At 37.7% G+C, this 72,089-nt stretch overlaps 2 protein-coding genes, 2 long non-coding RNA genes and 1 pseudogene across 6 annotated transcripts; 4 read left to right on the top strand and 1 right to left on the bottom strand.

Moving 5' to 3' along the window:
* Positions 1 to 26,307: 26,307 nt before the first annotated feature.
* LOC137712798 (signal peptide peptidase-like 2) lies at positions 26,308 to 32,026 on the bottom strand. The gene is made up of 14 exons (XM_068451960.2): positions 31,651 to 32,026; positions 30,590 to 30,748; positions 30,367 to 30,478; positions 29,819 to 29,938; positions 29,437 to 29,588; positions 29,134 to 29,316; positions 28,896 to 28,930; positions 28,268 to 28,424; positions 28,077 to 28,130; positions 27,443 to 27,535; positions 27,180 to 27,322; positions 26,998 to 27,068; positions 26,812 to 26,895; positions 26,308 to 26,603 (listed from the first exon to the last, which is right to left on the bottom strand). The coding sequence occupies exons 1-14, from the start codon at positions 31,798 to 31,800 to the stop codon at positions 26,479 to 26,481; spliced, it is 1,638 nt and encodes a 545-aa protein (XP_068308061.2). The 5' UTR covers positions 31,801 to 32,026; the 3' UTR covers positions 26,308 to 26,478.
* Positions 32,027 to 32,559: 533 nt separating this feature from the next.
* On the top strand, positions 32,560 to 34,136 carry LOC137731630 (uncharacterized). The gene is made up of 4 exons (XR_015955671.1): positions 32,560 to 32,724; positions 32,824 to 32,948; positions 33,237 to 33,319; positions 33,644 to 34,136. It is a non-coding gene; the product is annotated as an uncharacterized LOC137731630 (long non-coding RNA).
* A 10,944-nt stretch (positions 34,137 to 45,080) lies between these two features.
* LOC148691235 (uncharacterized) lies at positions 45,081 to 47,971 on the top strand. Its single transcript, XR_015955549.1, has 3 exons — positions 45,081 to 45,474; positions 46,174 to 46,232; positions 47,773 to 47,971. It is a non-coding gene; the product is annotated as an uncharacterized LOC148691235 (long non-coding RNA).
* A 4,430-nt stretch (positions 47,972 to 52,401) lies between these two features.
* On the top strand, positions 52,402 to 58,030 carry LOC137713499 (uncharacterized). Of its 3 annotated transcripts, none has more exons than XM_068452798.2 (6): positions 52,402 to 52,964; positions 54,220 to 54,431; positions 54,503 to 54,570; positions 55,013 to 56,618; positions 56,695 to 57,051; positions 57,146 to 58,030. In XM_068452798.2, the coding sequence occupies exons 2-6, from the start codon at positions 54,248 to 54,250 to the stop codon at positions 57,685 to 57,687; spliced, it is 2,757 nt and encodes a 918-aa protein (XP_068308899.2). In that variant the 5' UTR covers positions 52,402 to 52,964; positions 54,220 to 54,247; the 3' UTR covers positions 57,688 to 58,030. The 3 variants fall into 3 exon arrangements, with proteins under 3 accessions (XP_068308899.2, XP_068308898.2, XP_088540673.1); XM_068452797.2 differs by having other exon boundaries at positions 56,776 to 57,051; XM_088684547.1 differs by lacking the exon at positions 52,402 to 52,964 and having other exon boundaries at positions 54,049 to 54,431.
* Positions 58,031 to 70,741: 12,711 nt separating this feature from the next.
* The window catches only part of LOC148691236 (uncharacterized), a 3,104-nt pseudogene continuing 1,756 nt past the window's right edge, over positions 70,742 to 72,089 (top strand).

The following is a 72,089-nucleotide window of genomic DNA, read 5'->3' on the forward strand; positions in this document are numbered from 1 at the left end:
CTAGTCACAACACAAACTTAACCCGTAACATAATGTTCATACCTCAGTTGCAACACAAACCCTTACCTCACTCATATCTCACTCGAACCCACCAACGTGCGTGGGCCTAGGCTTTTGATCCCAAACACCTCACACTCACACGTGGTATGCGCATCACACGCCAGATGAAAGCATTGTGAGCACATGGGGTCAGGCCTATCGGCCATTTCATAATAGAGTTGATGACTCTTTGGCTAACCAATGGTTCAAATAATATCACCGTTGGTTGATCCAACAGTCATATCTCAAACTTTTTTTATATATTATTTATTTTTACTTATAATCTCACAACTATAATCAAATTGAGATCAAATTTAACGGTAATATATATATATATATATATATATATATATATTCAACGGCCTTAATTTAAATTAACTGCTAAACAAATAATAATAATAATAATAATAATAATAATAATTTAACTCAAATTTTACCCTAAAAACTCTATAAATAACTGTGTATGTTCAAACATCCATACAAAAATTACTTAGTTCATACAATTCTTCCATTATTCTTCTACCCACTTTCAAAATTATTTCTTCCCATTTTCAAATTTTTTGAAATGCCAAAGATCATGTAAGAGGACCTAATGGTCAAAGTGATGAAGATATAGCTTTATGCGCATGAGTGTCATGTGTTTCATGTTGTTCCAAGACTTTCATGTGATGAAGATATAACATTTGAATGGAAATTGTAACCGTGAGTTAATTTGAATTCAATAGGTGTCGAATCATATCCATGGAGATCTTGTACACAAGAATTCGAGAGGTATTTTGTTAGTAAACAAATTATTTCTTAGCATGACACATCCCAACCTAGATTGAAGCATGCTAGCCGTCACGTGAGAGTGACGTAACCATGTGCACAGTGCGGAAGCAATATTGATATAGAGAAATACGAATAAATAGAAACCAAGTTACCAGCAATACTAGTTAAGAAAAGGTGCTAGTGCGAGATTAAGTGTGAAATACACAACCAGAGCATAAATAACCTAGGTGCTGTCCGACAGGACAAGTACTAATTATACAACACCCAAAGGTGATCCTACATTTGTGAATTCTGTCAGAACCTCTGCTGGAAACCTCGTAAGCCACCAACGATAACTCCTACCTAGAACCTGGAGGGGCGCAAAACAGAAAGTGTGAGTGGGCAAAAACAAAGCTTTTCAAAACCATTTCATTTCTCAAATGTTCTAACCCTTCGTCGTAAAACCTGTATAATTTCACAAAAAATAGAATATATATATATATATATATATATTCGTATCTCAAAACCATGCTCAACAAGCTTTAATCATAAATATGCCATGCCAAATATCTCAATACAACAGAATAAGTAACTTAGGTAAAATAGATCAATGAGAAATAACATATCAGCCGGATCCACCCAAAGTGACCTGTACGACTGAAGTCCTAGCTCATACATCATGCTTGCACACGAGTCGGAACCACTTTTAGTGGTCTGTACGACAAGACTGGGTGTAAATAAATACGCTCTAGTGCTACGATCACGTGAAGACTGTGCGAATATTCACGGGTCACCTACGAGTCAGAACTATCTATAGTGGTCTGTACGACAAGACTGTGCACCGAACTTGGATCTAAGGTGAGCATATATGTGGTGCTGGAAGTGAACATCACGTGAAGGACTGTGCCCTAACCATGGCAGGAGCACTAACACCGGGGTGCAGGTTTATGAGCTCTCAACACATCTCACATAATCATCATTTTACATAAACAATCTACAACTCACCTGCTACTTACCTGAGCGTCCACAGCTCAAATTACATTTATGCATACTATATTAATTCAATGATCTACTTATAAATCAATATGCATGGCATTTCTAAACATAAATTCATTTAAATTGATTTTCTGGGAAAAATCTCAAGTATATAGGTATATACAGAAAACCAAAAGCCCACTCACTGGTATGTGGAAGGGTCGTAGCCTCCAAGCCTTGATTGACTACGCTCGTCCTAAGGATAGGTCTCACCTATATGCGAAACAACTATAAAAACGTGATCTAGCTAATAACTTCTCAAACATTGCTCAAATGGGGTGTTTGATATACCAACGTGATCTGCTCAACACCACAAACATCCCCATATTTTTAGAAAAATTTTCCGACCACCCACGCGTTGGCCACGCACAGGCACGTGCCTGGCACACGTATGGAAACCCTAACGGCATTAGGGAATATTCCGTCCAAAAATGGAATATACCGTTATATATACCTGGAAAAACTTAGAACTTCAATATCTTCTTCATTTCTCAACCAAAATCCATGAAATTTGTACCAAAATAAAGCTTACAATGAGAAAAACATAATCATACCACTTTGGGGGACCTAAAACCAATGGAAAGTCGCCTGAAAAAAACCTTTGATATTCCGGCCAAACCAGCAACTCACTAAACCTGGCCTTCCCGATGTCCAAATCACTTCAAAATTACTCCCCGAGCTTCGTGAAGATGTTTTAAGGCTCCCTATAACCTTAAAACTCGTTGAAAACTTCACGATCACAAGTGCATGAACAGTACTCCAAATCGGGGTTCTTGGTTTCTCGGGAAAATGAAGGCTTCACGTCCAACCAAAGGTATCAATGGGTTTCTGAGATTGCAAGGAACTCAAAAGCAACCTCCTTGACGTTGATCCGTGGTTTGAGAGCTAAGTTCAAAGAGTGACCATACAACTTGTACGGATAATGGATGGAAGCCGAGAGAAGGAGAGAGAGAGAGTGTCAACGGGATGCTTGGGTGTGTGAGTGTATGTGTGGTCCAGTTTGCAGCCAACCAAAACAAAGAAAAATAAAACCTAAATCCTAAATAGTTCCAAAAGTCTAGGAAAACTAGGAATTGGACCATAACCAAAAACATATCACACATAACACGTCTCAACGTCCAAGGGTAATTTAGACATTTCATATCGTCGATAAAAATAATTGGGGACGGTCTGTCACATAGAAAATATATTATATTACGTACACTGATAACAGCTAAAAATATTGTTCGTAAACGATAATTTCAATTATTGAAATGGTACGAGGGCTTAAAAAAGATTGAAATACAGAAATGTATGTCAAATGTACTTATAATGGGTAAAAAAAAAATAAAACTAATGAAAAAGGCTTGAAAACTTTGAATTTTAATAAAAAAAACCATGCAATAACTTTATTTAATGGTTAGGACAAAACCCAACACTAAACTAGTCCAATTAAAATGGCCCAAACAATGAGTTTTCTATTTTGTCCCTAATAGCAAGCCTTTGTTCGTTATGGATATCTCAGCTGTGCTGTGTCTCCCCCATTTCTTCATGATTAACGGTAGACGATCTCCTCTTGAAGAAGAAAAGGAAAGAAGAGGAGAGATCGTTGCCAGCGACCCAATACCAATCATTCTCTTCTCCGATCACCCACCTCTAATCCCTTCTCTTCTATAACAATCGCGACCCGTCGTCCTCTGTCGTAAACAATACCAATTCTTAAGGATGGCCTCCAGCAATGGACGTTGTCGTTTTGAAAAGTCTTGTCCCGCGATTGTTGAAGCCTTGGCTTGAATCTTGTAGACGATTGCATAGTCGTCCCATTAAACTGTCAAAAACCTCCTTCCAGCAATCTCCTTTTCATTTTGCCTTTTTTCTTTTTTTTACAAAAAATTAATAAAAAGTTGCTAGTTTGATTTTTCATTTTATTGTTGATTAACTTTTGCCAAGCTGTTGGGCATAAGTGCTTGGTACCTTGGAGAATAGCAGGAATCAAGACCACACGTCCTCATTATCTTGTGCAATGTATTAACCATTTTGGAGAAATTTTATTTGATGTGACTAAGGTTTTGCGAATTCTTCACCGAAAGGAAAAAAAGTTCATGTAGATAGCATATGTTATGTCAGTGATCCAATTTTACCAAAAAAAAAAAAAAAAAAGATTAGTTGATTTTTTACTATTAATTTTAATAGTCGCTTGTATACTCATATTCAAACGTAAAGTTATAGTATTTGGCTCAAGACATGTATGTTAATTTGTGGTGAGTTTAGTGTTTTCGTGCAATTAAAACACAAAATAGGTAAAGAAACCCCTCTGGTTTAGTCTTTCGTTCAATTAATTTTGAATTGAATCATCACATTCTAATCGTCTTTTAAACTAATTACATAGAAAAATTATTGTGAGAGGAAAACATGTATCATGTATGTACATTTGTTGTAGAACTTTGCAATATTATATAGATTGATCCAAAAGTTGATTACTTTTGGTTGGTTATTTTTCATGTAAGACTTTTTTTCTTGGATCTGATAAATTACAAAGATATGGATTTGTGAATGAAACCTATGTGTTGCATTTGTGGATGCCTAAAATTGTGTTTTTGTTTCATGCATATCACACTATTTATGAAACTTCAGCAAAATTACACACTATTTTTGAAAATTGAACTAAATTACCTCACACTATTTCTGGAATGGAACACAATAAACACTATTTTGGAACTACAACAAAATAAACCACACTATTTATGAAACTGAACTAAAATAAGCTACTATTTCTAGAACTACAACACTATTACACACTATTTTTTAAAATTGAACCAAAATAACTCATATTATTTCTGGAAGGGAACAAAATAGACATTATGTAACATCCCACAACACCCGAGTGATCCTTAAATGTATTTTCCCATCCCTACCTAGCACGAGGCCTTTTGGGAGCTCACTGGCTTCGGGTTCCGTAGGAACTCCGAAGTTAAGCGAGAAGGGGGCTAGAGTAATCTCATGATGGGTGACCCATTGGGAAGTTACTCGTGAGTTCCCGAAAACAAAACCGTGAGAGAATGGTAAGCCCAAAGCGGACAATATCGTGCTACGGTGGTGGAGCGGGCTCGGGAAGTGATCTACCCTGGGCTAGGATGTGACACATTATTTCTGGAAATACAGTAAAATAATTCACACTATTTATGGAAATGAAAATAATTTACACTATTTATGAAAAATAACCAAAATAACTCACTATTTATGGAACCACAACAAAATAACACACACTATTTTTGAACCATAACCAAAATAACTCACACTATTTATGAAAACACAATCAAAATAACTCACACTATTTATGGAACCACAACACAATAATCTACAATATTTCTAAAACATAACCAAAATAACTCATAGTATTTATGGAACCATAGCAAAATAACTCACACTATTTCTGAAACTAAACCAAAATAACTTACACTATTGATAAAACTACAGCAAAATAACCAACATTATTTCTTAAACATAGCCAAATAACTGAACCAAAATAACCTACACTATTTTTGAAAATAGAGCAAAATAACCAACATTATTTTTGAAACATAACCAAAATAACTCATACTATGTTTGGAACTAATGCAAACTTACATACTATTTCTAAAGACTGAACCAAAACATTTCACACTATTTATGAAAGAGAACAAAATAACCATGATTTTTGGAACTACAACAAAATAACATTCACCATTTCTGAAACTGATCCAAAATAACCTACTATTTCTGGAACTATATCAAAATTACACACTATTTCTGAAAACTGAACCAAAATAACCTACACTATTTTTAAAACTACAGCAAAATAACTTACACTACTTTTCAAACTACAACAAAATAAGCCACACTATTGCTTGATGTGGAATTTGCTTTTCTTGGAAATAGAACATACAATGTTTGATTTAATTACAAAGAGAGCACATTCAGTTTTAGATTGAAATTTGGAAATTCTAGAAGGGTAAAACTTTAACCTTTTCATATTAGGTAAAGAAGGTGAATGCACTAACATGAATGAGGATCCTCTCTGGATCCTCTTTGTGAGGATCTTGGGGATCCTTAAATTGTGTCCATTCATCGTACGTCGTGCGTTCAGTTTTCATCAGATGCTGCTCATATTTAATTTTAAATAAAAGTATTTAAAATAATTTCTGACCGCATGATGTACGATGAACAAACACGATTTGAGAATCTCTGAGATCCTCACAAAAAGGATTTGGAGAGGATCCGTAGTGCTCTAACATGATAGGCTCTAACTTTTAAAAGATTATCGGTCGATCTCTTTTCCCTCACAAACACACTGTTAATGGTATTGAAATGTCCACCCCAACTAATTTCAAATTCGATTATCTTTTTTAAATTGTTTTGGCCTCGGTCAATTGATTCTTATTTTTAGTCGAAAGGAGTAAAAACAAAGGCAGAGAGTCAATCCTACCTGAAAGATATTTTATACACACAGATCCTATAAATTGAAAAGGAAGCAATCAAAGTTCTAGTTATGTCAAATATTTATAAAAAAAATCAATTCAACCTTAGAAGTCTGCAAAGAAAGTAGTCAACGGACAAACTTTCTTTTTCTTAGTTTTCTTTTATTTTCATGCCTTCTCTTCCTTCTGCCCTTTTTCTTTTTCTCCTCTTCTCGGTCTACCATAGCAGATGGAAATTTTGATTAGTTTTGATAAAATTTGAAGCATCTTAAAACCTGTAGCAGCAACTTGAGTTACATGATAACCCTGGAAGAATTTGGTTGCTGTGTCAAATTTACAAACTTAACTTTTTTTTTCCCAAAAAACTAACCAAGATTCCTTGCTTCAAATTCTACATATTGAAAAACCACCAGCAACATGATAATCCTTGTGTGCAACCTCTAGATTGTTGAGCAAAATTGCTAATTTTCAAAAAAAAAAAAACAAATTGGTGACAAGTTTATGCAGATTCATAGAGAATAAGGGAGGGTTGGAGAAGAAAACCAAAACAAAAAAAAAAAAAAAAAAGAAAAAAAGAGAGATGGTGTAAAAACCAAGGTAGACATTAATGCTTTGTGATAGAAAAAGCAAATGGAATTTAATTTTCAATCACAGTTGGATTTGAATAGGATAACAGGCTTGGTTGGATTCCGCTAAGGGCAAGTTTGGAAAAAATATTTATTGTTGGTTTGGCCTTTTAATGCAGTCCGTGAGTTGTTATGTTTGTAGGGCTTGATACATGAATAGTTGCGTCCTTATGATTAAATTTTAAGCCCTTTTGATTAAATAATACTTTGGAGATCTTCAAATCATTGTCCATGATGATCGTTATGGAAGTATGACTATCATTATTGTTTGGGTTGATATTTAAACATTGGGCTTTGCATTAGGGAAAGCCTAAAGGCCCCAAAACAAGTTGAACTTGCCCAAAGCCTAACAATGAAGCTTGAAGCAAACTAAAGCCTTTCCAGCCAAGGCATAGGCCATTTGCCTATGATTGAAGTGACAACTGACAAGGACTAACTCACTACTAGCCAAAAAGTACTTTCTAGTGGCATTACAAGTAAATAGATGATGACTCACCACTCTCTGAGAGCCATCGGCCAAGAACAAAGCCAAGGTAGTCAGGCCAAATTGCCTATAAAAGGGGAAAGAGACAACAGAGATAAGGACACTCAAACAACTAATCAATCAACATACAAACTTTGCTCTTAAGCCAGTTCATACCCAGAAAAGCTGAAACTCGCCCAGATTCAGTCCTTTTAGCAATAGTTCCCTTAGAAAAGCTATCTTTTGTCTAGTGTAAAAACTCTGCTACCTTCCCTTAGTATTGTAGTATCGATTCCCTCATGTAAAGCCTATTTACCATCCATCATTTTTAGCATACAACCTCTGTAAACCCAAAGAGAGTGGTTGTAAGAAGTTCAACCTTGCCCGAAAAGGTTAAATCTTGCCCAAGTCTTTTAATTTGTATTTTCATTTAGTAGATCTATCACTTCATGTACTTTTCAATATATATTCAAGTCATTTCCAACTGTTTTCTACTTGAGAATCCTATTTGCATTCAAATATGGTTAAGTTAATCAACCTGCTTTCATTAAAATAAACTGTGACCGAGGAAATGGTTTAAAGGGCCCTGAACTCCCTTTGTTGTGGACGTACTAGATTACGAACTAAAAGTCCTTGTTTACAAGACAAGAAAAAGAACTTAAGGCAACCTTAACCCATGTGTGACAATCTTTTGATAACAAGAAATCTGAGTAACTTGGGGCCCAAGTAATCAACTTAAATCAAATCTGTTATACTGAGATAGCAGTGGCACACCTAGCACTTTGTTAGTTTTGATTGTGAGCCTTAAGACCTACACTTAAGGCCCCACAAATGCACCCTTCAAACTAATTATAAGCTTATATTGCAGCACACCAAGCAGCAAGTGCAAGTCCGACAACCAAGTGCTAATACCCTTGGGGAGTTGTGCAAAGAAATAATCCATCCTTGCCTCGAACATAGTTTTGGCATGCCCAGTGGGATTAATAGTCTTGTATGCTAAGAAGAAAAAGGAAGAGTACGGGCCACCCCATTGTCTAACAAGATCAAACATGACAGATCACCTAGAAGATTTTCCTTCCTTACGAGGCCCTATGATTCTGAAGAGCCCAACTTATTCTTAGAAGTCAAGCGAAAAAGTTACAAATTAAGACTTGCAAGCTACCATGGTGCAAGTATTGAAAAGCATGGAGAATATCTTTCTAGAGACTAGAGCAGAGGTCAGCAAACTTTGTTAATTAACAGGGAGTCTGCAAATGAGATTAGAGTTGGAGTACTCTACCCCAAAAGATGGTCATGCTAGGGAAATGATGAGAGATGAAAGTCTTAAGAAAGAGCTAGTGATTCCCCTGTTTCCTTTGCTTGAGGAAAATAAGGATAGGGCAAGAATAATGAAGAGCCTGGAACCAGTCAGTTAGAAGAAGAAGAGATCCAGGAACCAAGTTTACCCGACCCTCTATTATTCCCACTAGATAGTAGGGGTAGATCAGGCTAAAAAGAAGGAAGCTTGGAGTGACTCAGCAAGTTGGAAAGTTCAATGGAAAAGGTGTGTTCGCAGCTGGGGGCAAACCCCTCCTTATAGGCCACCACCATTAGCTAATACAGGAAATGAGGCTAGGTGGAGACAACCAGAACCACATAAGGAAGCTTTCTTGGGCAATGTACGTAGCTTGAAGTGGGGACCTCCTTACACCCTACACAACAATGCAATTAACCAGTAACTCATAAATGAGTTAGTAGAGTTGAGAAGGATGGTGGTCCAAAATGCCCAACCACAGGCTCACTCGATGTTCAGGATCATCTACCAGAAACTTTACCCGAAATATATTGATAAGCATAACCCATTTCCCCTTAACTTCAAGATGCCCACATTCCCAACCTTTAGTGAGGAGGATTATAATGTGTCTTCTAAAAACCACATTTTCAAGTTTTCCAACTATTGTGTGGCATTTGAAGACAATCCTAACTACAAGTTAAGGTTGTTTGGGAATTCATTGGTAGGCTTAGCATTTCAGTGGTACTCTCTGTTACCCCCCCTCCCCAAAAATTCTATTGCCAACTGAGGGAAAATGGAGATGGCTTTCCATGAAAATTTTTATAAGGTAGAGCTCGAGATGACTATTAATGATCTAGTAGAGGTGAAACAATATGAGCATGAGTCTACTGAGGACTTCATGATGAGGTTTAGGAAGACAAGGATGAGATGCCAGTTCTCTATCAATCACACTCAACTTATATCTATTGCTCAAAAAGCTCTGAGATTGCCATTAAGCAAAAAGTTTTATGATGTGCAATTCAATGAGCTTCAGGAGTTGGTAATTGCTACTATGAAGTATAAGAAGTTGTAAGTTGAGGAGTAGCAAGTGAAGCATTCATCCAAAGTGCCCTATTTCTACAAGAACAAAGCCATAATACTCCAATTGGAGTTCGAAGGTCCAGAGCTGAAAGAGAATGAAAGCAATATAGGATAAGGAATCGAGTTGTGCGCATCACAGATGACCACCCCCCTTAAACCTTTGATGGTTAATGGATTGGTCCAGCCTATCAAGGATCAGAAAGTTGTCATCAATGATGGAGGTTTTATGCTTATGAAGCCCATGAAGTACCAGTCTTATTCTTTTGATCTGGCCAAGGAAGCTAACATTTACGAAGAGCTAGTAAAGGATAAAGTGATCATGCCCGACAACACCAAAAATATGCCTAAACCAGGATAGTTAAGAGGAAAGAAATACTGCAATCTTCATTACATTTTCAATCACTCCATCACTAACTGTGTACAGTTTAGGGATTGAATCCAAAACTTAGGGTTGGTTTGGTATTGTTATGCTTTGAAAAAAAAACTACTTTTATTGTGCTGTGAGAATAAGCTCATTTTTGCTACTTCACGTTTTCAACTTTTTTTCACCCAAAACTGTGAAAATAAGCTGTTTTTAAGTGTTTACCAAACACCTTTTCGAGCTCAGCTTTTTTATACCCACTTTTTATAAATGCACCTCAGTACCAAATCAGTACTTAATAGTTAAGGGAAAGCTATTGTTGGAAAAGCCCTAAGCAAATATGATGGTTGATACAGATCCCTTCCTAGAAGCCCCAATCAACATTATAAACCTTAACTGGGTTGAGAAAGGAAAAAGAAAGGCTACATGGGAAGAAGGTGGTCAATGAAAGCAAGTTGTTAGGCCATTTAAAGGTGTTAGAAGATTGCCCGATAGACCACAAGCAGTTGTAATCAAGGGAGTGGTCATATGTAGTAAGTGTCAATGTGAATGTGAATTAGAGGTGCCAGCATCGAGCTCCATTATTGATTGAGAATTAGTAAGAAGAAAGAAGAAAGAAGAAAGAAGAACAAGATGTCCGTAAAAGTATTATGCGGACATCAGAGAAGGAAGCTTCTAAAAATGTATTCCAACGGTTGGGTGGAGACTCTGGACCTAAAGGCTTATATGAGGTATTCAGAACTATGAAGTCTCTGAAGAAGCTGAGGACAAGGAAGCCAAGATACCAAGGTGGGTAGAAGTGAAACCTCCTCAGCCAAGTTATCCCCAAGCAAGTTATCATGGTAATGCGAGGCAAGGGTGGAGAGAGAAGACCAGGAACTCAATTTCCCTAGTCACTAAGAAAGATTTAGCCCGACTTGGCCGTAAGTGGTACATAGTTGGAAAAGATGGGAAGCCAGTTAGAGAAATGGGAGCATCTATGATTAGGAGAGTCCAAAAGGCAACATAAGGCTCATATGAACTCATTGAAAATTCTTACCCTTTTAGAAGCTTCTGGAAATGTCAAGTTTGAAGAGGCCACACAGCTCCAATAGAGAAGCAAACAAGAGATAGAGATAGCTAAATAGTAAAATGAATGGTGAATGTGATCATGTGCCACATAATCCCCATCCAGGAAAATACAAATGCTGAGGAGAGCTAAAGAGAGTGTAGTAATGATGCCTACACTAGGTTGAAGACCATAACCTTTTTGTTTTGGGACCATCTCCCCTAAGAGGGGAATACCCCCACCACTAATGGAAGATAGACCTAGTCAAATACCAAGATAGCTGCTCAACTTTGATATAACAGTAAAGGAAGAGGTGCCCTAATTAATGCTACCAAAAAAGGCACAAGCATGAATGGATGAGTTTGTGTGTCAAATTGGAGGAAAGAAAAAATAACTACCTGGACCCAGCAACTTCCATGTAAACATGACCTATGTTTTATCCGCCATGTTTTGCATTGAGCCAGATCAACCAGCTATGATGGAGGGTGATTATTTGGCAGCAGAACTAATAATGGCACTTGTTAGTGTTGAAGAAGCTGGGAAAGAAGGATTAAGTATGGCAGACTTAGCCGAACTTGCATGAAATGAGCCCGAGACGGTGTGTTTCAACCAAATGGTGTTCAATGGACTTAGCCTGGCCTTGGCCAACCATCTCAAGCCCATATGTGTAACTGCCCATCTGGAATAAGTACCCTTCAAGAGGGTCTTGATAGATGGTGGAGCTACGGTCAATGTACTTCCTCTTAAGCAAATGAAACGGTTGTGTAGAAGTGAGGAGGATCTTATTCCCACTAATCTTACAGTCTTCAGCTTCTCTGAAGTCATTACTAGAACTTATGGGATATTACCTTTGGTGGTAGACTTGGGGTGCAAGTAAATCATGCTAGCTTTCTTTGTGGTGGATAATAGCTGTACTTATGGAGTATTGCTTAGCAGAGACTAGATTCACCAGAGTTTGTACGTGCCCTCTACTTTACATCAATAAATGGTTGTATACCATGACGCTAGAGCTGAATGTTGTATATGCAAACTTCTATAACCCCAATATTGGAATTTTACAGTGTTTGGGAGCTGATGAAAACAGTCGCTCGACTAAGGTGACAGTCCAAAAACTTCTAGAACAAGGATTATCTCTCACTAAAGAGGAATGAGACATGCCCCATATTGTCCCAGCCCCCCAAATCCAATGATGTTCGAACAGAGGAGAAATGGCCAAGTAGTTGCATTCAGGTCCTTAATCAAGAGACTGATGATGTATAGGAAAGAGAGAAAAAAAGTAAGAGAGAACTCAGCTAAGGAAGAAACTGAGTGGAAGACAGAAACTTCAAGCACCAAGAACAAAGAATAAGAAGAGTTTTTTGGAGAGGAGATAGAGGCAGCCATACACATGGCTGAATGTATATACAACTTGGATTGGCCAAATGATGTGCCTGAGGGTCCAAAGTCAATTGAATTTTTGTGTACAGAGCTTGACAAACTAGCTCTAGAAGTAGAAGACCTCTTGGAAACCATTAATTTAGGGACCAATGAAGATCTAAGGCCAATACAACTTAGTGGCTTGTTAGAAGATGGAGATCGGGTAAGAATAGAAGACCTCCTACATAAATTCTAAGACTGCTTTGCATGGCATTACACAGAGATGCATGGATTGGACCTCGGTTTAGTATAACACAGAACGTCTATCAAGGAAGGGTACAAACCTATAAAGCAAGCTCCAAGGAGAATGCCAAAAGAAATAGAAGAAAAGGTTAAAGAAGAGATCGAGAGGCTGGTGAAGGCAAGATTTATTAAGCCTACCGAATATGTCGAGTGGTTGGCCAACATTGTACCTGTATTAAAAGCTGTAACTAACACCATTAGATGTTGTGTTGACTATCGAAACATTAATGAAGCCATGCCTAAAGATTAATACCCCATGCATATGGATGTCCATAGATGCAGTTGCAAAACATAAAGTTCTATCCTTTATGAATGGTAATGCTAGATATAACCAAATAAAAATGGCTAAAGAGGATACACATATGACAACATTTAGGAACCTGAGACATGTGGGAGCATATGAATATGTTGTCATGCCTTTAGGCTCAAAAATGCTAGTGTCACCTATCATAGGGCAATGAACGCCATTTTTCTTGATTTAATTAGGTATAGCATGGAGGTGTACATTGATGATATTATGGTCAAGTCTATAACCGAAAAACAAAACATAGAAGACCTAAGACAAGCTTTAACCAGAATGAGGACCCATAAGTTGAAAATAAATCCTAAAAAAATGTGCTTTTGGAGTTAAATTGGGTAACGTTTTGGGATTCCTTGTTCATCAGAGAGGAGTAAAGGTAGACAAAAACAAGGCTCGAGCTATAATGGAGTCACCTTCTTCAACCAACAAAGTGCAGTTGCAAAGGCTACTCTTAAGATTGAAAAATCAAGAAGAGTTCGAGTGGGACCCACCACACCAGGAGGTTTTTGACAAAGTAAAGGCTTACCTAGCCTCTCCACCAGTGCTCATGCCCCTTCAAAAAGGGAAACCTTTAAAGCTCTATATTGCTACCTCTGAAAAGTTAGTAGGAAGCTTACTGGCTCAAAACAATGAAGGAGGGAAAGAGCAAGCAATATATTACCTCAGTAGGATTCTTACTGAGGTAGAAATGAGATATTCCCAAATCAAGAATCTATGTTTGGCTATGTACTTCACTGCCTGCAAGTTAAGGCATTACATGTTGCCTTGCCATATCCATATCATTGCCAAGATCGATGTGATCAAGTATATGCTATCAAAACCAATGTTAACTGGAAGAATTAGGAAATGGATCCTAACACTTTTAGAGTTCAGTCTTCAATATGTGCCTCAAAGAGTAATAAAGGGGTAAGCCATTGTAGACTTCTTGGCTGAGCACCAAGAATTACAGGATGAACTTGTGAATGTCCCAAGAACTCCGGAAGTAGCCAATCTTTGGATCCCACCAAGTAAAGATCATTTGGGCAAGGAAGCATAGATTTAGCAAGAATAACAAGCTTATGGATCACTCATTGGAGGTTATATTTTGATGGATCTTACACTCAACATCTTGCTGGAGTTGGGATTATCATTATTAATCCCAAAGGAGTTCACCATTGCTACTCATTCCTTCTAGATTATTAAGATACTACCAATAATCGGGTACAGTACGAGGCATTAATCATTGGCTTGGAAATCTTGATAGAGTTGGGGGAAACTGAAGTTGAGCTATTTGGTGATTCAGAGTTGGTGATTAATCAGTTAAATGGAGATAACAGGTGCAGACACATCACCATGGCTGGTTATTACTTGGCAGCTACTCAACTATTGAGTTATTGTGGTACTGAGATTTCAGTCAATCACATTCCCAAAGAAGAAAATTTAATTGCTAATGAGATGGCACAATTGGCTTCTGAAGTACAAATCCAAGAAAGAAGGTCCAAAATGGATGTGGAAGTACAAAGTTGAAATCTCTCTTCTATCTTTGAAAGAGGATTCAGTTTAGATTTAATGACTAAGGTGGCTGAGATAGAATACTGGAGAACACCCATCATCCAGTACTTGGAAGACATTTCTTTCCCCACAAGTAAGAAGATTAGGCAGCAAGCAACTAAGTTTGTCATGTGGGACAAAACTCTACTAAGAAAGACTCTATATGGACTTCTATTGAAGTGCTTAGGCCTAAAAGAATCAATGAGAGTGATGGCTGAAGTGCATGAAGGATTTTATGGAGCACATTAAGCTAGAACCAAAATGAGGTGCTTATTAAGAAGGTATGGCTACTTTTGGCCTGATATGGAGAATGATTGTAAGGCCTATGCCTAAGGTTATGAAGAATGTTGAAGGCATGGACCCCTCCAACACATACCCTTAGTACCCTTGAATCCAGTAGTGAAGCCTTGGCCTTTCAGAGGGTGGGCAATGGACTTCATCGGGAAAATTTACCCAGCTTCTAGCAAGAGGCATACCTTCATAATTGTGGCAACATACTATTTTACGAAGTGGGTAAAAGCTTCGGCTGTGAAGACTATCACTTCAGCTGCTATCAAGAAGTTCATTGAAGCCAAATTCTACACAGATATGAGGTGCTCGAGACAATTGTTGCAGACCAAGGGCCATCTTTTATCTCAAAAGAAGTGGAGGAATTTACAAACAAGTTCAACATAAAAATGATCCAATATAATCCTTATGAACCCTAATCAAATGGTCAAGCAGAAGCTAACAATAAGATCTTGGTCAATATTATTAAGAGAATGGTGTCCTATAGTCCAGAGATGTGGCATGAGAAGTTGGGAGAAACTCTGTGGGTTTACAGAACCTTAAAGAAGGTAGGAACTGGGACCACCCCTTATGCCTTAACCTTGGAACAAGATGTTGCACTCCCTATAGAAATCAATGTAAGTTCTGTGAGGCTCCAAAACCAGTTTGGTCTACATAATGGATAATATATTCAGGTCATGTGTCAAGGAATTGAAGATTTGGATGTAGCTCGAATTAAAGCCTTAAACAAAATTCAAGAAGGGAGAGAGTTGTTGCCCGAGCATACAACAAGAAAGGGAAGTTGAAAACCTTCAAGGAAGGAGAGTTGGTATGGAAGGCAGTTCTACCCTTGGGAGCCCAACTTAGAGGTTTTGGAAAATGGAGTCCTACTTGGGAAGAACCTTTCAGCATCAATAGAGTGTTAGAAAAATGAGGATATTACTTGGCAGATTTAGAAGGAAATTTGCAAAGACATCCAATCAATGCCAAGTTTTTAAAGAGATATCACCCAACTTTGTGAGATATCAGAGATTGTTATATTGATGAACTTTGAACAATGGTAGAAATGTTAGATGTTTGTTATTTGAAACATGTAAAAGTGAATAGACAGGTCAAAGTGCAAAAAAATAATCTTTTATTTCATAATGGGAAAAGTTACAAAACTCCAGCTCAACAAATTCATATCCCTAGCTAATGCAGCTATCCTTGAATGACAAGTCTACATAATGGTAAAAATCCGGCCAGGCTCAAGGACTATGTTGTTGTTGGCTAAATGGGTCTCAGAATCTTCCACTTCTCGGTTGACCCTCTTCACCTCTTAGATCTTCTAATATAGTTTGCTTGAGAGGGTCATGTGCTTAGCTTTCAAAGCTGAGAGTTGCTCCTTCAATTTCTGAATCTCGGCATCAACTACCATGATCCTATCCTTTATGGCCGAGCCCTCCTCAACTAGTTGTTGTAGGGAAGTTAAAGTTTGAGCATACTTCTCCTTATAGCATTTGATTCTATTTGATCCCCTCTCTGCCCGCTGGTGTTGATCATTCAGAGCCCTCAGATTTTGAAAGAAGTTGAGGAAAGGCTCGAATTGAACCATTGACAATTGTTGAGTATTATACAACTCAGTTAAGGTTTTCTCAACATCTTGAAGTCCCTTGAGACTAAAGGAAGCGTTGAAATCTTTTGGTATCCACACACTGAACACCTGACGTTGGTCTCAAAGTTATTGAGGCTTGGAAGAACGCTTTGGGGACTTTAGCTTGGTCTTGATTTACCTGAACTCTCTAACAAGTTCGGACAAGGAGGCTGTGGCTTAATGGATGCAAGAGGTTGGGGCATCACTCTAACTCATCCAGAGGCAATAGCAGATGAGGCAGCTTCAGTTGAAAGTAGGGGAAAAGTACCAGAGGTGAAGGAAACATCAACAATTATCTTCTTAAGTCGAGGGATGAGAATCCATGTGACCCCAGAAGCCTTGGGAAGCCTGGGAATGACCACTTTGTGTGCTACAAGCTGAGGTGACTTACCCGAACCCTCACCAAAAGCCTGTTTTATAAAGGAAAGAAGGAGTTAGAATTTCAGTTCATGCTTAAGCTAGAGAACTGACGAGAATGGAAATACTTGTATACCTAGGCTGAACTTGAAGCTTGTGGTGGAAGAACTTCTGTTGCCACAGCTACCTTAGGTGAAGCGGGTAGGCTAGCCCGAGAAGTAGCCTGAGAAGCCCTCAGGCAAGTCACTTCGAAGACCACGGGATATCAGGGACTCTTGGCTCCTCAAAGATTGTGGATGGATGCTTGGCGGCTTTATGCACTAGAGAAGACTGAAAAGGACAAAACGAAGTATAAGTACTACTTAAGGAGAACTTCAAAAAGAATTTAAAATGACTAAGAAAGGGAGGAACTTACTGAAGTACTATCATCTTCGACATAGTGCAACATCTCCCTAGTCCTTAGGTTGAATTGGGAGGTAGGAATCACCACCATTGCTGGGGGAAGAGTTGAAGGAGTAGGAGCAGAGCTTTGCCCGACTGAAGACGCAGATTCCCCAACCTTTGCCTAGAAATGAATCAAGATGGCCATTAGCTTCAAAATTTGGAAAATCATAAACTTAACTAGGAGTGAAATGAAAGTATACCTTTGAAGGCTTGGCCTAAGAAGGAGAAAGTTGTGCCGTTCGGGGTGGAGGAGATAAAGGCTTGGGCTGGGTGGTCCACTCACCTCTGGTATTCTATTGCAAGCAAACAAGCAAAAAGTTAGCATAAAGATCAAAGAAATAGAACTTAGAGAGAAACTCAATATTCAAAAAGTGAAGGCTATACCTTCAACTCCTCGAGGATTGTGTTGAGGATTGCCTTATCCTTTGGCTGGACTTCTCCTTCTGAATCCCCCTCCTTGGGAGTAGAGGCAAGTTTCTTAGTTACTGGAGGCCCTAGTTACAAGAAAGAAGAGGGTGTTAGTTCATGCCTTAAGATAAATTGAAAACTACAACTAAGAAAAGAAGACTAAAGCTAAAATCACTTACTGGAAGACTTATGCTTCTTTTTGCCTGCTTCAACTGGGTGGTAGATGACGATTTGGAGGCATTTGAGGTTTGAACTCCAGTTCTCTTCCTAGTAGGGGTTGCCCATGGGCCAGACAAAGTAAGACGAGGTTGAGGCCGCTCCTCGGGCTCGAACTTTGATGACTCTACCATAGTTTCCCTTGCCCGCCGAGGTGCTTGGGTCTCCACTTCAGGCCCAGCTTCATCTTCTAAGTCATCGAAGAGCTCGAAGATGTCTCCAGTATCTCCAGTAGCTTGGCTGGACCTAACTTCTTGCCTCGTTACCTCAGTTATGGCCTCTTGAAGGGCCAGTGCATTTGCAACTTCCTCTTCTGGCCTAACATCTACCTCTTCAGTGTTTCCTTGGGCTACAAGATCAAAATAACCAAAATGAGAGTTAATGGAGGAAAGATTATGAAAGCACACCAAAGCATTACAAAGAGAATGGTAATGAGATAAACCTATTAGAAGAAGCTGATTCTTCTGGTTGATCGTTTTCTTCCAGTTCTCAAGCTTCTTTTTCTTCAGGTAAGACTTGAAAAAAAGTTGCCCAAAGAGGCGATCATGGTTCTATCTGATGTTTTCATCGTATTTCTTCGACCACTTGGCCTCCTACCAAGTTGCAAAAGACGGAGTACATTCAAAGTTGAGGGCCACGTGCTTATGGGCAATACGACTCATCACTTCCAAGCTACGCTGAGCTGTTTGGAAAGTCATGTCAGGGGGAGAATGGAGGCAATATGAGGTTCTGCAGTGCATAAAATCGAAGAAAAGCACTGGGATCGTCTGCCTGAAGCCTAGCTGCCTATCACAGAAATTTGGGTGGTAGACCTCTAACCTGCGTTCATAGCCACGATCGTTCCGAACTCCCCAGGTCAAGTCTCACTGTTAGATGCAGCTTACAAATTTCTCCTTGCAGCTCCTTGCACAAGCTGCTGGCATTTTCCCCGAAAACGTCTTGGAAAATTTGATCTAAGAATCAGGGATACCTTCTCAACACAAAGGCACCTTACTCCAAGTCTGCCTGAGTTCGAAAAACTCTGAAGAAATATAGGCAGGCAAATGTTGAATGGTTAGTGGGAGACGCCTCGGCCAAAATACGTGCTGGAGCCACTCCTTCTGGGAACTTCAGTTTGGGCGCTCGGAATTCAGGGAAATACCACTGGGGCCATAATTGGACCATCCAGGTTGGCCCATTGAGATTGGTCATGAAGGGCTCACATTTGGTCATCTCGTACATCAAGTTGTATAGGTGTGTGGGGAGGAAATGACCCATGGCCACGTCATTGAATGAGTGTCAGGCCTCCACCAATGGGATCCACTCCAGGTTCACTCATTTGGATTTGTTGGGGAACGCATGTTTATTCAGCTAGTATAGGAGGAAATATATGTATTATTGATCCATATTTACAGTGGAGGAGGGCGGGCTGAAGGTCTTCTTGGTAAAGGGGATAAAACCTGTGAAGGACATCCTATAACTTTTGAAGGTTTAAGGGGTCTACTCCAACCGAGTAATAGAATCAAAAGCGCCTGAGCTTTCAGTAATCGGGTAAGAGGGGGAAGAACAATCATAGATCACGTTCACGCACCTGTTCGAGGGCCTTAGCCTGAAGACTTGAGCTGTGTCGAGGATAGTAGGAGATATGAGACCCATTCTAAAGTTGAATGTGTTGGTCCTAATGTTCCAGAAGAAGAGAGTCGTGGTCAAGAGCTTGGGCTTGGTAATGACAGTAACCTTGGAGAACATGATGAACTTGTAGATGTCATTGTACATCTACTTCTTCTTCCAGATTGGCTCGAGCTCATTCACCCACTATGGCCATGCCTCATCCTTCATTAGTGGGAAGCCTCTTCGATGATTAGACCATTTGGAGGCCGAGATGCCAGCCTCAGCGGAATAGGGCTTTTGGGTGAACGAGGTCGTAGAAGGCATGTTACTTTCCACTACAATTTGGACTTGGGCAGTCCAGGCCGATCCCAAAGAATGAACATCTGCTTCCTCGGAGAATATTAAGGAGTTCAAGCTAGCTTGAGGATCATGAAGGTCGTTGAGTCAGCGACGCGTAGTGTTGATACCCTCACCAGACTCGCACGCAGGACAAGTTTTGGGTGCCATTGATTGATTGAGTTTGGAGAAGAAAAAAAAGAAGACTGAAGACAGAAAGCAAGAATGAATTACGAAGGCAAGAGAATTCTGGGAAATCTGGGAAGTTTGGAAGCTCAGAAAATAGGATTGCTAAAGGTATTTAGCCGAGAAATTTAAATGGAGATTATATAATGGGTAGTTAGTTAACGTTGGAAATCGTGGGTTAATACAAGTGGTGTAAGTCCCAAGGTAAAGTGGGTGGCTGATGTTTAATCATTATTAATGTCTTAGTTGGCAGATTGAACAATGATTAAAGGGGGTACTAATTGGGTTGATATTTAAACGTTGGGCTTTGCATTAAGGAAAGCCCAAAGGCACCAAAATAAGTTGAACTTGCCTGAAGCCCAACATTGCAGCCTAAAGCAAACTAAAGCCTTTCCAGCCAAGGCATAAGCCATGTGCCTTTGATTGAAGTGACAACTAACAGGGACCAACTCACTATCAGCCAAAAAGCACTTTCTAGTGGCATTACAAGTAAATAGATGATGACTCACTGCCCTCCGAAAGCCATCGGCTAAGAATAAAGCCAAGGTAGTCGGGCCAAACTGCCTATAAAAGGGGAAAAAGACAACAGAGATAAGGGCACTCAAACAACCAATCAATCAACATACAAACTCTGCTCTCAAGCCAATTCATACCCAGAAAAAGCTGAAACTCGCCCAGATACAGTCATTTTAGCAATAGTTCCTTTAGAAAAGCTATTTTTTGTCTAGTATAAAAGCTTTACTACCTTCCCTTAGTGTTGTAGTATCGATTCCTTCATGTAAAGCCTATTTACCATCCATCATTTTTAGCATACAACCTCCGTAAACCCAAAGTGAAGTGGTTGCAAGAAGTTCAACCTTGCCCGATAAGGTTAAATCTTGCACGAGTCTCTTTATTTGTACTTTCATTTGGTAGATCTATCACTTCATGTACTTTTTAGTATGTATTCAAGTCATTTCCAACTGTTTTCTATTTGAGAATCCCATTTGCATTCGAATATGGTTAAGTTAATCAATCTGCTTTCATTAAAATAAACTGTGACCAAGGGAATGGTTTAAAGGGCCATGAACTCTTTTTATTCTGGACGTACAAGATTATGAACTAAAATTCCTTGTTTACAAGGCAACAAAAAGAACTTAATGCAGACTAACCCATCTGTGACAATCCTTTAATAACAAGAAATCTGAGTAACTTGGGCCTCAAGTAATCAACTTAAATCACATCTGTTCAACATCTGTTATACTGAGATAACAATGGCATGCCTAGCACTTTGTTAGTATTGATTGTGAGCCTCAAGGCCTACACCTAACGCCCCACAAAGGCACCCTTCTAACTAACTCTAAGCTTATATTGCAGCTCACCAAGCAGCAAGGGCAAGCTCGACAACCAAGTGCCAATACCCCTGGGGAGCTAGGCGAAGGGACAATCCATCTTTGCCTCGAACAGTTATATATTCCATGGTGGCGTAAATGAAAAAAAAAAATTGTCACCTTCTTAAGTACAAATGATTGACAGAAGATATCTAATTGTGAGACTTTATTATATTGATGAGGCTTGATTGGATTGTTAGTCTCCGTGGTGATAGGGTGGTTCGAAGATAGCCCCTGTGATAAAATAAAATTACGATTTAAGCTCTTGTGGTGAAGTCTGTTAGGATTTAGGCCCAAAATTGAAAATTTCGTTAACTCTCCGTTAATTGTTAGCACATAAAGCTCACATATGAGTCTAAAAAAATAAAGTTAGCCTCACTTGTAGCCTCGCATGCTAACAATTAATGAGGAGTTCCGTTTTAGTCAAATATGTGTGGCTAACTTGCTAATAATTAACAGAGAGTTGACAAAATTTTCGATTTTGGGTCTAAATCCTACAGACTTCACCATATGGACTTAAATCCCTTTTTTTTTCTTTTTTTTTTTATTTATTTTTCTCTACCACAAGAGCTATCTTCCAATTATCCTATCACCATGAAGACTAATAATCCAGTTAGGCCTATTGATGAAAATAATAGCACAAAAGGAATGGATATGATAAGACTTCGATTCATGCCTTTTGGTTTGAATGATCTGATTCAAACAAGGAGGTGTACTAAAAGCCTTTTTCGATGTCCTTGAAAATTTGACATTTCATGCCATAAGAGATACGTGCAGAATTGTCCATTAATTGTTAATTGACTTAGCATGCATATACACATGTCGCGAGGATCATGCATTTTCCTATATAATTTGGCATTAAAAAGTTATAAATTATGCATTAATCTATGTCAATGAAGTCTGCTTCTAGGATACATGCATGTTTCCATGAAATACATGTCGATCAATAAGGTCCTGGTTTGATGTTCCAAACTGATGAGTTTGCTTGATTGTGGTCACAAATAGGATGAAATTTTCCTTAGCCTCTCCAAGCCTGAAAGGGGTGAATAATCGTGAATTGTCACCAGTTGTCCCTCTTTCTAAAAAAGAAACAAAAAGAAAATCATACATATATCCAATTACCATGACTATTGAATTAAATAAATAGAAGAGACTAAGGTCCAAAGAAGTGTTTCAAGGCCTAAGAAGATAAATTATATTCATAGGTTTTGATAACGTCAAAGCAACCACAATTATGAGAGATTTGTTGGGTGGCTTAAATATCATTAAGATATGGTGATATTTACTTAACAAGAAATAAAGGAATTTGCTACTTAAAAGTGATAATATGCATGCATAAAGCTTTAGAGATCTTTCTTGTAGATACGTTAAATGTGTGGGGAAGTCTACTTTTTAGTGTTAGTAAATTTTGAATAAGTTCTAATATGTGCATCGGGGACTTAACCTTCGAAAATATTTACTCTGGTATGAAATACAAATTTCATAAGATTCGATGTATACAACATAAGAGACAATCAATTTAAGTGGTATCGATTATTAAAAGTTAGACTGGAGAGTAAATTGATCATTGAAGGGAAGGAGGCTAAAGCCAACATAACTAATAAATTAGCCAGGCTGAAACCAAACTTAGTTGATTGGAGATCCATGGTCTAAGTTCAATAGGCAAACTGGTTGAGCATGATTCAAAGAAGTTAACACACTATATACCTCATTCCTATCATAGAAGAAATGTGCTATCTGCAGAAGTGATAGGGTATATATTTATACTTAATGACACTGTTATCTTATAATAAATGAGAGGAATGAAGCAGACTATTAATCAGCATTTATCTATGTGAGAGTAGAAGTGTGGTCGATTATATGAGAATGAGATGGCTAAATTCTCTAAATCTTTCATGAATCCTAGATTTGCCAATATGAACATAGTCGTATGAACTGCAATATATTAAGAGAAGAGGCGTGTATTGCTTATTGTCTTGGTTTACTATACATGGTGAATAGTTCAATGTCTCTTATACACATTGTATCACCAATAAATTCGATAAGTATTCACTTGGGTAGGTTCAAGTTCAAAATACACATCTCCCGATACATCTCTTGTACGGGTGTACTTCTCAAATTCATCCTCATTTTTCATGTGGGAGATTCTATTAAATTATAGGAAAATTTAGTATCCGGTCCCTAGTTATTAATGTCATTGACTGAGGCCTTATTAGTTTTCAAATTTTGATTAAAGTTCCTAGCATTAATGTGATATATAATAAATTTACATGTTTATTACATATTTTTTAAAATAAAAATTAGTAATTGATTTATGGTTTGAATACTCACACCTCTATTAAACTCCTAATTAATTTTCAATTCAAACATTTCCAAAAAAAAATATATATATATATATATATATATATATATTAGAATAAATTTGTACCTATTAGTTTTATATATATATATAAAGATTCTCAATTTTTTTAATCTTAAATATACCAATTCATATATTTTATAGTTCTGATTGAGTTTATATTTTTTTACACTTCTACATTAATTAAAAAACTACTATAACTTTACTTAAATAACATCCGTAAGATAAATGAGAGTAAATATATACCATTGGATTCTATTTCACTTATATCATTAGAACTTTTTTGGACAAAAAAACCCCTTCTCTATTCCAATATTTTCCAATTTTATCATTTGATCAATTTAGGTAAGCGAAAATATACTTAAAAGAAAAATGTGTTTTTATGTGTTAGATGTGACAATATGGTGTGTATATACTAATTTAGTATTATGTTTTTCATTTGATTATTTATTGGTTTAAAATATATTTTCCTTAACGGGTAACGAGTCGGGTCATATACCTGTTAATATTATCGGGTCGATTTAGGGTCGGGTCATTTTACCAGTTTATTTTAACTGGTGTTACACAACACGACTCGTTAAGATATCAGGTATGACACAAAAACGACACGAACACAAAAAACACGACACGAATGTCAAGTCTAATCTTGGCTGCTTGTAAATAAATCAAAGGATATAGGCCTAGAGGTGTTTTTGGGCGGATCAAACCGGATAACATTTTCAATTCTCGTTTCAAAATTTTGGAATATTTCTTTGGACTTTCTCATATGCAATTTGTTGTATGAACAATTTTTTTTTAGAAAATGAAAGGGAGAGAGGGAGAGAGAGAACGTTGGGGGGGGAGTGGGAGATTATTTTTTTTTGTTTTTGTTTTTTTTTTTTTTTTTAATATTAGATGTATTTTAACATCACCTATAGGTGAGGCTTAATAAAAAAAAGTAAAATTTAGACTTGTGAAATTACATTATTGCCCATCATTGTTTTGTGTCATGGAAGACTAAATTATCTTTTCACCCTATTTTGGTTGACAAAGAGATGTTCATTAATTAGTAGAGATTATTATTATTATTATTATTATTATTAGCATTTGCCTACAAACTTTGTATGTATGAACACATTTTTTAGCAAATGAGAAGAAGAGAGGGAGAGAGAGAGAGAGAGAGAGAGAGAGAGAGTGAGAGAGAGAGAGAAGTGGGGGAGTGAGAGGTTTTTGTTTTTGGTTTTTTGTTTTTTTTTTTTTGTTTTTTTTTGTTTTTTTTTTTTTTGTTTTTTTTAATATTAGAGGTATTTTAACATCACTTGTAGGTGATATTTCAATAAAAAAATAGTAAAATTTGGACCTGTGAAATTACATTATTGCCCATCAATTTTTTTTTGTGTGATAGAAGACTAAGTAGTCCTTTCACCCTTTTTTAGTTGACAAAGAGGGTTTCATTAATTAATAGAGATATACCAATTCATATCATTTTCATTTTTTTAATCTTAAATGTACCCATTCTTAAATATACCAATTTGTTATATGTACCTTTTTTTTTAATATAAAATGTGTAAATTTTTTTATATAAAATGTACTCATTTTTTTAATATAAAATCCATTAAAAAAATTTAATTCATTTTTAAGCTTATATGGGTACATTCTTTTTTTCGTTGATTTGAGAATGTATCTATGTCAAGTTTAATGAAAGAAATTTACTAATGTTATTAAGCCTAATATCTTCTTCTTTTTTCTGTGTTTTGAAGAATGTATCCATGGTTTGGTACAATTTTTTTTTTTGTTGTTACTTTGAATGGAAAATTATAATCGTGAGTTACTTTGAATTCACTAGGTGCCATCCTTTTTGAAATGGCACTAGAGTTAGGACATGGATCTTTTCAATGAATATATAATTGTTAGCAAAATGGTGTCTATTTATAGATGAAAATTACATTTCTTTAATAAGTAGTACTTGAATTTTATATAAACTCATAAAATCTTGACATTTAGGAGTAGAAAATGTCAGTTAGTTCTTACTCTTGAAAAATAGGGTTTCCCCACTCTATTTCTCTCATTCTTCGTTTGTCAAATTCCAAATCGTGTCTTAAAAGTATGGAATATATAAAGTTCGCTAGAGTCCGAGGTTCTGGTGCTTCAACTTTGGAATATGTAAAGACATACCCTTAACACTACCAAATTCAACAATATATATCTATATAATAACATGTCAACAAGTTTTCATAACTATACATCTTACTGCAATTTTTTTTGAAAATGTTGGCTGAAGAGGGAGAGTTCTGGGCAAAGGAGACAACAACTTTAATAATGGTAACGGTTGTCGAGGGGAGAGAGCTAAAGTTGAAAAAAAATAATAATAACGATTGCCAAGCACCATTTGGATTTAATCCTACAGTTTGTTTTGATGGATTTGTTTTGTACCGCTCAAACTTGATCCAACGGACCATATCAGGTCTGCACCTAAAGTCCGCAAACTGCGGTCCACACCTAAAGTCTGCAGACTCCGGCCCGCACCTTAAAACTCGTTTGAAGTTTCCATCTGCTCTTGCTTATGTCAATAAAATTCTGCAAAATTGATAGAGCGCCCTCCTTCAATTCAAAGGGCAATAAGCTTACATACAAGATTACCAAATTAAGATAAAGCTCGTCGGTTCTTTGCCAGATTTCTACAAATTATACAATGCCAACACTAAAATATCATACAAGAAAATGCTTTCTAATCACTTTGATTCGTTCACTTCTTGACTGCCTTCAAGCTCGATATGTGGGCAGGGTCTTTCCGGTTCTCCTCTCGACCACAGAATCCGTAAATCACCTCTCTTCTTACCTAATGTCAGCAAAGTGCCTGCATTGGAGTGCAAATTTTGATCAGTTTAACTTAAACCTACACCAAGAATTATTCGAAAATAAACCATCCGGCCTGGTTCTTGATTGCTCGACAAGACAAATTATCGCATGTGCGCTGCCCTTGGGCTTTACTCACGTGTTTAAACGTTAAATGGCTGGGTAACGTTGGACTGGATTTATAGTGAACGAGAAAGAAAGGGATTTACCGAGTGTAAATGGAACAATGTAAAGAAGTGCTGGTTGGCCATGCCCATCCATCAAGTTTAATGCGACGTATGTGATGAGAAGACCTGCCAAAGAATTCGAAAAATCATGTTTTTTTTCTTTCCGGGAAACACGTCTAAAACCTTATACAGTAGTTGTTGAAAAACGCTCTCTTTATTATATCTTACCTAATCCATAAGCAATCATCGCCCATAAGAAGTACCCAGCACGGAGACTCTTATTTGCCAACCAATCATACCTGGAAAAACAATTAAGAGTAATGCTAAATATCTATTCCATATAAACAGTGCCAGATTTTGACACATTGAGAAATGCTTTTGCAAATTGGGATAGGATGTGGAGACTAAACCTGAGTGAGAATGCAACAAGCAGGCCTGGTAATAGGATGTCACCAAATCCTATGATGCTGAAACCACCCCATGGGTCGAACATGCGTGGGATCTTTAGAAGCATTGGAATACCATCCTCTCCACTTTTGTCGCCACGGGCTACCTGTAAAAGCGACACCGAGCCATTAAATGACTCAAGCATTTAAAATCCCTCAAAAATGAAATGTTTATATCATATGGGCCCTAAATGTAGCAAGTAGAGAAACGTGCAAGGATCACTTACCACAATCATCACGCTTTCATGGAATAACTTCTTAGAAACAAACACCCAAAAGATGTCATACAAGAAGGCACAACTGAGGAGGACTGTACCCACCTGATTAACAGAACCACCTCATAAGTTTCTAGGAACGATTACGCATATATACATATTACACATACATATACTTATCTAGTATCATCTTCATTAAAGCTTCCGAGATGAACAACTACCATCCAATAACAAAAGACAAGTGATTTAAGAAGATCAACTTTTCGAATGACTAGACAATGTTGAGGAAGAAATACACATCTGAAATTTTTGATTGACATCATTAACAGTAGAGACACCATAAGGGGTGAACACATTTAGCAAATCAAAAAGTACAATAAGTGTAAATATTTGAAGTCAATCAAATTCCAGTAGAAATTTTCATACGCAGAGATATTCAACTGCACAGGTGGGACACCTTGCACTTTAACAGCTACAAACCCATAATTAGAGTCAATTACTTCCATGAATGAGCAGTGGTTTAGAGTGTTTGGAAAACAAATTGCCTACTATGTTTATACCAACTACTAACTAATTTCGGGCCAAAAAGAGGAATACCAGTAAAAGAATCATTAAAATGAAAGCCATCATTAGTTTGAAGTATTACCTTCAGATTAGGTATTCGAATAATTTGAAGAACTGTGATTATCAACGCGATTCCCTGATCAAAGAATCATTAAAATGAAAACCATCATTAGTTGAGACAATATCTATACTGCATTGCTTTCAGCTCAAGAAAGAAGAGACAATCTGTACTACCATTGGGAAGAATTCTTTTGATAGGAAAAGTTATCTTACAAGTATATCTTGACCAATCCAGGCAAAGGAAATGTTGCGATAAACTGCCCAAAGAACAGAAAATGTTATGCAGAATGGAGAAACAGCCAAAGTTAGGTGTGAGACTGCTCCCAAGATAGGTACTTTAATGTACGATTCTCCAGTACGTTTGAACCACCTGCGGAAATACATAACTAGTTTAAGACCTTAAAGGGAGTTATCACTGCATGACTCATTCAATCACCAGTTTTCTGGTCTGTCTTTAGTTTACTGAAATGATTCGGTCAATTTAACCTAGAACTCGAGATTGTCAAAGTTGCAGTTACAGCAGCTTAAAAGTTGTGTGAAATACTCAAAATTCTTGAATAATGTTCTAGAAAATATTCAGAGAATCAGAAGATATGACGAATGAAAATGTCCACATTGAAGATAACTGCCCCATAATCTTATGATAAACCATCCCAAGATAAAAGGGAAATATAGAAGTATTCACTTGAAATTTTGATTGGCCCATATGCATACAGGCACACACTGACACTGAAAAATAAATAAACAAAAATTGATAGCACACTGTCGCTAGTCAGGTGATTAAAAAGAGAATCATAATAAAGTGTCAGAAATTCTCAATAAGAGATGAAACAAATTGTACCTCAATAACAACGCAACCAAGCAAGTTTGCAATCCCTGGATATAACCATTGGACAAAGCAATAAGCACAAACTATATAATGTCAAATACGTTAACATTACAAAACAACAGCCTGCAGAATAACTTCAGAATGTAAATGTTTACTGTGCAGGGAACTTGAGATGAAAGCTTTGTGCGAGTATAAAAGTGAGTATAGAGAGGTATAATACGTTGATAATTAGAACTGGGAGGACTCATACCTCTACACCACCTATGCAGAAAAGAACCACCAAAAGCTCAACAAACCAGGATGACATAAGCTCGTACAGTACAACCAAGAAGCATGATGCAATAACAACAAACAAGACCGCTGATGTTGTGCTGATGTCTACTACACTAGCACCTAGAGGAGTTTTGGCACGTGGAATTTCATCAGCAGCATCCTACAAGACAAGATATTTGAAGTCAATACTTACAACAAACTGTCAGTAGAACAACACTCTGGGAGAGGAACATATAAATATAAACCTAAAACTATTTCGTTACGGTTGGGAAAAGGAGACCTTTAATAGCCTTTCATGTTCAATAGCTGCTTCTCTGGCACTCCATGCAGACCAAAAGGATGCACACAAGATGGTGCCGACTGCCATCAACCATAAAAATACTTCTGCGATGTCAACTACAGGTCGCTTTGGAGAGTACAGCTGCACAGACACTGCAGAGAACCTACAATTAGAAAGCTATCCAGTAAAGGTATAGGTATCCATGTATAGTATACCCAACAAGAGTTCTAAAATTATTTACAACCTGAAACGTGATTGAAAAGTACAACCAGTTAAGACAAATGAATAAGCCGAGTATAGAGTAAAAAACGAAAAAAGCATACCCATAGAACTGTTACAAACTTTTGTAGCTTAGAAATCACCTGAGCGTAAAGAACCTTACCCAATGAATTGCTCATTAGCATATTTTCCAAGGTCGAACCAGCATCATGTGGGAGCATGACTGCTGGTATCTGAATATCTAGAGCAGTTTCATCTGGCTCACACACCATCTTGTAAAGTTCTGCAACAAAAAGAGAAGTTTGATATGAAATGAAAACGGTTGCAATGCATTTTATTTCCGCTTGTTACATTTCTATGTTTCAACAATCATATATACCAAAAGAAACCTCGAAAATTAGTCTCTTAACTAGGAAAATGAGAACTAAGATGATAGTTTCCATCTCCCTAAGCAGTACAACAACAAAAATACATGCATACACACACGAAAATGAGAACTAAGATGATAGTTTCCATCTCCCTAAGCAGTACAACAACAAAAATACACGCATGCACGCACGCACGCGCACACACACACAGACACTTGCAGATACACACACACACACACACACACACACACTCGCAGATAAAATATTTAGATACTGAAGCTTCCTCAACGCACCATTGCTGCATAATGCTACACATCATATAGCAGGGACATAAAATCTTTACCTTTCTGGTTATTTATAATGAGGACAGCAGAAGCATTGGCAGCTTGGGCAATATTTGCCTTAGTTGTGAATTTGCAGTGGCCTCGGTCCACCACGATGACATCTCCAGCAAGCTAAACAAAAGCGAAAAAGCAACATGTGAAATTGATGTTAACAAACACATAATTTATATGCTTGATATGTGTGACAACAAATGTCAAGAGAACATAGTTTATACATAAAACCTTCTTTTTTGGTTTGCTGCAACAATCGCGAGGATCAGAAAGTACAAGGCGAGTTTGTTGTGCATTTTTCTCCTTTGATGCAATGGTAGTTCCAAATCTAGCACCCACACCAACAAACTCACTTGCTTCAACTCCATCAACCCAAGTTTGAACTTTTACCTGCAAAACAGTTTGTGACAGAGCACTAATCATATATACATAGAAACATAAATTACCAAAAGGTCGTCTATTTCACATGATCCATCCAGAAAAAGAACTTCACTAAAGCCGATTGAAACCAACTTTCCTCAAAACAAGATACGAACTATCAGGTTTTTTTTCAAAAAAAAAAAAAAAGAAATTTTATGGAAACATCGGTATATGTCCCAGCAAATAACAGCTGACCACAAGTCACCATATTTCACTATCAATTTAAAACAGGAAACGAAATATAATTTAAAATAAAAAAGAGAAGGAAACATCATTATGAGTCAAAACCCAAAAGAGTGGAGAGTTTATCCATCCATAATGTCTCCGTCCCCGAAAACTTCATGGCTTAAATACCAATGCCACTGCCAGTTCTCGATTCCCAATCACGAGACAGTACAAAATATAAAGTATGACTTCAAATTAATTATTAAAGTTCAATGTAGTAGAGGAAAACAATAAACATCCAACCCAAACTCCTTTATCCACCCAGAAGGGAAACATTTCGAAGGCCAAGAGAAAAATAGAAGGAAATATATAAGTATGAGCAGGATGCCTACACAGGGAGGATATAGAAACCTACTGAGCAGTAACTTATGTTGTTCGTATCAATTTCAGTAAAACCAAACAACAACAACAACGCAATTCCAATCCAAAAAACAACCAAAACAAAGCAAACCCAATACTTTTAACTTCATGGGGGTAAATTAACAGCTCCAAATTACCCAAAAATGGAAATTTTAATCGGATAATATACAAATGAACCAATTTTACACAAAACCCATTATCCAAAACACAACCAAAAAACCAAAAAAAAAAAAAAAAAAAAAAAAAAAACCGTTAAGGGTCGGAAAGAAAAAGTAGCATTAGATTACCAAAACGAAATTGTTCTCACACCCGGGCTTCTTCGGAGATGAATCGTCATCGTGCACTATATCTCCGGCAGTGACAGAGCTCGGACGACATACCAGTAGAATAATCAGAGCAGAAACAAAGAGTAACCCACAAAGCCTTTGCAAATCCATGAGTTCTTGAACCCCTTCCCCTTCCGGCGATCTTTCAAGAACAACCCTATTGGTTCTTCCTTCTCTGCATCACAGATTTCCAGAGATTGTAGCTATGGAAGAAGAAAGAAAGGAGCTTTTGTTTATGTATTTTAGGATGCTTACTGTTGAACTTTAATCAAATTGATCCACGATTAAAAATCTATTGCCACTCATCTCTCAACTTATGAAGATGTGTAACTGTGTTAATTTTCATCAACTTCATTAGAATTTTATCAAAATAAATTATGTTTAAAGGATCACTGTAACAATTGAGATGTTTCAACTCATCAAAACGTGTAGTTATGATCTTTTTTGTCAACTTTGTTAAAATTTTGTCAAAATAAGTTATGTTGAAATGACCATTAGTACAATTGGGTTAAAGTTGAAAAATCATTGTTATAATTGGATTAAAGTTGAGGAACCAATGATAATGAATTTTAGTTAAGGAACAACTTATGCACGTTTTAATGAGTTGAAAGATCAATGGTAATGAATTTTTAGTTAAAAGACTATTGCTCTAATTAAGTTAAAAATTAAGGAATCATTGCTAAAATATTGAATTAAAGTTAAGAAACTATATATATTAAAACTCGATGAACACTGTTCATTAACAGTGATTTGACGGATTTGCTCTTCAGTTGTTAGGCATATTCAGACTTTTTCCTTCCGTTGTACAGTACATTTACTAATTTACCCCTCCTGTACACGTGTTGGTCATCGTGGGAATGTAAAAGTTCGGCTTTTCCATTTGTTTGCAGATGAACCTCTCCGGTTCACTCTCTCAGAACTGCGAACCACAACATCCTCCTCCATTCGACGGCATCTCCTCCCTTCTCCTCCGTTGGACAACTTCTCCCCCTCCAAGCTCGTCCCTCATTCCTTCTCCTCTGCTCCTTCTCCTGGGTATTTTTATATCTCTATATTTCCTCAGATCCCTCTTGCCTTTACCAATTATTGCCTAACGAGTTGACCATGTGTTTTCAATTTTGCAACCAAACCCAGGTCTGAAAAGAAAAGAGCTGCAGATTACGGTGGCTCAGTTATCTCCTCCCCGATGTTCGTCGTGCCAACATCACCTTTGAAGAACAGGTTCTGGTTCTTGAGCTTCACCCTCGCTGGGGTAACAGGTAATTATACATAATCATCATCAAAACATATGATAAATAATTATTCTAATTGCATGCACGAACATTCGAGCTTTGCAAGTACCACCGCCGCTCTTCCCCTTACTCAATCTACTGTTGTTGCTTTATCTCTGTTCCTCTGCCTAGAGAGATCGGAAATTGGAAACCCCAAAGTTGAAATAAAAGCCTAATGTTCTTTTCTCTTCTTTTAATTTTCTCTTTTTCTTCACTGAAAAAAATCCCTAATTTGGTTTTTTTTTTTCTTTTTCGACGGAATAACGCCGTCTTAAGGATAAAATCCCTAATTTTCTCTGCTTCTTGAGATCGACATGGCTTCCTCGAGGATTTTCACTGAGATTTCTCGCTTCAAATCGGTATGTTCTATGCCTCTGTTCGAATTCGTATGAAAAAGTAGTGAGTTATTTGTTGTTTGTAGGTTTTTTTAAGTAGATTTTTTTGTGTGGGTTTTATTCGAATATTTTGGGTTTGCTGGGTTTTGTTGCTCTGAGCTTGCTGATGAGTGGTCATGTAAGCTGATTAAAACTTTTTGAGTTTTGGGTTTTGCTATAATTAATTGAAGATTTGATAAAGACAGTTTCTTTACAATTCTAGAGTTACCCATTTGGGGAATTTGTGGAATTCCATTTAAACCTTAGAATATGTTTTTTCTCGCATTTGATGATTTGGGTGTTGAGCAGCAATGCATTGATGGATACTCTATAAAAAAGGAGCAATTTTGGGTGATGAGAACAGAGGAGTTGCCACAATGCTTGAGGTCGCCAACCCCAAGATTGGAGCTGCTTCAACTTGAAAAGGTTAATTATTTTAATTATTTTACAAAAAAAGTTTCAATTTCTTGGTAGTTTGGCTTAACAGTAAATTCCAAGTGAATTTTCCGTTTGGTAGATTTTTTTAATGGAATTTATGAGAATTGTGAACTTGGTAGAGTTATGTTGGTTATAGAATGCATATCAGCTTTCATGGGTATCAGTCCTCCAATACCTCTATTTGGTTACAAAGGATTCTTCCCTGGTTGATTATAGTAGGCATAATTCAAATAGCTTATGCAGCTTCAACATCTCCCAGTCACCATAATTTAACAGAAGAATTTGTAATTACAGAATTGCTGTAAAACGTAAGCCATCAATTCACCACAAGTTAATTTAGTTTTTTCGTTATATTGGAGTTGAATTTGGTATTTTGTTTAGGTTTTATTATATTAATTATCATAAACTTCTTTGAGATTACAAGATGTTCTTGGACACGCAATACAAGAGTTAGAACAAAAAGTGGCTGATTAGAAGGCTTGAAAACAAGTGTAAATCTACATTCAAAATATTAGGTAAAAGCATGTTGACAAATCATCTCCAAATGTTGTAAATACAATACTTCTTACTAACTGTTTTTTGTTTATGTCTATTGATTCAAGAGAAAGAAAAAAGAAAAAAAAAAAAAAGAGTTACACTATGGATTGATGTTGCGAAGAACTTCAGTTCCATTGTGTTGCAACAATTAGTCCCGCCAACATTTGTGGTTATCGCAAGCCTCAAGGTTAAACAATTTACATATCAACGACTCTACACTTTCTAAAGGGTGATTTGGACGAATTCTAGACTTAACTTGACTCAAAATACTAATGGGGGACATGTTTGAACGAATTTTAAAACTAAACTAACACGACACAATGGCGGGGGGTTTGGTTTGGACGAAATTTAAAACTAAAACTAAGTAACTTGCGGAAAACAAACTAATTGATACTAAATTTGGGTGAATGAAGGGGGATGAAAGGCTAGCTAGAGGGTCCTTCTCCACACATGACACATGCAACACAAATTGATCTCCAATTACTATTTCTATAAACCATGAATGACAATGCCCAAGTTAACCGTGAACTGCACAATTAACCATCAAAATTTCCTAAATTCATTGAATTGGACTCAGCGACACAATCGAATTATTCTTATCAAGTTCCCTATATGAACTGCATGATAGAGATACATATAAAAGATCATTAAGTTCTATGAAAATCATAAGCATTGACATGGCACTCGTAACTATGAACTGCATGATTCTCCTGCCAGGAATTTACTTAACACAATCATGACTAGTGCTTTCCACTACTTATAAATATAAGTTCATAACTATTAGGTGAAATTCCCTTATATTTTAGCATCAAATTCATGCATACAAACTAAGCATGCCTCATTAATCAACATACAAGAATATGTTATCAATCAAATTGATAAGTAAATTGCATTCACGATTTATGAAACAATAATTGAATGTAATCAATTCATATCACACATATGTTCATGGCTTTGAATTCACCTCTAACTAATACAAAATTAGTTCCACATGTCTATCATAATTGAAAACCAAATTAAAACAAACATTGAACTAAAAACTAAAGACATAATACACCTAGAAATGCTCCAGCAATCCAAAGGCCATGGATGGTAGGCACGGCTCCAAGCTCTCCTTCCTTGCAAGCTGCGGCACTATGTGTTTATTCTCTGAAAATCAAGCTCCTGTGTGTGGTGTGTTTTTTTATTATGCAGCACCTTTGATTGTATTTATAGGCTAAGGGCACGGCACAAAAGTTGTTTTGGAGAAGGATTTGGCACTCCAATCACACAAGGAAAAGGCTAATTATAAGGCAGAAACCAGGGAGGATAAGGACTAGAATATTCGGTAGGTTCCTAGCAGAAAGGATAAGGGCCTATGCGGCACCTTTTTAGGAAGTTTTTAGGTGTCCTAATCTGAAAATAATTCATCTTGCAGTTGGAATTTAGGTAGAATAGGATTAGGATGAGGTAAGAAAAGATAAAATTAGTTTGGATAATGTTTGGATAAGGTTTTGGATAATATTCATTCCTTTTAGCTGATTCCTTATCTTCTATGTCTTGAATTAGTTTCTCCATCTCTTTAGCACATTCCTAGCCTCATTTGAACTTCAAAAACATCCATCCATCTCGCTTCATGCATGTGTTGTCCATTCCAAGTCCAAAATTGCTCTAAAACGCTCCAAAATGCCCCTTCTTGCCAACTTTGCCATTTGGACTTAAAAATACACGAAAATGGCTTTAAATACTCTAATAAATAGAAACTAACTTACTAAATGCAAAGAAACAAGCTAACAAACTCGCATAAATATGCTCCTATCACTTCTACCCGACAATATATTTTTATTTTAAAATATTTTCAAACTTCTTGGGCATTGTAGCCAACAGGCTAGTGTTATTATTTTTTAAATACGTATCTCGCGTGACAAAATTTTGGGCGGGAATATATTTTGGGCGGGAATATTAGATAGGATATTTCCCGCCATTTTTTTAGATGAAAAAGAGGATGTCGGTTCTATCGGACATATTTCCCGCCATTTTTTTAGATGAAAAAGAGGATGTCGGTTCTATCGGACATATTTTAGTTATATTCTTTACATGTAAAAGAGTGCTCTCTGTTTGAGCTGTAGGAAATATTTCAACCCTACATAAAACCCATTTTTCTCTTCCTTGTGCCGTTGCCTTCTCGCTTCCCCAGTTTCTTCTCCTTCCCATTGCATTCATTTGCCATTTCCTTCTCTTGTTCTTCTCCCCTTCTCCTTCTCCTTTCATCTCTCCCAAAATCACAACAAACAATCCCAAATTCATAGTTGCTCTACGGTTTTCCTTGTGAAACTGTTGCAGAAATTCAGGAAATAGGAAGTTAGAGGCATTTATGCGGCTAAGTGTAGTGAAAAAAAATTTGCACAGTATAAAACTATGGATTGGTATTATAACTTCAAATTGATCTCATATAAGTGTGTATCAAATGTGAGGGCAAAATAGGAAAAATGGAGATATGATTGTCATTTTGTCAAACGGTATAAAATTACTATTTTGCTCTCTTCATGTCAACATTGTGTATTCAAAAGTGATGGCAAAATTGAAAAAAAAAAAAGGAACAAAAAGTTGACAAGCCTTCTTCTCTTAATAGAATAGATTAATAAAAAATTGAGGTAGACTTTTATATTTTTTTATTAATGGTTTGTGGTGTCTTTTATGGGCAACAATATAATTGTTTATTTTATTTATCAAATAGTTAGGTGGTGTCGGTTAGGACCAACACTAATCTCCTCTATCTGACTATCTTTCTTAGTATTTAATGTCATCTATATCCAACATGAGTTTCAATGTTACTTTTATCCAACACTACTATTCTTTTTTTATTTTATATAGCTTTCCTTCTTCTTGGCGGATTAAGGGGACTAACCGACATCAAAAGCTTTTTCGTGATGCTAGCAATGATGTCGGTTCTTTTATCTGACATTACATGAGTTTACGTTGGATTTTTTTCTAATATCCGACATAAATTAGGTTTTCTTGTCGGTTTTAGGACTACCAGTTATAGGTAATTTTGTAGTGGTGAAAGAGAGAAAAAACGCATCTAAATAAATACAAAATTAACTGTTCTCTGTCTTAATGATTTGGTTCTTCTCATACAATGTCTTGGTTTTAATATATGTACAAATCAACAATAAGTAGGTTGATAGGTATCGTTTTAAATTTTCAACTTTGTCGTATGTTGCATGGTATAAGAGGGGCATGGTCCATTTGGATAAAACACACAGAACCATATTCAATTGCAGGAAGTAGACCCACAATATCAGTATACAAAAAGTAATAACTGGGTGCTTGATTATATCATCATGATTATTATACAGTATTATTACCAAATAATAATATTGTTGTAATATGACTTATAATTGTTATATAGACATTGACCAAGTCATAGTTTTGGCCCTCAATATTACACAATCACAAAGGCCAAAATTCCTGAACTGTAGAAGCGCTTCTAATTAACAGCATTTTGCGAAAAAAAAAAAAAAAAAACTAAAGAAAAGGACTTGAAAACTTTGAGTTTTAACGATAAAGACAAAATAAAAGGTAAAGTGAATAGTACCAGGATTGACTTTTTAGTGTAAAAATATGGTTTTTCGTTAAAATAAATAGTACCGCGGGTTTTTTTTATTAAAACTCTCAAAAAAAAAGTTTAAAGCGTTTTATGCAGATATGTTTTAAGAAGCATTTCCAAATTTTCTTTTTAGAGGAAACTTTAATAAAAGTATTTATATTTATGAGCATAGGTGCTTTCTAGAGAATCAATTGCATACAAGCAAGTCAAAAATGTATTTCTTAATAAATATATTATTTAGTTGTAAAAAATAACAAATTCTTTCATGTGTATATGCATCTGATGCCTTCCCTCATGTGCAGTCTCACTTTTATGTAAAATTGATAATATGTACAAATGAGAGTTGGAGGCTTTGAACCCATGATGACTTAATTGAACCAAACCTCTAATAAACGGCTCCAAAAAGCTAAATTGTAAGAAACGAATCAAAGATGTATATAAAGCTAAATTAGCTAATAAACCTTTTGGTGCAATCGTAGGAGCATTAATTTCCTCAAAATTTTAAGGCTTCTTGTTGGCAAACTTGCAAATTGCAATAGTTATCTGGCTGTTGGTGCTTGCTTGTCCCAACTGGAATCTTGAGCCTGACGCAACGCATGCGACGCCAAGAGTAGTTACACGCATAAGCATGCATTTATATATATATATTTGCATACGCGTTGTAAGAATCATTGCATTGACTCAACTTAATCATGGAGTTATTGTAACATATATGCATTGTAAGAATCATTGCATTGACTCAACTAAATCATGGAGTTATTGTAACATATATATATATATATATATATATATATATATATGTGTGTGCATGTATGTATGATTATATAATAAGGTTCAATATAATCTATGGTTTTCATAATACATGCTTGGCCTAAATTTTAACACAACTTTGCTTGGATGCAATTATCTTCTTTGCTTGGCCAAATTGTTTTTGTGTGGCTTAATATTCATCTCAAGCATAATAATTAAAAACTCTGAAGGTTTGCTGTGAATAGTATGATTGGTATCGTTGGGAAGTCAACAGCAGCTTCACCGCTTGGTATGAAATTTTTGAACACTTGTTGGTCAAATTTAGAGTCCCCTTCCTTATTAATTTAAATAAAAATAGAAGAAGTTAATGGCTGGCTTGATAACCTTTTTTTTTTATTATAATTTTTTTTATTTTTTATTTTTATTTTATTTTTTATGTTAAGGAGAAAGTATATGAGAGCTAGAAATGAGAAACTGAGACGGAAGAGGGAAGGTGGTGGCAAGGAATAGGGAGAAATGAAGGAGTTGAAATTAAAAAGTTGATATTGAAAACAACTTTAAATTGTTTTCTGTTTTTGTCCACTATCATTTTTTAAGTAAATTGTAACTATAGTCCCTTAACTTTAATTCAATTGGAGCAGTGGTCCCTCAACTAAAAATTCATTACCATTGGTACCTCAACTCATCAAAACGTCTAACTATGGTTCCTCAACTAAAAATACATTACCATTGGTCCCTCAACTTTAGTTCAACTAGAGAAATGGTCCCTTAACTTTAACCTAATTGTAGCAATGGTCATTCCAACATAACTCGCTTTGACAAAAATTTTGACATAGTTGACAAAAATGACCATAATTACACATTTTGATGAGTTGAGGGACCCTAATTATATAAATGGTTATTCCAACATAACTTATTTTGACAAAATTTTGATGAAATTGGTGAAAAAGACTACAACTACACATTTTGATAAGTTGAGGGATTAGTGGTAATGAATTTTTAGTTGAGGAATCATTACTCCAATTTAATTAAAGTTAAGGGACCATTACTACAATTTACTCTCATTTTTTTCATCACTTTCATTCCTCATTTCTCTCGTATGCTTTTCTAAACTACAAAAGTTAAAGCTATAACTTAAAAATGAAATGGTTGTTAAAAGATTTAACATCTTAATGTTGCTAATATATAAGATTTGGTGCGAAAAGAACATGCACTAAAAAAAAAAAAAAACCACTTGCGAGATGAAAACAATTCGTCTCCTACAACAGACGTTCGTCACCCAGGTTCCAAGGCAATGGAAATTTGGCACGCATAAGTCGTCACAAAAAACCCGTCGCAGGACATTTTAATCAAGGAAAATTATATTCCGTCGGGCAACTTTACCTTTCCCGGCGAATGGGCCGACAAACTTTCATCGGTTAAGTCTGCACTGACCACAAAAAACTTTGACACGACAAAATAACTTCCTCGGGCCAAATTTAGTTTTTTTATAAAAAAAAAAAAAATTCAAATTTCAGTAAGCTTTATTAAAAGCATATATTAAAATATGTGTAAATTTAATTCATAATTTTATTATAATAATATCTTAATATTAAACAAATTTATTTTATTAATATAACGATAAGGTTCATACAATCATATTGAAAATAAAAAACAAATTTATTCTCGATGTGAAATGCTTCACCTTGGAAGATGTCCATTTTCAGAATTTATAAATTCTGAAAAGATTCGCAGAGCCAATGCCATTTGTCCATCCTATACTCAAATTCAGGAGGCGGATGGGTCAGAGCTTCTTCATGACTTTCAAAAGTCCTGTAGTGGTTGCACAGCCCGTACGTGCTATTCCTAAACTAATCATTTCACAGTCGGGTTATGTAGGACCACCGTATCCTGGTCTTGCATGTCGATCTCAAAATTGATCTAAAATAGACAAAAAACAAGTATTAGGTATAAAAATACATTAAGTAATTATCTAGAATAACTAAAATTAGTAAAATTATTAAATAAAAATCATTTACCAAAAGCTCTGCCGTCAGCACCTGCTTCACTTCGAGGGAGATATTCCTCCATCTATCGGTAGCCATGGAGAACCTATTCTGGATGAGGATTACAATCGAGTGATTGAATATTGAATGAACTCATAGGTCTGCCGCACGTATATGTTCTGAGTTATATTCTTCTATCATTCTTTTATGAGGTTTCTACCTATACTAATGCGGCGACTATTGCACAATTTAGGCATATCTCTAAAAAAATTGTAAACTTTTCCTAAAAATTCCAAACTTAATAAATTGTCTAACATATTTATTTCACCAATACTTCCATTGCTTTAAATCTGAATTTCATAAAAATTTATAATACACATATAATTTATTATATTTCCTAAAAACTATAATATAATACTTTTTTGCAACAGTTAAACGATCATTGAATTTGATGATCAAGTGTGTTAATGTGGGTTTGAACCCTCAAATAGCATATTTGGAAGAAAAAAAAATCACCCAAATCTAAGGTGATATAGCCGTTGAATAATGATGCTAAGTTTGTAATTAACCGTCCAACCTTTGGTCCCATTTTTTACTCCCTCAAAGTTTTATTTTTGGTGATTTTGATGTATGCGATCTCATACTATATTCAAACAAGTTTGACGGTTTGAGAAGTGTAGTTGTAAAAATAATTAAATTTAGAGCTAAAATAACCGTTAAATATTTATTTTTTGTTTCTAACTATCGAAGTATTTCGTCTTATTATCTAATCTCCGAATGTTTGTTTTATGGTGATTTTTGGCGTACACAATCTGTAGTATCCCACATCGCCCGTGAGGGCTTGGTCTTTGGGCCTTATATATCCATTGCCAACCTTAAGTTTCAATGAGGCCTTTTGTGGACTCCCTGAGGGGAGGGCAGGCGCTGGCTACGGCTGAGTACCGGTCCACAGAAACAAAACCGTGCGGTAGCTCTGTCTTCGGGCAGGGAATGCCAAAGCGGACAATATCACTGGAGCTTGAGGGTTGGGATGTGACAATTTGGTATCAGAGCATATGTTGGGCAGTATTGTGTTCATCACACGCGTGATGTGAGCACTCTTGGTTTTTGTGTTTGACGTTCGAATGATGCCACCTCGTCGAATATGGAAAGATATGCTAACTTTTCTTAAGTTTTGGACAATTATATTGTGTTCACGACATTTTAGATGATCATTTTGGCCATGTCCATAGAACTAAAACGAAGATTTTCCTTGTGGAGGAAAGGTATACAAGTGAGGCAAGTTGATGGCCTAAGTAAATGTTTTGATAATCATGTATTGCCAGAGATATTACCAAATAATTCTATCATTGTCCTACCGCCATTAGTATTGATTCTTTAAAGATTGGAAATCTTAGTTAATCTTGATTTCTTAGTAACATTCCGCGGAAGATCATCGGAGGGATAATTATTGTTCGGTCCCTATTAGCACTAATATCTTCAAGCGTACTTGTGTTCATGTTGGATCTTTAGGAGGAAGATCGACTGTCGATGAAGTCTTTTTGAAAGTAGATATTAAGCAAGGTCTTTTTCTAGCATTGAGATTTTTCAATCAACGCTATTCCAGATTTTTGCTTTCGTAGTTGTACTTATTAAATGTGTGAGAATAGGCTTGCGAATGTAAGTTGTCATATCCTGGGAGTTGTAGAACTCCGAAAAGCAATCATCAAATCCTCCTAGGATCAATGAACTACTTCGCTTGAGCCGAATAAATTAGGATCGTGGAAGCTTAGGAATAAGCTTTGCAATAGGACGTTAAACTCATGATTGTTGTTTTACCTTATCACTTATTTAGGTAAACGAAAACCCTTTGACTAACCACCTCTCGATCACTTCCATAGACATTAGAATCGAAATGCGGGATGATATCTCACTGTTAGATTGTTATAAGTGTCGAGGAAACTGTGAAGACCTTTTAGTTCGTGTCGTAGAGTTGGTTAGTAGTACTGTAAATTTCGAGGACGTATACTTTTGGCGTCATATCCCAAAAATCCTACCGCGGATACCACCACATTGTTAAGTTGGTATGGCAACATGACGGAGTATTGCTTTTACTTTTCACGATTCGAATCGTTTGAAACGAATCATCTTATTCATTGACCTAAAGTCAACAGTCATCACCTTATTTCGAAGGCTAAATGACACTTCTCGGTGGAGATTTTGATGATGCATGATGATTGTCGATTGATGTGATAAGTCAATTCGGATTCAAACTTTCTTAGTATGTTAACGCTTATGTTTCTCGGTGGTAGAACCACTAAAGATGAATCATCGTACTTCTGAACTAGAATTAACAATTTCTAATTTCATTGGAATATTGATTGGGACTCTTATGTAGAAAAGTGTGTCCAAATCTTCATTGATCTTAGAACTTTTTATTACATTTACATTTTGGAACAAGCTAAGTTCTGTCTGAGGCAATAGTAGAATTAAATCAGCATCTATGAGTGCACTATCGTGTATCTACTCTCGCACATTTCTAGCTTGTCCTTTTCTATTTAATTGGGAAGTATCTTTTTATATGCGCAGTTCGAGATATGTGGTATATGTAAAGAATGTGAAATTCATTAATTGTGATGCTAAACCGATGATACGCTTATATGATGTTCCAATTGGTGGTTGTTTACTTAAGTAGAAAACAATATTCTTCTTGCTCAAAAAAATTGAAGTATTGGCAATAGTTATTTCCTGAAAATGGGTGTTGAAATTTCAACGATAAGACACTTGTGAAGACCACTAAGATAGAAGTGGGATGTAGTCAACCTCTTCGGGTGATGTGATCTAGAAGTTCTCTTTGTGACGTGACCAAATGTGGAAGTAGGGAAGAGATAAAATCGAGGCTTCATTTGATGTGTTTTAAATGAATCCTCACTCTAGATGGACCTTGCCCTTGATTAATGTTGTGAGGATATTGAGGTTATAGAGTTCAAAATTATCTGGACAACTACAATTTTCTAAGTGCGTCCAGAGGACGATGACTTTTTGAGAAAACTACTCCTAGACTTATATACCAATTTCAGCAAACAAAAACCTGACAAGATTATCATCTTGGTGTATTTATATTTCATCGTGTTACATGTTTCACTTCCAAGCCTTTGGAAGTCGTTATGAAGGTTTTGAGTATTAGAAGTTGTTCCTTATTGCATTTCTATCCCTAGATTAACGATTAGTTTGAAATGAGTTACTCAGACCTTTGTGGACGAGTTGCATCTTGCTTGTCCCACCAGTAGCATGGTTGCAGTATATCCTTATCTCCATTTTAGTCACTTGTAACCACGGTTACAATTTCGGGTTAACTATGATATCATTGGAGTTGATGTATGGAGATTTTACGCACAACGCATATTTAATGAACGCATACTTTTGTTAGAATTATGGGTAACTACGGTTACATTCCTGTTTAGGAGTATGGTATCCTTCGAAATATAATACAAATATTGTATGTGCAGTTTGTGATTTACAGCAGATTATTGCGAACAAATATTTGATTGAGATTGTGATGTAGAAAATTTATGTTATTGACGATGTTGCCTCAGAAGGTAGTGAATGAGTACGATCGAGGCTGGCATGTGTATTTCCTATTGAGGGGCAAGATGGTAATATTGCACCCTCGGGAATTGTTACTTGCTTATCAAGACAACAGTGAATTGTCGGTTTTGCGGGGTGCAGACCGTAATATTAATAACTTATTCGTTGGGTTGTTAAGCAAGTAAACAAGTAGATTATTCTACGTTAATATTTGTATTTACTTATTTAATTCGTTAATGGTTGTTTGGGCTTGACCCAAAAATATTACATGCTTAATTTCGAAGTGCGTTACGCTTTGAACACGTTTATGAGAGGATAGTAGGAATTTGGAGGCATGAAAGAAGAGTCACTACGCTCCGATCATGACAGAATGTCATCCTCTTTTATGTAGTCGCCATCACTTTGTATCTTCCTCGTGTATGTATTTACATACATATATCTCTTTAATTTTGAGTATTCTACTTTGGACTGATGATTTTAAATTTCGAGGACGAAATTTTCTTAAGGTGGGTAGATTGTGACAACCCGTTCCGAATTTTACGTTTTTATTTTATTTTAAAAGCGTGAATTTACTAAATTGCCCTAGAGGCAAGGATTTTGACTTCCGTTGACCATCGACTTGAGAGGTGTGGGACTTATTCTTTAAGCATATCCTCGTAGTACTCTTTGGTACGAACGTATAGGCGAAAACCGTTTGCGCGTCCGGATTATAACGGTATAGTTACGGACGTTCGAAATTGGTTATTCAAGGTTTAGTGTGTATTTAAATTAAACCCCCACTTTGTGGGGGAAGCCCAAAATCAGTAACGGAGGGAGGGAAAAAAAAAAAAAAAAAAAAAAAAAAAAAAAAAGGGAAGAGAGCTTCCCGTGCACCCATACCCGCGCCACCAGACCATCTTCCAAGGCCGATTCCGGCCAACTCCGGTGGAGTTTTTCGATGCCACCACCACCATCTTGAAGCTCTCATTCCCCTCTACAAAACCCACCCAAGAACCACCTTGATTGACCATGGTATGAGGCGGTTTGAGGCCACGAAAGTTGACGAAAATCAATGGTGCTCCGGCCACCCTTTTCGATTTTCCGGCAAATCGGCAAAGCAATGGCCGATGCCACCACTTGGGCTTTGTAGCCCATCATCCCAGGAGCAAAACCCAACCAACCTTGACCCCGTTGGACCACCGTAGACGACGAATCGACGTCGGGAAGTTTTAGGCATCCGCCGGCTTCGTGGGCAAAATTGACCATCTTCCGTCCACTTTTGGACTTCGTGGCAGGTATGAAAGTTGCTCCACTCACTGAGATCTTCATTTCTGTGAAGTTTGAGAATTTTTGGAAATAGTTGGATTTTCCGGCGAGTCGGGGCGGCCGACCGCCACCCGCGGCGGCGCGTGCGGCGGCGCGTGGCCAGTGGGCCGCCAATGCTATTTTTAGGCTATGTCAAATGTCTTGAATTCAGTTTTGTCATTTGAATGACGTAGGTTGATAGTTGGAACCTAAATTCGTTACGATACGTTACTTGATAAAAATTTGAATCGATGATCCGACCGTTGGATCATCACCAAAATGGGATATATTATAATACGTAATATTTAAAGATTATAGGAATTTACAGATCGGGAATCCGACTTACGGATCTTCCTGAATTGGATTTGTAAGTTAGTAAAATAAATGTTCATGGCCACTTGTTTTAGGCAATTGGCGGAGATCTGACCGTTGGATCGTAACGAAATTTTAGTATGTTATTCTTGAAACATATTGTGGATCGTTGGGAGTTGCGGATTGGAAATCTGATATGCGGATCTTCCGGGTCAAGTTATACAGGGTTGTAAGCCCTACCATCGATCTTTGATCGACGGTTGACTTGTGGTCAATGGGTATCAAACTATTTTAGAATGTCGTTGAGGTTGTGTTTTATGTGAATTACGTACTCTTCGGATAAGAGTTCTGAGATGTGATTTGATAATTGGTCACAGGGACCAATCATTCAGGACGCCTCGATGTGTGCGCTAGAGAATCATAGCGTGGACTCCAAGTAAGTGGATCTTTTCCTTTTTATCGTACATATTATTGAGACTTCTATCGACAATTTTAAATTGATTAGGTATATTACTTTCATATTTAATTATTGTGAATGCTTGAAGTACGATATGAACTACGAATGGCTTGATCCCTATTTAGGGTACGTAGGCAGTCTAACGAGACGTTAGATGCAGCCATAAAATATTTGAGACCAAAGCCTTGCTTGGGAAATTGAGTAAGGCGAAAGAAATTGGTAAAGGCAAGTTTTAGTTTTATGAATTAGTTAGCTAAATTAGTGTTAATTGGGTCGTCATGGATAATTATCCCTGAAAATAAGTAGTTTGGGAGTAATGCGTTATTGATTGTACACTTCTCACTGTATTGTTTATAATTGAACATGCTACGACATGGTTGAGTATTAGATTGCATCATAGTATATCAATATGTATATTACTTGCATATAATTATTGGGAATGCTTTCAAGTGCAAAGGTGAACTCAGGACACCCAGGTAAGTTCAGGTGAGTTTATGGTACTAGTTGAATCGATTGCGTTATAGCATGACTACAGTTATGTGTTAGGCAACTTCGATACTGTCGTACTGGTTGCCATGTGTTGCACATGTTATATTGAGATGCATTGAGAGCTCATAAACCTGCACCCCGGTGTTAGTGCTCCCGCCCGTGGCCAGGGCACAGTCCTTCACGTGATGTTCACCTCCCGCACCTTATGCTCACCTTGGATTCAAGGTAGGTGCACAGTCCTGTCGTACAGACCACTTTAGGTGGTTCCGACTCGTAGGTGACCCGCGATTATTCGCCCAGTCTTCACGTGATCGTAGCACTTGAGCTTATTTATTTACACCCAGTCCTGTCGTACAGACCACTTTAGGTGGTTCCGACTCGTGTGCAGGTATACTTATTGAGCTATATGCTAGCCAGGATTGATGAGATATGGATAAGTCGTACAGGTCACTATAGGTGACTCCGACTTATATGCTAGCCAGGATTGATGAGATATGGATAAGTCGTACAGGTCACTATAGGTGACTCCGACTTATATGCTAGCCAGGATTGATGAGATATGGATAAGTCGTACAGGTCACTAGAGGTGACTCCGACTTATATGCTAGCCAGGATTGATGAGATATGGATAAGTCGTACAGGTCACTATAGGTGACTCCGACTTATATGCTAGCCAGGATTGATGAGATATGGATAAGTCGTACAGGTCACTAGAGGTGACTCCGACTTATATGCTAGCCATGATTGATGAGATACGGATAAGTTGTACATGTCATTTTAGATGACTCTGACTGATATATCACTTTGTATTGATTTAGTTCATTTGGCCTACTTATTAATGTATGGTGGAGTTAATGGCAAACCGTGGTTTTGGTCATTTCTGAGTATGGTTTGGATATATGTATATATGTTGTACTGTCTTATGGAAAACGATACGGGTTTTACATTAGGGCATTACTTTTAGAGAGGTAATAACTTTGGGAAGCTTGGTTTTATTGCTTACTCACACCTTCTGTTTGGTGCCCTCCAGGTTTTAGCTGCTGAGTTTGTATCGACAACAATCTGTGGTGAATCTTAGTATTAATGGATATTTTGAGGGTATGATTCTTACCCATACTACTGTACCTTACTTATGCTCTGACATCGCGTGTGAAATGGGTTCGCTCCCACTCGTAGCGCACTCTGGTACTTAGACACTTTTAGATTCAAATTTATTCACTTTTTATACACTATCACATTTTATGGCTTCGTCACCTTCCAGGTGTCGGCCAGCACAGCTCGATTCAGGGTCCAAGTGGACTTTCTGGGTCGGGGTGTGTCACAATCTCATAGTATATACCAACTATATTGACAATTGGGCTGTGGAAATTAATTTCCTTGACTGCGAAAATCCTCGACGGAATTGAAAAATGCCATAGTCTAAGTAGAATTTATCAATTTCTTTCCATTTGTTGCGAATTCCAATTTTAGTAAGAAAATTCTTATTCCTTTGTTCATACGTATTTCATACATTTCATATATGCGAAATTTGCCAATACACTTGCCTGATGGATTATGGGCACTTTGCCTGATGAATACACTAAGCCCTAAATCCTAAATACTTTAACCTACGAATGTTTCGATTCTGTCGGGCAAGAGTTCTGTACTCGACGAATATTTTCTATTCCGTCAGGCAAAGCATAAGTTATTTTTTAAAACAATAAGATAGATGGGCCTTTGTACTTAGATAAAATTAATAGAATATTTTATTTGGTACACATTAACATTGCATCACTGAACACTTAATCACTGTCAAATATGCTCGTCTACTTCCATATTATCCATTTTAATATCGCTTTCATTGCTTGAGTCATCGCTGCTATTTTCAAACAATGAATTCACTGAATCGGTGGTAGGCGCCCGAGGTCAATAAATATTGCATCTATTCCAGTGTGGGGACACCCGAAATCTCAAATGGTTCAACAATGTGGTTGCTTCGTACTCCGGGAAGATTTTGAGTGGTTGCAGATGAATCTTCCTTGTAAACATTTTGGTCATCATTAGTATCTTCATCGTCATCCTGCTATTTTGTCTGGCAAGTTCCAAATATTTCTATGTAATAAGAATTGTACTCCTTTCCAACCACCATTGAGCTTTCAATCACCCAAGTAGAATACTTGTTTTGCCATATTGGCAAGGATGTAGGGATCAACCTCAACCACTGGGTGTTTGTGTTGACCGATAACAAATATATATATATATATATATATATATATATATATATATATATATATATATTGAATGAGACTATTTGCTTTGTTAGAGTTCGTATCAAACCAATGACACTTGAATAGCATGACTTCCTTGCAGTTTGTGTATAACAATTGAATTCATTTACCCCCAGGACAAAGATCCACAATTTTAAGTGCACAATTTATCGTCTTGTTCAGCTGTTAAGAATTTAATTCCGTTCACATGACAACCAACATACGTTTCGGCTCTAACGTGACAACATGCTAGTTGGAATAATTCTTCATCAAACAAGGGTCATTTGTCTTCTCTTAACTGTTGCATCTAGTAAAGTCCAATGACCACTGAATGTGTAAGTTTTTTCAAAAGACAATCAATTTAAATTTTTTAAAAATAAAAATACTTACATGCTCGGCAAACCAATGCAGAAATAATTGTCTGTGGATCTTTTATCACGTCATGGTGGGCCTTTGCCAAACGTCGCCAAAGCTTGGGCCGACGAAGTGGCCCATTGGGTAAATGGGACCTAGCCGACGAACACAAGTTTCATCGCGCAAACCTTAAGGTATTATGCACCATTTTATTTCTCTTGGCGTCAAAAATTTGCCTGACGATTATAGCATTGCCGTACAATTCTTTTTTGTCTCGTAAAAATTTTGAGCAAACCCTCAATATTGACCAGTTTTACCTTACTAACTAAAAAAATCATTGGATAAGGTACTTTTACCCGAGAAAATATAGTTTGTCGGGCATGATTATGTAGGGCAAGCCTTATTTTCTGGCAGTGCTGATATATGCATCGAGCAATTTCATTCTTCAATATGGTACAATAAAAGTTGATGGCTATCTACAATTGAGCGTGTTGATTAGTCTCATAATAATTATTTTGCATGACTATTGTAGATGGAATTTAGAGCTACGTAACACATGTCCGAACCATTAGTTTTGGTTGAGCCAAACAACATGCATGTTCTACTTGTCTTTAATTTGAACAGTTCAAACCATTATTTTTGGTTGAGCCAAACAACATGCATGCATGTTCTACTAGACTACTAGTCTTTAATTTGAACAGTTCATTGTTTGTGTTCATAAATTAGAACTTAATTCAATAAATACATTAACAAATTTTGGGACCATTCTGAATTAAGAACTCCATATAGTGCCATATTCAAGGGTATGGCTCCAATGCTCCGTGGTATTAAGCGTCCTGAATTTGTCACTATATAAGGTATATTTATTTTAGCAGTTCAATCTCAATGTTCAACTCTCGTCGTTTCTTTTTCGGAATACATTTTCGCTCCGTTACATTGTAGAAAAATTGACCATTCAATTAGGACGAGACTATTTGGAGAAATTATTTCTGACATCAAATTGGACTGGACAAAATTTGCATGCATGAGATATGATTTCTCTTCTGATATCTTAATACAGAAAAAGTACAGGAGGCAAATGTAAGAGAGAGTCCAGTCCTCTGCTGTCCAGCCAGCCAGCCAGCCAGAATCCATGGCGGTGAGGTGAAATCATGGAGGTCAAAATTTGAAAAGATGAGACAAGAATTTCAAACTTTGGGAGTAAAGACAGACAAATTTTAAATTGTTTTTCTGATCAACCAATCAGCCATAGATTGTGGCTGCCTCATGGATGGATTGGCTGCTTCCCTCCCGATCACATTATTAACTTTTGGCAAAATACGAGTGTTTTGTCGCCAACGACAACTCCTCTCCCACTAAATCCGAAAACGCGCCCAATTTCATGATCCCCCAAACCCCACAAGTCTCCATCGCCATAATGTAAAATGCAGCTTTTCATTTTGTTCATATGTTTATACTTCAGGGGCCGATCAACAATCCTTTTTTTTTTTTCTTTTTTCTTTTCGGTTTTTGGGTTTTTTTTTTAACTAAAATTGTTTGATAATTATTTTCAGATTTAATTTATTCCTAAAACATTGGTTTGATTTCCATTTTAAAAACTGAAATAATTTAAAAACCATAGTTGTTGAAATGTGAAAGAAATTTACAATTAACATGCAGTTATCGTACACAAAAAAATAAAGAAGCTATGAAAGAGAATATACAAAGTTAGTTTCGTTGGAACACTCCTCATATCATTGCTAACTAATTTCCTATGGAGAATGGAAGAGTTGTCTTTGTTAGTGACAAGTTGGATTGGAATTTCCGATCCAAATTCGAATCTTTTCGAAAAGGAATGGATGAAAAATAGAAGACATTTAGAGATTCTAATCTTAAAAATAGTAAATTAAAAATGTTTCAGACTATTTCCAATAAATTTGTTTCGAAAGTTACAGTTTTTTAATAGTTATTTGGTAATTTTGTGTATATTATCTTTAATTTAATAAGTCTCATAAAGTAGCATTAGTACATGGAAAGGAAATCACGGAAATAATTTATCATGCCTTGTTTTAGAGAGTAGGAAATTTCATGCGATAATAGGAAAATACATTTTCTAAGCATTTGAAAATTAGAAAAGAGAACCTAAACCGTCTAAATGATATGAGATTTGATGTCCACGCGATATGAGATTTGATGTCAATGGCCCGGGCGCTAATTGCCTTAGTGGGGTGGTGTTTCTCTAAAGCGCACATTATTTTCCCTTACCTAAGTGATATGAGATTTGATGTCCATGCAGCTCAACACAATCTGAAGGCAAACAATATCTTGTTGGGAAATGGAATGAGACATTTTGTATTTGACTTTTGTAAATAACACGTTTGATATTCAATTATTCTTATAACTGATTTATTGCGTGACTTAGCGTTTAGTGTGAATTTTGTAAATAATGTTATTTATACCATGTTTCTATATTACATTTCTATACAACCTTAGGTGGCATCTGACGTGGACAATCACATTATTTGAAAAATTTGCAAAACTCAAGGAAAGGAAGGAAAAAGCCTCCTCGTATACCACAATAATCATTTAATTAACTCGTTTTTCTTATTTATTAGTTTATTAAATAATGAACTAAATTTAAAAATCTGATTAATTCAAATGATGTGAATATCCACATCAACTGTCATTTAAAGTGGTATGAAAATGTGATATAAAAACATAATATGAATAAAATTACTCGAATATATAACATGTGTGATTGATAGAAAACAATATGAAAATCCAAGGGCCACCCATTTTCAAGGAGTATGATTCTCTCTCTTTTTTTTCCTCTTTTTCCCTTCCTTTCTATTTGAACGGTCATGGTTAAATCAAGTCAATATCTTATATTAATTTTCTTTATAAAAAGAGAAAGATAAAATAGAGAATGTGAGAGGAAAAGATGGAAGATGATGAAAAAGGAAGGAAGAGAATCCTAGTCGTATTTTCAAAAATAGGGGAATTGAATATCATTGTTTTATTAACACTAATCTCATGTTAAAAAATCATTATATAATAGCAGCTGATAACAATCTTGTTATAAGATTCACACACGTAACAGACAATATCTTTTATCTTCAGCTTAGGGTGCAGAGAAAGAGTACTCTTGAAAACAATAGGAGGAGGTGACGAGTCTGTCTGATGACCGTTAAAAGTTGGAAATGCAGAAAGCCAGAGAGAGAGAGAGAGAGAGAGAGAGAGAGAGACAGAGGAGAAGTTGGAGAGCAACCCAACTTAATATTTTCTTCATTTGAAAGCTTTCCTCCCGACTCCTCATCCTCGTTGTCAATGCAAATTGCAATTTACCAGTCACTTTCACCATAAAATCTCTAACATCCTCTGCTTTTATTTATATATATATCCCTCTCTCTCTTTCTTTCCCTTTCCATTTTCTTATTTTTCTCATTAATTTTCCATAACTTCTCCTCCTCCTTGTTCAACTCTCTCCAGTCTCCATCTCCCATCTGAGATTAAGCTTTCTAGGTTTCTTTCTACACATTCAGTTTGACGTTGAAGTTCCAAGATCTGTATATATACTGCAAGAAATCCAGAGGAATCTGCATATTCAGAGCAAAAGGCTTCCATTTTTTCTCAAGTTTTCCAGGTACCTCTTTCTCTCTGTTTCTTATGTTTCATTGTAAAAATCTCTTGAATTAGTTGATATTTGTGAAATTTTAAATCTCGGGTATGCATGTTTTTATTAGAATAGTTCGTGTTTTTGGTTTGGTTGTCAGACAAGATTTTTCACTTTCTATAGAAACAAACAGAAAATGTCTCTTTATACAAAATTTGATTAGTACTAGCTAATTAAGAGCTAATCACACTTGTAGGTGCAGCTAGCTTGTAGCTTTTGAGCTGCTAAAATTGAGTTAACACAGGCCCAGTAAAAGATATTTTGGCTTGAATCTCCTCTTTTTCCTGTTTGTGTTCCTTAATCTCCAATGAACCGCTGGAAAAGTGAAAATTTATTTACTTGCTTCAACTTTTGAGGTGGAAATTTCTTGGGGAGATGAATTGATGGCCATAACCTGTCTCTTATGCTACATCTTCAAAAGGTAGTTGTGATTTTTTATTTATCTACATCAACAACAACAAAGTTTTATCACATAAAGTATGGTCGGTTATATAAATCTTAAAACGCCACTACACTCGATTTTGTGTCATGTCTTACAATAAATCTAAGTACTCCAAGTCTTTTTTCAAGGTCTCATTCTAAGTCTTCCTGAGTCTTCCTCTACTCCTTTGGTCATGAGCTGTCTCGTAATCACATTTTCTAACTGGAGCGCCGGTAGGTCTTCGTTTCACATGTCCAAACCATCTTAACCGATTTTCTCTTATCTTATCTTCAATTTCAGCTACTCGTAATTTACTTCGGATATCTTCTTTTCTAATTTTGTCCTTTCTCTGAATAAACAAATCTCTATAGCTATGCATCGTTGAAAAAAGCTCACATGGTGGGACACGCAAACGAAGACTATGGTACATCACAATCATCTATATTTATCTACAACTAGAATCCGCAATTGTCGACTTTGAACATACATATATACACACACACGAAGACTATGGTACATCACAATCATCTATATTTATATAAAACCAGAATCCGCAATTGTCGACTTTGAACATACATACATACATACATACATACATATATATTTACGTTTCTATGGTATTTCTTCTTGGTTAAGTTCATGTCATTCTGTGTGTGTTTATATGCAACCCGGGAGAAAAACAACTGCATTCTTATTGGGGTCATTGAGTTTGAAATTACGAAAACTTGTATGCTACTTCGTTGTCCATCCTCGCACCTTCTCTAGTTTGGTAATTTAAATTTGGTGTTATTTTCTTTTGCCAAGCTCTCCCAATTCACTCATCGGGGCAAGAATGACACCCCCGAGAAGCCCTATGCCGAGAAGCCCTATGCCGAAAAGCCCTATGCCAAAGAGCCCTATGATATGCGAAAAGTACGAGACAGGATGTATGTGGCATTTATATGGCCTCTTTAACTTTCGTCAAGGTCGTTCGAATAAGAAGCTGCTTTCGCACCAGAGCCATTTAAAGAGAACTGGTAAGGCACAATTGTGAATTGAATGCTTTTTTGCTGTACTGAAAAGGTTCATAATTCTTCTTTGTATGCAGATGACGGAAATTTTAAGACCAAGCTTGATTTGCTTAACAAAATGGATGAGAAGAGCGAAAACATGGGTGTAAGTTCCAAGTTCCACGGGCCTACTTTTACAATCGAACATGGTGCATATTTTCACGTACCTGAATGTTTGTTCAAAAAACCGATTCTTCTGATTCATGATGCCTGCTAGCTTTTTTGTTTTGACTTATAGAAGACGAAGGAAATATATATGTCAACTGATTTTCTCTATTGTTTTGAGTCTTCTGAGTTCTGTGCGTGTACATACATTGCCAACATACTATTTGATCAATTACTGGAGTACTAGGCAAGAAAAACGAATGGAACTGATATATTAATAGGCTCTTCAAACCATCTGGGAGAAATATTAGTGGTAGACAAAATTTTCTTCGTTTTTTGCTTTGGTTTCTCTGATATAATCTCACACAACTGAAAGCTGACATGGTTACTTGATCGAGTAAGCACTAAAACAAAATATTTGATAAGCATTTTCAATTGTTCAGGATGCAATGAAGAACAAAACTCAAACAGTTGACTCAAATATGGCAAATACAAGAAAGCTTAAGGGGGAAGAGTTGTCAACCGAGCTGCAGATAAATAAGAAGATTGCTACTGATGAAGTGAAACATATGCAATCTGATTCTAAATTCGTTTGTCCATTACCAAAGAATAATGGAAAGACTAGCAATAATCGTCAGAGATCTAATGAGATACCACTTCACGGTCTGAAGAATGAAACTAAGCATCGAAAACCTCCTAGTTCAACTTCAGTGGAAAAACCCCACTCAGCAGCATTGCCGGAAGTATTAAGCAAAGAGATGCATAGAAAAAAGCGAACAGGATGTGGCTGTAAAAGCATTGATTATGTAAAGTATGACCAGCTTAATGAGAATAATCTTCCACCGGGACAAATGAATGCAGCAGAGGCCATTGTAAGTCAAAAATTCATTAACGGGGTGAACTACCAGTCTAAACAGTTCTCAGATGCGTTGCAGATTTTGAATTCGAATAAAGAATTGTTTATAAAACTCCTACAAGACCCCAATTCTCTGCTAGTCAAACACATCGAAGACCTCCGAGAATCTCAGGCAAGAAAACATCAGAGTAAATCTGTCTGTGAAGAGAACATTTCAGAACAAAGGACAAGTAAAGCAAGGCAATCTGAAGGTCCTTCCGGCATTCACAAGTTAAATTCCTGTGATATTTACCCGTCTCAGGCAAGTGGTGATTGTGGATTTTCAGAGAGAATAGTAGTTTTAACACCTACCCCACCAGGATTGCAAAATTCTTCAGACGGTATCGATTCTTGCTCCTTTCAATCTTATTACAGCTTGAGAAGTAATGGGGAAAGTGAGAGGCCTGCAAATTTTTCCCTCAGCCGTATAAAGAGGAAACTGAGACGTGCTATAGGGGTAAGCAGCAAAGAGCAGGACTCGAAGACAATCAATGGTACACTTCAAATATCTCCTTGCCAAGGCTCTGAAGACGATTCTAAAGGAAAAGGTGTAGAGATCATTAGAAGAAATTCACCTGGCTCCAATAATGCTGCTGACAGTGGAGTAGTGAGCAAGTCTTCTCTTGATATCGAGAACAGAGTCAACATAAGCAAGGTGAATGATGGTGAATCAAACATTGGATGTGAAGCTGCATCAACCAGTGGATGTGGCCTTCAAAACTCAAACATTTCGCTTGCTAGACAACCAAAGCGAAAAGAATCTGAAACTTTTGCGGAGGCTATGGAACATCTGTCAGAATTGTTAATGAATGGAAAAAAGGACAAGAACAACTTTGAAAGACAGGCACAGAAAACCTGGGAAAAGGTGGCATCATTTCCTGAGTATGACTTCTTGCCTACACACAGTCCGGCGAGGGACTGGGAAAATACATTTGTTGATGAACCAATGCGATTTTCACCCTACAGCAATTACCAACTGGTATATGAGAACAAGTCTAGGCTTCAGAAAGAAAAGAAAACCTGCTACTTGAGTCCACTGAGGCAGGACGTAGAGGCCATGCCTGAGAATAAGAAACTTGATGATCAATTGCAAGTTATTGATATACAGCGAAATATTGACACCAGAGGGCTGGGAGATAATTCGAGGCTTAAAGGTATGGAGTTACTTTCATTGTTTACTTATGTTCTATTTAGTTTAGCTTTGTTTAGTTAATAATCAATCTTCTGCAGGCTGTGTCCAAATTGTAAAGAATAATTCCACTGCGCACCGAGGAGAAACTAATTCCATAGAAGTGTCCTCTATGCACCCAGGAGAACCTAGTTCTTTGGAAGTTCTAACCAAACCAGATAGCATGGAGAAGACCAACACTACAGAGACTAGTGATGCTACATGCCAAGGAGAAACAGATCTTTTTGAGGATCAGCCACTAACATCTTCACCAGATGTTTTCTCAGCAACTCCAATTATTCAGAGGGTGGAGAGTTCTGATAACATTGAAGATAAACGAGAGCAGCCAAGTCCAGTTTCTGTACTTGAGCACTATTTTTTAGACGTCACCAGTCCCGCAAGCACCATATCTGAACCTGGTAAGCCTTCATAAGGACCTACCATTTTTTCTTTCTTTTCATTTCCCCTATCCACTTCATGTGACTGAGTTAAACCATGCATCCATTTCTGCAGCCGAAGAGCTCCAATCTCGACCTCTTACAAGGTCCCCTCTGTACATTGAAACTTCTTCTTTGAGTGAACACCAAGTTATCTCGGAGTATGTGAGGGCAGTGCTGCAAGCTTCCAGCTTAAATTGGGATGAGCTTTCACTGATGTGGCATTCATCAGATCAACTGCTTGACCCATTCTTGTTTGATGCAGTCAAGTTGCAGGCTAACCAATTCAGTGATGATTGTATGCTGCTCTTTGAGTGTATAAATGAAGTCCTTGTCGAGGTATATCATACTCAGCTTCCATACTCCCCGTGGGTGTCATTTATCAAGCCAATTGCCTCAAGACAACTTTCCATTGAGAAAACTGTGATTCATGAGGTGATGAAGTCTGTTGATTGGTACCTCTTACCGCATTCATCACCACGGAAGTTGCAGAAAATTGTTGAAAAGGACATAACAAGCTCTGGAACATGGCTAGATCTCCGGAATGATTCTGAGGAGGTTGTTTTTGAGATGGTAGAAGATGTTTTAGAAGAACTGATCATGGAAACCATATTTTAGCAGCCCTTCTGAAAAATTATACTACCTATAGATTTGGTCTGCATTGGACAGTGGAAATTAGGCACTTGGGTAGGTTAGAAGAACTGGTTTTAAGTCACTTGAGAAATGTCTTATGACTCCTTGAACAAGCATGCAAAGATCAGTATTGGGCACGCTTGGATCTCATTTTGTGTACACTGTGTATAGTTTACTGTATGGGGAGGTCAACGTATATATCAAGCTAGATAATAAGCCTTGTGTCTATGGTCTAGTGTCGACGGAATAAGTCAACAATGTATTTCAATCTAGCTAACAAAACGAAGTAAAGAAAAGAAATAATATGAAAGGTTGACTGTTCCAAGTACCTGTTGCTTTCGTTCAAACTGTACTATGCTATGGATTAGAGCTTAATTAGTAAATGCGTGTTTTCTAATTGGAACCCTTTTTTGGGTAAATGAATAAGAACCCTATTCTTCTTTTGTTAAGCAAACTCGGAACCTTTCTATGTTTCCATGTACAGGTGCAGTTACTGCTGACAACGACACTACGAATTTCTGTACATTTAACTTGGGCTAAAATTTATGTTCATTTTGAATAGGAAATTAAATTAGGTAATCTGAACTCTAATTGTTAGGGCTCTGTTATATAATTGCCTGATTTCATAGTACACCGAAACTCGGAAGTACAATAGCTGGTTCTATGAGAACGGCTGCCAGAAACTTCAACTAAGTGATGGTTATGCTTCTGGCAGCGTTTGCTATCCTCTTGTTGCAGGTGCAGTCCAAGACCGGGGAAGATTATCAAAAGACGACGACTGGAGCTGGATAGACAGCTTAAACTTGTCAATAAACCTGCAATGAAGAGTTTCCGGGTAATGAAATTGTTTTACTTAGATGCCGACAGTTTACAGTTTCTACAGAAGATATGTTGAATTCACTGGTTTATAGAATTAGAAATGGTATTGAGGTGATTTTATAAAAAGTGAGTATAAAAAAAAAAAAAAAAAACTGAGCTCAAAAAGGTGTTTGGTAAACATTTAAAAACTGTTTATTTTCATAGTTTTGAGTGAAAAAAAAAAGCTTAAAACATGAAGCAGCAAAAATGAGCTTTGAAAAAAAGCTGAAAACGTGAAGCAGCATAAATGTTGGATTATATGTTGAATGTTGAATTATAATTTCTTGTTAAACATTGGATTATATGTTTAAGATAAAGTTTATAAATATTTTTTAAAAAAAATAAAGTATATTTAGTAATTCACCTTTATTTGTTAAGAAAATTAAATTAATGACAGATCTAGTATTATACCGTTTTTAGTCATTTCACACAATCACAACTATTTTACATAAAAATTTATCAAACACTATAATACTGCTTTTTTTCCAAAAGCATTTTTACAAAAAAGTTTTCCAAACACTCAGCTGCTTATTCTCACAGCATAGCAAAAACAATTTTTTTTTTAAAGCACAACAATACCAAACCAGCCCTAAAGTTTAACAAACACTCTGCTGCTGCTTTATAGTCATATCTTTGTTCTCTCTTTTTCCACCAACACTATGCTGCTTTATAGTCATATCTTTGTTATCTCTTTTTCCACCAACAGACTGAACATGGTGATATTGTAGATTGCATTGATATCTACAGACAACGTGCTTTCAATCATCCTATGCTCAAGAATCATACAATTCAGGTCTACGACTGACTCTTTTTTTTGCTTGCATCAATGTCACGCTAGTGAATTATTAGCAACCATTTACTGCTGTGGACTTCACGCCAGTTACTGGTTCATATAATCGTCCACGAGTTCATGAATGACAAACTCTAAACTCTTATCTCGGTTCAAATAGTTCAATATATGCAGACAAAACTACAACGGTGCCAAGAGAGCAAGGAAATGAAGATTGGAAAATGTCTGCGTATTCACAATATGTTCCTAGAAACGTACAGTGCCCACAAGAATCCGTGCCCATAAGAAGAACAACGAATTAGGATCTAATACTAGCTGAAAATGCATAGTCTTTGGGATTAAACTATCCAACAAGCACTCACAAGCGCAGCTCAAATACGTTTGATTCACGGGGCCATCAAGTAAGTAAACTTGTCATGAAAAACCATCCAAAATAAACTAATAGCTTTTCGATATTGTATTTGAATTCACTGATTCATGAGGTAATTGCCGTCGTTTCCTTACCTAGGAACGTCTGCAGTGCTCGAATTCGGACACCCTCATGCAGGAAGAGGGCGCGTTAACATATGGAACTCCAATGTCACAGTCACTCAATTTAGCCTTGCAAGTATGTGGCTTGCAAATGGCTCCGGGGAGGAGGATAACTCTATACAAGCTGGATGGATGGTATTAATATGTGTTTGGTGTCAACCCTGTTTATGATAAAATTGAAAACTAATTATGTTTGTATAAAAAAAAATTAACACTTTGACCCTTTTTGTTTATAAAACCTCAAAGGGCAGCTGGGTCTGCGCACTCCCCAGTGCTGCACGGGAATAAAATGCTCGTCGGAGCCCCATTTTCGGCATTACCTTGAAGAATGTAGGATTCATTACTTTCCATATAAGCATAACCCACCACATAAACGCTCACCACATCAATTGGGACATAAATGAAGCGATCCCTGTCCGGCACATCTCCTCCTCGAGGTAGAACCGGTAAATGCCGTGATGTTGGTCGTCCAAGTCGTTCTCGCAGGGCAAGTATGAACCTTCATTATGGGGCGGAGGTTGCACCAATAAGAGGGAATTATTGTCATATTCTTTGATGCATTCATGTTAAACCAGTCAACGTTTTACGGATTTAGGTAATAAGTAGCATTTTTATGATAAACAGTCAATTTGTTTGATGTATATGAATGGCTAAAATGTCATTTTTTTTTTTTTAAGCATTTTATCTTTACATAATGGTAAAGAGAATAAACAGTTCCAGTTGTGATGTTCGAATGGTGAAGATGCATAAATCGTAAATGAAGGCGACAACTAAGTTTCCTATGGGCACACGAGGAAATACAAGCATTAATCATAATTAAATTCTCCTCTTGGCAGACTTCAACATCCCATCCCACCCATCGGCCTTGGGCCAATTCAAATGAGTCAAAAGACTCAAAAACCCTTTCCCACCACAGATGTAGTCTAAAGTCTTGACCAAAAAAATACAAAAAATTCAAATTTTGTGGATAATAAGTTTGATATCTGTGGAGCTAAAAATAATCAAGATGCGACACGTGGATTTTTGGGTAGAAAATGACAAAATTACCCTCGAGGCACATCGGAACTCCTACGCGCGAGTAGTGGACAATCATCCCTCAATCAAGTCAAAAGTGCCCAAATAGGTATTTATTTACAACCTATTTCATCCATCCTCATCATATCTTCTCCACAAGGTAACCCCCAAATCCTTCATCTTTTATTATAATAATTAGCTAATTAATTAAATAACTATTCCATTAATTAGCTAATTAACCGCAAATCAAGAACCTAACCCACAAAACCATCCAAGTGGCAGGTCCATCTCCTCCCAAGGTGGCCGGCCACATCCTTATATAAGCTCTCTTATTCTCTCCAAAACTCAATTTCAATTCTCTTGCTAAATTTTATAAATTCTCCAAACACTTTTATCTCAATTCATCATGGGCGCGTGAGGCTTTTGACTTTGACCTAAGGTGTTATTTGTTTTGTAGGTGCAATTTTGTCCATGAACAAGGAGGAAGAAATTTGCATCCACAAATTGGTGCTTTCATTGGGAGTTGAGTCCCACACTCGTAGAAGACTCTCGTATCCAAGGTTTTCTACTTTTGTAGATTTTATACGTTCTTATTTTTAGAATTTTTTATTTGCAAAAATTCTTTGGTAAAATGTAAAAGAAAAGTACAATGGCAAGAAATTTGAAAACTTCAACGAACGAAAATTCCAATGTTCAAGAGATGAGACCATGGCGATCCACGAGGCTAAACGTGACAATAAGTGGAGCACCACCACCACCACAAGGCTCCTCCATGGCAACCATCGCAGTGGCCACCATGGTAGCCACCCACGGCGAGGTACATGGCACCACCACAACGGCCCAAGCCGTGTCATCCAAGCTTGTCGTGTCATCCAAAGCCTACGACACCAAGGCCACGGCCCAAGTCATGTCATTCTAAGCCCAAGGCAAACCGGCCCGTGCCGCCCAAATCCAAGCCGAGCCCAAGCTTCGCACCCGCATGCACCACACGCCGAGTAGCCCACTCCCGTGGCCTACTTCCGTGGTTTCCCAAGCAGCCCAAGTCCACCTAAGATTATCTCAACCATCCGGACCTACCATCGAGCTAGGGGCATTTTCACCATACTTCTATGCGGATTTGACATCCACCAATTCGAATCTCGTGCCCGGAGTCTACCACACTTCCACTGCTTAAGGAGATGCATTCATTCCAAGCTTTTCCAACCCAAATGGAGAACAACACATGTCTTGACAAGTCATAGAATTGACGAGCGTCATCGTATAGCAAATGACCTTAGTGAATCAGCTTTTGCAATGCATCGAGATGCAACATGCCTCAGATGAGGTGTCCTGAAGTAAGACAAATGCAGACGAAGAACCTAGCCAGCAGCGTCCGGTAAGCAGCCACTCGACCAGCCACGAACCGAGTGTTTGGGCAGTGTACACTCCTAATTGGGCCCCTGAGATAGCATATACTCCTGTCTTAGCACGCGAAGCTACGTGCACTCTTAGTTAAGCCCACGGATGAGCATACACTCACGGTTGGGGTCACACTCTGATAATCAACATGAGTAACCTTCTAGGCGAAGTGTTCATTCGCTTCTAGGCCCGCAATGAGCATCATCCACCTCACATAGGCAGCACGACAGACGAAGAGAAGCAGTTACTCAATCCGGCTCAAGTTCAACCGGCAGCCTGCGAAGAACTTGCTCACCTGCTAGGAACGCACTACATACACCGTATCCGCGGCATAGATGAGCCAAACACATAGAAGAACAGCCTAAATCAACAAGTCACGACTAGGGGCAGCCGAGAGCTCCGCTACCCCAACAAAGGCAAATTCAAGAAGAAGTAGAGAGGCTCCTGACTAAGCGATTGCACCATTTCCAACACAAATAGGTCATTGAAGAGGCACTACACCGGGTTATGACCCACATAAGCAGGTCATCCTTCATGGATGAAATCAAACAGGCAGAGCCTCCACGCAAGTTCAACATGCCACATTTCACATCCTTCAAATGAGATGAAGACCTAGACAAACACCTAAAGCACTACCGAAACGCAATGATCCTCTATCGAAACAAAGATGATCTCATGTGCAAGATATATGCCACCACTCTACAAAGAGAGGCGCAAGATTGGTTATACACCCTGCCGCCACAATTCATTCGAAGTTTCAACGAACTTTCTTTGGCTTTCACCAAAGAATATTCATCATATCACTCGATCAAGAAGAAGTCCAACCACTTGTTCAACGTCAAGAAGAACCCAAAGGAGTCGCTTTGTGACTATGTGAAGAGGTTCAAAGCAAAGAAGGCAAGGATAGTCAAATGCAACGACTCGAGAGCTAGAGCAGCCTTCCAAAAAGGACTTCTAGCAGATCACCCGCTGTTCAGAAAATTGATCATGAAAGAAGATCTAACTCTGGCAGACTATTTCACTCTGGCAATTAAGCATGCATTTTGGGACGAGGCTCGCCGATGCACATTCAAGGATCACATTCTTACTATCCAAAACGGAAGCAGCGAAGGACTTGTTCGCATGTTTGACGTTATCTGAAGTAGTAATAAGCTCTACCATCATACGAGAAAAGCTGGGGGCCCGACTACTTGTATTCCACAGTTTAAAAGTTCTCTTCGATGCTGCCAGAAATTCAAAAGTTAACTTTGGCGACTGTTGTTGCAACCCGAAAACTCAAGTTTTACCTTCAAACACACGCAGTTATCTTCACAACGCACTATTCCGCCCAATCCAAATGCACGACGATAAAAGTGTAGACACTGGCAGATGCAAAGTTTTCTAATGAATGCAACAACTCGGTTTAAAAGGCGCGGTAAGGGCAAAAAAACACTAGAAAGACATACTCGGAAGCAAGTTTTGTCCTCGTCGTCCTAAAATATTCTACGTAGAAGCAACATGTACCGGCAGTTGAACACTACCTCCTGCTACGTGTCACACGGCCCCAGCCGACCCTTGCTCCGTAATTCAACTCTAGAATGGCCCAATACGGGCAATTGAGCATCTACTGCTGCGTGTAACAGGGCGACCCAACGACGGCTCCATGGCTCCCTACTGTGCCTTCAAGCCTAGCCTAGACAACACAACAGAACGACTCAACGATGCCCCAGAAGTAGCCGAGCACACCCTAGCCGCGCCTACTCCACCTAATGGAGGCTTCTAGCATTTGCATGTCAATGACGCATCCAACTATAAAGGTTCAGGAGCAGGCATGATCCTTCTCACCCCAGACGGTTCGATACCCGAGCAAGCGATCACTCTAGGCTTCAAAACATCCGACAAGATGATCATCGACTGCCTCAAGAAATCCCTCACCAACGAGAAAGGAAAATGGCTAAACGACTTTCCTAGATGTCTATGAGCATATCGCACCACCAAAAGACGAGCAACCGGTAATGTTATTTTCTCTTTGGCATTTGGTTAAAAATCAATCATTTCTCCTAATGTCATTATGCTAAGTATTAGGACTCTACTGCCAAGCATTAAGCAGAACAGAAAGTAGATGACCATAAGCTTAGATCTAGCAGAGGAAAAACACGAGCAGACCAACACCCACATCGTAGCCTACCAGCAGCAGCTTCTCTCTAGCTACAACAAAAGAGCCAAGATCCGACAGTTCCAACCCGGAGATCTAGTCCTATAAAAAGCCATCATCACTGCTTGCAGAGAAGGCTCCAAAAAGATGAATCTCATATGGGAAGGTCCATACAAGATCAGCAGAGTAGGTGGTAAGGGTAATTACACCCTCTTTACCATGAATGACATAGAGATCGAGAAGCAATGGAATGCCTACAACCTGAGGAAGTACCATATGTGACCTTCCACTATATCAAGACTCGAAGACTCAAGTAGCTCGACGCGCACCACCTTGCAAGCTGATGACTATCCAATTATTATGTAGTCCCTTACAGCTAAGTTATTCGTTCGTTTCACTCATTTTTCAATGAGGAATTCAGAAGTAATCTATAACTTGGCTCAGTTGCATGCTTATAACAACTTATCACTCATGTACTTCAAAAGAAGATCGTGGCCCTTCTTAGGGGCTCATCACAAGAATTGCGCCCCCTCCGAAGGACCAACCATGCTCTCTAGTGCGAGAAGGTAAACCAATTCCCTCACACCCATATGGTCTGTTCTCTAGTGTGAAAGGATAAACTAATTGCTCTCCAATACAAGAGGGTAAACTAATTCCCCAATACCCACATGGGTCTGCTCTCCAAGGCGAAAGGATAAACTTACATTCCGAGTATCTAGACGTGGACGAGCTAGCCTGCCCTGGTATAACTAGGTGCACGATTACTTGCGTCGGGATTCCTAGAAGTAGCCACAATGGTCTTTTTCAAGGCTTAGTTAACTGAAGGATTTTGTGTTTCTTGGCTTAATCCATGGGGAACAGGGCCTTAGAGACGGAGGGGGCATATTACGCAGTGCGCTCTATGGACGGCTACCCTGGAAACCTAAAGTTGCTATCGAGTGCACTATGGTAGCTTACAGTTTCCAAAAGACTGCCTACGGCTTGCTCTTTGAACAGTAAAGCCATGCTAGACTTATACAACCGCATATTCTTGTGAAAGGTTAAACAAGCTAGCATACATATACGAAGCTTTATTCACTGCCGACATGCTACATAGTTGATAAGCTTCACCTCTACCAATCGAGGAACAACCTACACCAAATCCTAAAGTGTTGTGATACTTGCTACGCAACCTACAGAATTGGAGAAAGCCAAGGTTAACAACCTAGTGGTCACTCGGACTTGTCTGCTTCTGTAAGTAAGGCGTCTGGCTGTCGATCCTATGGCTAACAACCTTGCAAAGTTCTACACCAACACCTATGGCTGCGTAGGCTACATGGCCTGTCTGTTTATAGAAAAGTAGCAAGCCTGCCACTGGTCTATAAAGTCTAAAGGTTAGGGCATGAACAAAAGAAACAAAGATAGAGAAAAACGAAGAAAACAAGTATATTAAATTTTCTAGCAAAATTGATAAGTAACTAGCAAAGACCGAATGAGTTCAAGCAAAGCAAAAGCAACAAAGAACATAAAGAAAATCCTAAAGACTACCTAGAAGATTACTTTTCGGCAACTTAGACACTCCACGACTACTCGGTCGCCGCACCTTCAGCAGCTGCTAAATTCTCAGCAACGGCACCATCTGGCGCTTCACTCCTGACTGCTCTAGCCTGGGCACCAATCTCTCTGACTACTTCACCAATAGAAGCCTCAACAGTAAAGACAAGCAAGCCTTCCAGAAAAATAAAGAAACAAGCGTCAATGTCTTCAAGCAGATCTAGTTTCAAAAGTGCACAGATCTTAGCAGCCTCCCCAGAAGCAGGCTTAGTGGATTTCTCATAAGTGCCCATGTTAACAGTCTAATCATTCCCAGTAGGCAAATCAATCTCAACAGCAGAATGAGTGGGCCTTAGCGCCACTTTAGCAGCAGAGTCCACCTTATTGCTCTTCATAATAGCAAGCTTCTTCAAAGGTGAACCGAACTTAGCTCCCAAATGACATCTTGGTACAAACTTCGACACTGGGGGCATAACAGGACCTTTACGCTGAGCAATCCTATCAACAATCACATTAGCCATTCTTGACATGGCAGGCGCCACAGGCTCAGATTTAGCAGCCTCATTTTTCTTCCCATTAGAAAAAGTCATGTCAATCACAGGCCTCTCGGCAGCAGACAGACCCTCACGAGTAGCGGAGGAAGTCTTTAGTTTTTTCTCAATTAGCATTTCTTGAGCATGTGGGGAAAATCTCTTCTTTCCACCTTCATTCATAGTAAGTTCCATGACAACGATCAGACGAGCCAGTGCATCTGCCTTGATCCTCTTTACCTCATCTCTTGAGAGTAGCCCACCTTTCTCCTGGCGAAGAGAACTAAGTAGCCAATGCCATTCACGGTACTCAGCAGGGAAGCTCAACCCATATTGGCTTTTCCTTCATCTTTTCTCTCAAACTAACACGCAAGAGGCTTGCATGACCAGCATTCGAGCAGCCCATGAGGCCTGCGACCTTCTCATTTCTCTTAATCGCCGGCCTGGCCCACGTCAAGTCCAAAAGCCTAAAAGACATGAGTCATTAGCTTTAGCTAAGCCATGCAGCCTAAGCGATGGTCCTTGCCACAACACCTTATCGGCCCATGCCGAGCTGACTCCTGGCCCCTACAAGCCGACGTGCTGCATCACCCCAACGATTGCCCCGTGATAGCACTATCCAAGAAGAAGAAGAAAAAAATTAAATTTTTCTTACCTCGGTACGGCGCGGAGAAGACGAAGCAAGCAACAAAAGACAATCCTTTGCACGGGCAAGATGTAAAAGATTGCTAAAGTAGGGAGAATAAATATCCTCTAAGCTCTCTCTCTCTTGTAAGGTAGAATAAATCACTCTCCAAAGTTGATTTAATAATCCACTTAAGGTATACTTAAATAGGCTTTGAGGGATTTTTATTTCCCTTTCCTAGAAGGATCTAATTTCCAATTAAAGAGTGAATCTACATCAAAATAGGAAATAATCTTATGTTTCCTCAAGCAAGAAGATCTCTACACCTACTACCCTTTCCTGCGAGTAGCCTAGGTGTGGGGGCATTTGTGGAGCCAAAAATAATCAAGAGACGACACGTGGATTTTTGGGTAGAAAAGGACAAAATTACCCTCGAGGCACATTGGAACTCCTATGCGCAAGCAGTGGACAATCATCCATCAATCAAGTCAAAAGTGCCCAAATAGGTATTTATTTACAACCTATTTCATCCATCCTCATTGTGACAGCCCGTTCTGGATTTTCGAACCGTAGGGGTGAAATGACGTTTTTGCCCCTAGTGTGGTTATTTCGTTGTGTGGTTGTTTTTGGATTTTGTTGGCTGGTTTTGGTCCACACACACACTCTCCCACACCCCCTTACCCTTTCCCCTGAATGCATCCCTATCCCGAGCCCTCTCTCTCTCCCTTTCCTATTCTCTTTGTACGGACACACCCAGAAATCATCCAAACCTTCACAGATCGAGGAAACAAATTACATATTCGTGCTCGTGAGGTCCGTAGGAGTTCAACCATACCCATTTCAGGTAAGGATACCTTCGTTTTCATGTCGAACTCGGGATACCCCGATTTGGTCACTGTTCATGCACACGTTAATTCTTGTGTTTTCGGGAATTTCAAACTTGTAGGAAGCTTGGTGAGGTCCTTAGGAGGCTCGGGGTGGTTTGTTTGAAGGTTTTGGACGTCGGGATCGTGAGTTACAAGGTTGGCCGGAGTTGGTGGTGTTTTCCCGGCGAGATTCCGTGTGTTTTAGCACTTGAAAGTGGTATGGATTTGTTCCTCTCGTTGTAAGCTTCATTTTGGTACCAATTTTGTGAAATTTGGTTGAAAAACGAAGAAGTTACAAGGTTTTGAAAATTACCCGGTTTTCCGGCACCAGCAACGGCGCCGGAGCTTCGTCGGAGAAGATGATGGAATATTCCATCAGTTTGGATAGAATATTCCTAACGGTGTTAATGGAATCCGTTAAAGTTACTGACGGCGTTAACTGACGCCGTCAGTGTGCCAAGCACGTGCCTGCGGGTGGGGGCGCGTGCGGCGGTGGAAAATTTTTCTGAAAATATGGGGATGTTCCTGAGGTTGAGTAGCTCACGTTGGTGTATTCATACACCTCATTTGAGCATTGTATGAGAAGTTATTTCGTGATGTTGGTTATGTGCTTTAAAATTAACGTTTTTATAGTTGTTTCGCATATAGGTGAGACCTATCCCGAGGACGAGCACGGTCACTTGAGGAAAGGGGGTTACGACCCTTCTACATACCAGTGAGTGGGCTTTTGGTTTTCCGTATATACCTATATACTTATGTTTTTCCCAGAAAGTGAAATGAAACGTTTATACGTTTATATGCCATGCTTATTGTTTGCCATTTATTTACGCATTATTAGTCGCATATGTATATATGTTTAGTGCTGCGGACGCATAGGTAAGTGCTAGATGAGTTATGGTTATATTCATGTTCAGTAGTGATTTGAGATGCATAGAGAGCTCATAACCAGCACCCCCGGTGTTAGTGCTCCAGCCCAAAGTTGGCCACAATCTTTCACGTGATGTTCACCTCCCGCACCACACGCTCATCTTGGATCCAAGTTAGGTGCACAGTCATGTCGTACAGACCACTTTAGGTGGTTCCGACTCGTAGGTGACCCGCGATTATTCGCCCAGCCTTCACGTGATCGTAGCACTTGAGCGTACTTATATTACACCCAGTCCTGTCGTACAAACCACTTTAGGTGGTTCCGACTCGTGTGCAGGTACAGTTAGTGAGATGGAGATCTGAGCTCTAGATTCAGCCGTACAGATCACGTTAGGTGACTCCGGCTGACAGATTCATGGCATTATTTTGACATTACATGAGCACTTGCATTTTACTTCAAGGCATTTGGCATGGCATATTTCTGAACATGACTTATATATGTATATGTGTATACTCTATTTTTCTGGAAAGTATATAGGTTTTACGACGAGGGGTTAGAACTTTGTTTATGAAATGGTTTTCGAAAAGCTTTGTTTTTGCCCACTCACACTTTTTGTTTTGCGCCTCTCCAGGTTCTAGTTGGCTAGCTCTTTTGGTGGCTCCCCAGAGGATTTTCCCGGCATATCTGACAGATTATTACCAGTGTAGGACCACCTTTGGGTGTGTTTTTGTTGTGTCGTTTCTCCCGGACTGCATTAGGTCTTCGAGCTCTGAACTTTATTTTTCACACTTGCGCTTGCACATGTATGTTATTACGTTGTGTAAAGCTGGTTTTTATTTATTCGTACTTTTTTTATTATTTTATTAGCTTCCGCATTGTGCACATGGTTACGTCACTTCCACGTGACAACCAGTATGCCCTGATTTCGGTCGGGGTGTGTCACTCATCATATCTTCTCCACAAGGTAACCCCCAAATCCTTCCTCTTTTATTAAAATAATTAGCTAATTAATTAAATAATTATTCCATTAATTAGCTAATTAACCGCAAATCAAGAACCTAACCCACAAAACCATCCAAGTGGCCGGTCCATCTCCTCCCAAGGTGGTCGGCCATATCCTTATATAAGCCCTCTTATTCTCTCCAAAACTCAATTCCAATTCTCTTGCTAAATTCTCTAAATTCTCCAAACACTTTTCCCTTAAAATTCTAACTTTGGCATCAGAGGTTCTTCAGCCAAAGCCCCCCCATTCATCGTGGGCGCGTGAGGCTCTTGGTCTTGACCTAATATGTTATTTGTTTTGTAGGTACAATTTTGTCCAAAAAAAAGGAGAAAGAAATTTGCATCCACAATATCAACTTATTTTTTCACCTCTTAATTACTGTAGATATAAAGTTATATAAAAAATAAAAATAAAGTGTCATATGGTGTCCTAGCATTTATTAATTACCTTGAACCAATGGACCAACCCAATATCGATTGAACCAGAAGGTCCAATTTACCACAGAATCAGTTACTAACTAGTTTTGGTTCAGTTTTTTACTTTCAACCCAAATTTTCTGCTCGAGTGTACATCAGAATATTTATTTCATATAGTAAAACAATATATATATATATAAATTAGAGAGGAGAAGGACTAAGGATCTCTGTTGTTGCAGTTTGTGTGTGAGCAGTGATGTCTGCAGCTCTCCATTTTCTTTTTATCTGCAACGAGAAATCACAAGAACATGTATTAGAGAGAGAACTACTAATTAAGAAGTGTGTTGTGAAAGGGAGAGAGGAAACCATGGCTATATCTGAAACACTTTTCACGTGAGCAGCCAAGTTTGCAGTTGCACTGAAACCGATCCACATCGATCCCCATCTCTTGGAGCTTTCTCGGAACTCAACCCATGACATCGATCGAAACATTTCTCGGGGTCGTCGTGACAAGTGTTGAGGCAGCTCCGGAGACAATCGTTGTATGGGTGATTAACAGGATCACCATCATCGGCATCGAGATGCCCTTAAACTCCATCTTCAACATATTCTTAATATCTGGATGAAACTTATATACTTCGATAATACAAGGCCCCAAGAACACCTTTTTATAGGTCTCATTGCCTTGCACTCAATGAAATCATGAATTTTTAATGATTTTCCTTCTTTAATGAATCAGATTTTCTTGAATTTTCCGTCATTAACTCAAATAATCTCCATGATTTATAGAATCGTATAGACCATCTGATTGTGAGCAATTCTAGCATATGGTGATTAGTCAACTCTTGTGTTAGAGTAACTGTAGGATGTAAATATAATTAGTTTGAGTGTACCTTCTGTTTACTTGAAATAACTTATAGCTTATGTATAAATCAATGCCTTATGTATCACTATTCAGATCAATGAAATTCACAATTCCACAATTTGTCAGAATATACCTTTTGAAGACTGCAAATATTTGATAAAACTTTCTTAACTAATATGTCAGCTACTTGTCAAAAGAAATATTCACTTGTTTGGCACGGGATATTTGGAATCAAATTCGCGCACATCCGCGGATGGAGGCGAAATCCAATCGGACTTGCCCATGATCTATGGCATGGGGAGAATGAGGTTGATTGGGGGTGGTTAAATCTGAATAGGACTGCCTACATATCTTCGGAAAGGGGAACCAAACCACAGGTGTAGTTCTAAGGAGGAATGGAGTGAACTATCCTTGACGAATATCTTATGGAAGGACGTTGTGGAGCCAAAAATAATCACAAGGCAACACGTGGATTTCTTGACAGGAGAGGACAAAAATATCCTTGAGGTACAACAGGATTCCTAAGCGCAAGCAGCGGGCAATCATCTTTCAACTAAGTTAAAAATGCCCAAAAAAGGTAACAATTCAAAATCCATCTCATCAAATCCCTTTTACAAGGTAATTCCCAAAACCTATCTCATTCCATATATTTTTTACCTCTTTTTCCCTCTTTTAGCTAATCAATTAAGCCATCATTCCATAACTTACAAAATATTCCACATAAATTACATAACCTCCCAAAAACATTCCTTTTATTATGTTAATTAGCCAATTAATATATTTATTCATAATCAATATATTAATTGCTAATTAAATCACCAAATAACACCCAAAATATACATAAAGGGCCGGCCACTCTTTCTCCAAGGAGGACCGGCCATGCCTTATAAATATTACCCACTTTTCTCTAAAAACCTAGGTTCACACTCTTGCAAAATTCCAAAACTTTCTAAACA

The sequence above is a fragment of the Pyrus communis genome, chromosome 14, assembly GCF_041283825.1.
Source record: "Pyrus communis isolate YQ-2024b chromosome 14, ASM4128382v1, whole genome shotgun sequence".
In the NCBI taxonomy this organism is placed as follows: Eukaryota; Viridiplantae; Streptophyta; class Magnoliopsida; order Rosales; family Rosaceae; genus Pyrus; species Pyrus communis.

Bases quoted from the DNA above. Each gene is read 5' to 3' on its own strand.
- LOC137712798 (XM_068451960.2), bottom strand. From the start codon at position 31,800: ATGGATTTGCAAAGGCTTTGTGGGTTACTCTTTGTTTCTGCTCTGATT. The intron at 28,131-28,267 runs GTAAGATAACTT...TTCTTTGATCAG, and splicing joins GGATTGGTCAAGATATACTT to GGAATCGCGTTGATAATCAC. The intron at 27,536-28,076 runs GTAATACTTCAA...TCTGTTAATCAG, and splicing joins TTCGAATACCTAATCTGAAG to GTGGGTACAGTCCTCCTCAG.
- LOC137713499 (XM_068452798.2), top strand. From the start codon at position 54,248: ATGACACCCCCGAGAAGCCCTATGCCGAGAAGCCCTATGCCGAAAAGC. The intron at 54,432-54,502 runs GTAAGGCACAAT...CTTTGTATGCAG, and splicing joins GAGCCATTTAAAGAGAACTG to ATGACGGAAATTTTAAGACC. The intron at 56,619-56,694 runs GTATGGAGTTAC...AATCTTCTGCAG, and splicing joins AGATAATTCGAGGCTTAAAG to GCTGTGTCCAAATTGTAAAG.